The following is a 72089-nucleotide window of genomic DNA, read 5'->3' on the forward strand; positions in this document are numbered from 1 at the left end:
GGTACAACACCAGAGATCCTGAAATAATGTGAACAGTTATCAACCCTAATAACATAAACAAATATGCCAATATGTTTGAAAATGCCTATAAAATTCAAATTCCTGGAAAACTACAAGCTGTCAAGCTGGATACAAAACGTAATGTAAACATGGATACTGTTCTATTAAAGAAATTGTACTTTTTAACCTCCCATAAAGAAAACTCCACGTAGGGGCGCCTGGGTGACTCGGTCAGTTAAACATCGGCTTTTGGTTCAGGTCATGATCATGGGGTTCTGGGATGAGTCCCACACTGGCTCCCTGCTCAGCGGGGAGTCTGCTTCTCCCTCTACCCTTTCTCCTGCTCATGATCGCTCTCACTCTCTTTCTCTCTCTCTCTCAAATAAATAAATAAAATCTTAAAAACAAACAAAAAACCCCCAAACCTCCAGGTAGATAATTTTAACCTCAAAGGAAAAGACAACAACAATTTACCCAAACTTTTCCAGGGAATTAAAAAAAAATTTTTCCATCTCATAAATATGTATTTTGTGAGACTAGCATAAACTTTATATCAAACCTGACAAGGACTTTACAAGAAAGGAAAATTACAAACTAATCTTTAACGAACATAAAGAAAAAAAATCATAAACTCAGTGTCAGCATATGAAGTCCAACAGCAATGAAAGTTTTAATATGAAACAAAAAGATTTATTTCAGGAATCTAAGTTTGTTCAATATTCAAAACTCAATCAGTATATTTTACTCCATTAAACAAATAAAAGAAAAATCAAATGATCATTTCAAAAGATGCAGAAAAGCATTTGATAAAATTCCACACTGATTTGTGATAAAAACTCTTAGCAATCTAGGAGCAGAAAAACATTTTCTTAATCTAGCAAAGGCATCTACAAAACTTATAATATTGTGAGTACTGAATTGTGAATTAAGTTTTCACTTACTGGACTGCTAGATCCAACACCTCTACTCGTAAATATATAAACACTTCCACAGTGCATAGTTGTGTGTCCAAGACATATAAAAGACCATTCATAAAAAGACATTTGAATAGTTTTAACTGGAAACAACCCAAATCTCTATCTGTAGTAGAATAGATAAATAAATTGTTACATATTCAAACAATGTAACACTGTACAATAATAAAAATGAAAACACTACTGCTCCATACAAAAATATGGATAAATTTCACAAATGTAATATCGAACAAAAGAAGCTTAAGCAGAAAGAATATGAGTAATTCCATTTATGTGAAGTTCAAAAACTATCTATGGTAATAGAAGTCAGAATAATAGTTCCATTTGCAGAGAATAATGAGAAAGTAGGATAAGGGTAACTTGAGGCCTCCAGGCAATTTTTATTTATTAATCTATGAATATATGGGTATACTCGCTTTAAAACAGTTAATCAAGATGCATTCTTACGATTTGTGCACTTTCCTGAATGTCTGCTTGCTATGGATTGAATTGTGTCACCCCAAATTCATATGTTGAAGTTCTAACCCCCAGTGTGATTGTATTTGGGGATGGGGCATTTGAGAAATAATTAGGTTTAATTGAGGTCATAAGTGTAGGGCCCTCAGAGAAAGCACTCTCTTTCTTTCTGCTATTAGAAGACTCAGAGAGAAATGGTCATCTGCAAACCAGAAAGGGAGCATTTTTTAGAACCCGATTATACTGGCACCCTTATCTCAGACTTCCAGTCTCCAGAATGATGAGAAAATAAATTTCTGTTGTTTCAGCTGCCACCCAGGCTATGATATTTTGTTATAGCAGCCTGAACTAAGACAGATATTTTACTTCCATAAAAATTTACTTATAAAAGAAAGTAGAAAAACGTATACTGACAAGTTTTAGGAGTGGTAGGATGGTGTAGATATTGGCAGGGACTTAAGATATTATCATAGAAGTGATCCTTTTTTGACTAGTTTTTGAACGAAGAGTACAAGAAGTCAGCAGCAGTAAGAGTGAGTTTGAGGCATATTAGAAATCAGTAATAGTAAATGGCCAGGGATGCCATCTGAAAATTGGGGTTTTATATGAGGATTTGCAATTACTATAGATTATTATGCCTGAGTAGGACTAGTTCATGACGGAAGGACCACAATGCACCCCGGAGACAAGGAAATTTTATGGAACACAATAACTTTGGAATGTTGATTATGCTTAGTTAACGTGTAAATAATTATTGACATATTCTGTGTAGATCTTTGATGTTTGCTTTTAGAAATCACTTTCATCCTTACTCTATGTTCTTTCTAGTGATCCAAATGTACTGTTAGAATGGTGTTGTCTTCTTGCTTTGGTGGACATTTCTTTGAGAAGAATTTTAAAAAATACTCACAGAAACATGCTGATGTCTAAGATCTTAGGACCTAGCTTTGAATACCATTGCTAGTAGCAACTAGAGCATTTTTCAGGTAGCAACCTATCATGCAGATTTAATCACTCTGCCTATTGCCATTGCCCATGATGTGTGTGAAAGCCAACAACAGAAGAAAAATCAGAACTGTGAGCAACGAAAAGATGTATTTGTCCCAGAACAGCTAAATTTAGGAGCACCAAGGAGTTCTATCAGGGCCCAACAAAACTGCCTGAAGGTAGAGCTGTGTTGGTGGTGCTGACTTAATATGGCTAAGTTAGAGGTATGCTGACTTCTGAAAGATTTGTGTGGTTATGACAGTGGTGACAGTCATTAATTGCAAGATACCAATAGACACAATTAGGAAATATATGATTTCTTTAACAACAAGACTATGAAAATTTATAGATATAAAGAATTCCTGAAAGCAGAAGACAGATAGCAATCTCCTAGTAGGAGATGTTACTTTCTTGACTCTCAAGTTCCCTATATGGACGTGCACAACAACCAATGCATCTATCTTATCAGACTAATCCATCCTGTTCTTTAAGGAGTCAACTTTGAGTCTTTCTAAGCATGGTTAGAGAGTTGAAATAAATCTTTCTGATCATGTATAACAACAGTAGTCTCAGCATACTCCTGAGAAAGTTCTGGAGGATGAGTAAAATCAGAGGTCAGTGGCAGGAGTTGAAGGGATCTGACTATCCTAAGTAGGATTTGGCTTTGGATCTGAAGTCTTGTCCCACTACAGCTATGAATTATGCACAATATGTCAATATAGCCAGTGACCAGATGACTAACTCCTTCCCATTATAGCAGATTTACCTGCCTGTATAGCCAGGAGAATGACTGTCACAGAGAAGGCACTCAATGGAGATTTGTTAAATAATTGCACAAGTTTTGTAGAAGAATATTTTTTTCCTGGAAGTAAACTGAAGGCTTTGAGGACACAGATGATATTTTCATGTCTTCTTCCGGTGTGAGGCAATTATTTTGAATAGGTAAGGAGAATGTTCTATCAAGACAGAAAAACCTATAATTATTATTTTGTGGCCCATAGATGATAAATTCAGACAAATTGCCACCTGAGTGGTGATAGAGTTCTTCTTAGAACATCAAAGGAAGAGTATATTTATAGTAGACTCACTGAGCTGATTAAAAAGAATTTAAAAGAACATTTGAGAAGGATAAATAATTCCAATCAATATTTTATAAACTGGATACTACTCAGTTTAATAACTACAACATATGTAGGATAATGGAGTCAAGGAAGCAAGCATGAGCAAGTCATATGGCCTAGTGAAAATATGAAACTGCATCAAGAAAGTACCCAGTAATTCTAAGGAAGAAACAACAGAGGAAAGAAAGGATCAGGACACAGAAGAGTTAATATTTTTACAAATTTATATACACATATAATCACATATATGTATATATATATATATACAAATCATGTATATATATATGAATATATGCATATGTCATAATCAGCCATGTTTTATATGGTTTATTTATTAAAAACCTAAAATATTATATTTTACATGATTTATTAATAAACCTGAACTGCTAAATAAAGTAATAATATTATTATTAATAAATATTATTATTGAGAAAGTATGTTTGTATATGTGGGTGTGAATCCATAGCCCAGCCAAAAGGAAGGTATACCTTAAACTTTCTTGTTATCAATAATAGGACTGGCCCAGTGGCAGAGTCAATGATGAAGAACAGTGTTGTTTGTTATATAAAAATAATCTAAAATTCATTTGATATGTTTTTACTCCCATGGTCTCATAAGGGTGAGGAAGTAGTGTGACAAATTCTACTGTTTTGTATAAGAACTTATACATGAAGTAGAAATCATGTCAACCTTGAAAGAAAATCACATTTTTATATTAGAATTTTAAATATTCACATGAATACATAGCCAAATATGATCACCTTACAATTCCAGTCAGTGGTGTTCACAGAGTTCAGAGAAACATGAGTATAATTCCATGCCCAGGGATGCTGAAGATGAATACAGTTAAAAAATGATGGAGGGAGAAAAAAAATGAAAAGGAATTGTGATTTATAATTTAAAATAATTATAATAAGAAAGGCAGGAGTCATAGGATGTTACCAGGGTGCAACTCTGTGTATTATCCACACCCAAAAAGCATATAAACACAAGTCAGATAAGGAGTTTATAACCAAAGATAAGTTCCATTGAGTAACACATTTGTGACAACAATGCTAAAACTTGTGCCCCAAATCTTAATCTTCGCAGAAAAGTGATCAGGGCAAATAGGCCCTGGGAGGCAAAATTTAGGACAAGAAGAGACTAAATCCTCTGCCTTTAAGAAAACATATGTTATGACAAAAAGAAGGAAAAACCCAAATTACTTAATTCCTTGTTGCTTTACTGTGCTTTTTTAAGGAAAAAGTTCATCTTTCTACAAAGAAACTATAGTTTATGTATGTTTAAGAACTAAATGAAGTAGGCCAGTCAAATGGGGAAAGGGACAGAATTCATGAAGAATGATAAAACTGAAGATGTTTCAATTGGAAAAGGTAAAATTTGAGAATCATGTTATAGTTGTTTTCAACATTTTGCAGGTCAGGCATGCAAAAATGTAGTCTATGTATTCATAGTAAGCTACGTGATATATTTGACTGCTAAGTAGGCAAATTGTCCATAGTATAAATGGCAGTGATTTAATAACAACAGAAAGGATATGAACTAAACAAGTAAGATCTTCTTTACTGAAAGTCTTTCAGCAGACTACTCAATAGGCAGAAAAGGATTCCTTCTGTGGAAGACATGATGCCTCTTAAGATCCTTTTCATTTCTGTTTATTTGAGGATATTGTGAAGTTAGATGTTATGACAGTGACAAGTGAGTCTGGGAAACAAAAACTAGAGATAATAGTCAGAGGTCAAGCATATGGAACTGAATGAGGGTCTAGATAACCAGTCTTAGATTCCAGTTTTCAGATCTGAGTAGCAGAAAGATGGACACACAATGGGAATTCCAAGAGAATGCAAGTGACTTTAAGAACTCTTGCTGAATTGGGGCATTCATTAGAGAATTCTTGCCTTCCTTCACAAAGACCGTGGGACGTTAGTGTTAGTGGTTTTTGGGAAGGAAGTACAAAATGGACTGGAATAATTTAGTCAGTCCAGAGACTGAAACAACTATTGAAGACTTATGTTGTTACGATGTCCAAGACAGGTTTCATGAAAATTACAATAAATCAAGTAACAAAATGAAAGCTGATCAAATAAATACATACTTTTTGAAAGCTACATAAGTTATACTAATACCTAAAGAACATAGTTTATCATGTGTACTCCAATAGCTAACATTTATTGAGAATATGTGTATATTAAGCAATTTACATATATCATCTTTTCATTTTATCTTTTATATTATCTCTGTGAAGCAGAAATGATTATTATCATAAGTTTATGAACAAGGAAACTGAGCCTTAAAGCCGTTATGTAATTTATCCAGGAATGGAGCTGAAAAATGGTAGAACCAGTAATCTGTAGGTGATGGTGTTGTATATTACTGATGTTGTTGAAAATCAAACTACTCTGAATTGTAGCTCTGGGAACAAAGAAATAGAAACTGATTCAAGATGGCCCGTGTGCCTTTTCGAAGGTTGGCAATAAAATGGCACCAAACTCTGGATCCAATCAAATGTTTAGTACTGTCCAACCTCCCATATGGTTGGGAGGTCTGGATCTGTCACAGATGTCGCAGGCAGCTTCCCGCATCACCTGCAAGACATATGTGACATAAATGGGAAAGCAAGATTACTAAAAGTGTGCCCCCAGTTGGGCCTATAACTGTGAAGTGAAGATCAGCACAGCAGCAAGCATGGGAACTGGGCAAACATGGGGGATGGTTCACTTTAAGCCCTGAGTCAGCTGCTCAACAGCAAGCTGAAATGGGGGCACTAAGAGTAGGCAGGGCTGGCAAAAGAAAAGCTCCAAGGACACATTGAATCACAACTTCTAACAATGTGGCATGGCTGTGCAAACAACATCAGACAGGCCAAACTTACATGCAAAAAATCAAAGACTGAGTGACTCATTTTGGGCAAATGTGTCTGGCAGCGTAGAAGGAGGAAAGGCAGGGCTGTAAGTACAATATGCTCTACAGACAGAGGAGAGAGTCCCAGCCCAAAGACAGTTTCCATGTGTACAAAGTGTGGAAAATCTGAGACATGCACTGGGCTCTTCAGCCACATTCTCACCCTGAGAAAGTAATCAGCCAGCAGAAAAATCTCCAATTTAAATGACAGCAAAATGTATGCTTGGAATTATATGACCAAATTGGCAACTGAGATATTCTAGGGACTTAATTTGCACATTGAGTTTTAATAGTATTATATTTGTATAGCAGATTATATAACCAAAAATGTTAATGGAAAAATGATTTTATTTGACTGGGAAATTGGCACCCCAACTAATTGTCTGAAAAGGAGCCAATTTTAAAATTCAGATGCTGTTTAAATGAACTGTTATTGGCTGAATTAGGATTTATTGTGTAAAATACACAGTTTTTAAAAATAGCCTAAGGAAAGAAAAAGGACTCAGTGAACTAAGTTTGTGTACTTTACTATGTTCTGGAATAGATTTCAGGGTGGTACAAACAAGACCATTGGAGAAGAATATTGGGGTGGGAAGGGGATGGAAGATGAACAAATGGTCTGAAATGAACATGCAATATGAATGTGTATGTGGTCTGAGTAAATAGGAGAATGGCTTGTCATCTGTCTGCCATTTAGCCAGATAGCAAATCTCTATTAAAATATTTGATTACCTTTTATAAATGACTTGGACTTTTATGTGCTTATTTCATGTAGGTTAGGATTAAGTGCCACACATATTTTGGAATGACCATATTTTTGGTGTGGTATTTAGAGTCCTTGAAACATTAAGAAAATTAGAAGTTTGTCATTAATGTTTGTCATTAATGTCATTAATGATTTTTCTTATCATGAAATTAGCTATAACTGGCCAAAACTAAATAAGAAATAAGGTTAAGTGGCAGTTATTTTTTATAGGAGAAAGCTTTGCAAATAATAAACTTTTTATTGTTTTTAAAATATTCCCTTTCTTAGCCAAGTGTAATGAACTTATTATGTTGGTTAACACACCCCTTTTCAGGAGAAGCAAAGATCTTGTAAATAATGGTTGAAATTGCCCCCTTCATTTAGGAGTGTGGAGCCTCTTTTTATTAAATGCCTTCAGGATATGGAAAACATGAGATTTCCCTAGAAAGTCAGGCCTTTTCTTCTTTACCCCACCCCCTACCAGCCCTACTTTTTAAGACAACGTCTTCAAGTTGCCATAGACCAACTGTGAGTGTTAAATGAATATCTTTGACAGGAGCTAAGTCTTTTGGGCATTGAAATAAGGTTTTCCTCCTTTTTTGGCATGTGAAGATTGAGAGTGTGCTTTGACACCAGTAGCAGAGGATGTGAGCAAAGCAACTTTCAGAGCATCAGAAGTGTCAGCAGAAGGAAAAATCAGCACAAGTAGAAAGCATCAAGGTAATTTTCCCACCTATAGTATTCCATAAAGTCACTCAGCTCATTGCCACTCTTGTCTGATAGAGCTTCCTTCTCTGTTGTTAAATGCCACATAAACTATCTGTCAGCCTCTAGGGCTTTTCAGTTATACAGAAAGAAACACAAAGGTGGAAACAAAAGCAGCAATGTATTGAGCTCAAGTAAAATTTTTTTTAAAAATAGCATTTCATATTTCATTAATAAGTATTTATTTTGGGGAATTTCCCCCTGAATATCACATAGCAGAATACCTATTATGTTTGATTGAATTTCTTTAAGAGATGAAAAATATCCATTTCTATGTGGGGAAGGGTTTTCTTCTATTTATCTGGTGTTTGATTTTAGATTTGAAATTGAAAAGTGTGATTCTATTTCTGCATTTTGAATGTGTTAAGTTCATTGCTAATGCTAAAGTTTCTTAAAGTTTTTATTAATATATAATATACATAAATGGAAGTATACCTATCATAAGTGTAGAAGTGGTAATTTTTTTCAAACGGCACATGTCCATGTAACTGGTACCCAAATTAAGAAACAGGAAAATTACTCATGCTAAGTTTTTCAATAGTTGCATTTTCCAAATGCTTTCATTTCTATGGCTTTTCAGTTCTTGGGGGAAAAAGAAGTGACCTCCTTAGAATGGCAACACCTGTACTAAAACATCTATTTTCTCAATATATTCCCTAATAGCATCATTGAATAATTTTCATTAATGTTTAATTCATTGCACATAGTAACCTGTATAACTATAAGAAAGGACAGAAATTAGCATTGCAGAGTATGAACATTTGCTACATGGCAAAACTGTTCTTTTTGGCAACCATTTTGCATTTTTAAAGCCACAAGCACCCTGCTTACCAGAATTCCGAACACAGGAGCAGCGAAATGGGAGGAAGGTGCTGTGACTTAAAAAGAAGGAGGGCTGAAGGGTTAAAGTCATTGCTGAATGACTTCACTGCTGCCCCTTATTCATAGTCTCGGCAAATGAATGAGGAGAGCCCCATGTGGGATTACAGACTTGCTGGGAATGGATGAGAAACCTTCTGCTCTGCTGGAGTTTGTAAGTAGTTTCTAAGAACTGATTTCTGCACAAGTGAAATTGATTGGATTGTTTTATTTTTCTTCTGGCAAGAAATGTTTTCATCTCTGCGTATCCCTCTCCCTGTTCTCTTTGGCTGGCTCAATGACAAAACCTTCTGAAAGACCCAGATACAAGTCATCTCTTGTGTGAAGTCTTCCTGATTACCCTGTCTCAGCCCCTGCCCCTTCCTGGATTATGGGACCTTATCCACCTTCACTACTTGCACAATCCCTCAGAGCTATAGTAAACTTTTTCAGTCTCTGCCACTCACACATTCACTAGGTTGTGATCTTCTAGAGAACACAGACTGTGTCTTTCCAACTTTGTATGTGACTGTCCCAGGTTGCTTTACTACTTCAAATCTGAATATAAATGAAACTCAATTCCAGGTGTGAAAGACCACAGGCAGATTTGTAGGTGAGGCTGAGACTACCACTAAGCATAATCACCTAGAGTTCTCTACTGTTATCAGAGTCTTTTCTTCAGACTGACCTACTAATTGTTTAGCCAGCAACCCACTGCTGAGCTGGGGATGAGCTACCACTCTCCCACACTGTCCTGTTAAGCATTATGATGAAAGAAGACAGACAGCATTTGCCATTAAAGTATCCTCTAAAAAACTTGTGTCCTAGAAAAATAAGTGTCTGGATCTTGGAAGAGAAGAGTAAAATAAAAACCTCCGCCCCTTAATGGTTTTGTAAATTGACAAACACTTCATTTTCTTCCTTTCTAAAAATAAAAAGTAAGCAACAATAACACAAACTATAGCCCCTATTAATATCAACAAAGGGAAAGGAAAAGAAAGGGTCTGAAATCCATTGTTCTTTGGAGTCCTAGGTGGCTCCCATTGCTTTCTCTCTTCTTGAGGTCAATCAGAGGTTCTCTTGCTTTTTCTTTCTACATTCTACCTTTCAACATTTTATTTTCAGAGGATGGGCATAGTGGTTCCTTTAAAAGGCATATTACACTTTTATTGGTGACCTATATGTATTTTATTCTTTGGAAATACTACGTAAAATTATATGGCAATTTGAATATATTCAAATGAATATAGATACATTTAGGCATTGAAGGCATTGACTTATCAATACTAGACATAATATGCACAAGTCAAATTGCCTAGGTTTAATTCTGACTTTCAATTAAAATGCATTTGCTCTTGGGCAAGTTATTTAACCTTTCATCTATATAACTGGGATAATAAAATACATCTCTCAGGTTGTTGTGAGAATTAAATGTGTCAGGATATTTAAAGCTCTTATAACAGTGCATGGCACATGGCAAATGTTTAATAAATTTTAGCCATTATGTAATAATAACTACCATTATATTATATATAATATGCTAGCACTAATAATAAATAATTAAAAAGAAAAGGGACAAGAGATTTCAAAATGAAACATTTGGGTATTATGAATAAGAATGTATCTGCCTGTAGTTAACAGCTAAGTCTTTCAAATTCTGAATGATATTAAACAACAACAACAAAAAAAGGTTTTCTTTATCCAAGAATCATAAACAGGGACTGGCAGTGAGAGCTGAATTCCTGTATTGTTCTTTGTTATTCTCCTTACATATAGTCAGGTGTGTTTAATAGCTACTCAGATATTAAGTGTAATAATATTGTAGTAAACAACTCTTATTTAAATGGACCATATGGAAGATTATTATTTGATGATATTTTATGCCCATTGGTAAAATGCTTTTGTGTTATAATGAAAGATCTATACACTGGTAAAATTTAGAATTAGGTTTTATAACACTTAGTGATAATATGCTAGCATAATGAAGATCATGTCTCTTAAAAAAAAAACCAAAAACCTTAAAAAATAGCTTATTCTCAGAATATTTTGTGACCTTGAAAATAATTTTGGTGGCATTAGTGGCTTAGCATTTTTGACTACCATGTTTTCCCCATTTTTTGGCCTGAATTGCCTTTCTTCAAAGTTTTGAGATATCATGATTTTCTTTACAAATAGAGATGTGAGGCTCTCCTATCAGAAGCATTTAGTGTGATCTGATCGGGGGTAAGTTGCTGGTTACGAGAAATAGATGCTTCATTTGCATTGCACCATTTATGAAATGTAGCAATACCAAAATACTCTAATGACACTTACTGATAAACCTTATAAAAGATGAATAACGTAGTTAGAAATTATAAGTTGGTTTACAATACAAAGATATATAATGAATATGCAAGAAGCCTCAGTTTCTGGTATATAAATAATGGCACTAAGCAGGGTTAGTCTTTCTCATTTCGTACTTTCAAAAATATACACTGTGATTAAAAGAATCTGAGATAAAAACGAATTTAAATATACTTTCCTAAAGTGTTGATCTTAATAGGTTTTTCTAGAAAGTACATGTGATATTGTTTTTCACCATCTCACAAAAGTTTTACATAAGTAGCATTTGAAAGCAAATAAACAGTAATTATTATTGACCTTTTTATAATGGTCAGAACCTGTAGGTAATAAGCCATGTTTAAATCTTTCGAGGATCTGAAGTAACTAAGGAGAATCATCATAATTAGGATACTTTCATTGTGTAGTTACATATGTTGATTTTTAAAGCATTTATTTTGCCAAAAGAGGGAGAAAATAGGAGATACATGCAAGCAGACAGAAGCAATAGAGAAACGTGTTTCATACTAATAATCTTTCAGATATATTTGCTCCCAATAGGAGCCTGTACAGATACCTGAAAAGGTGAAATCAGATTGGTCTGGTTTAATGTGGGGAGTGGGTATCCCTGAAAGTGGGACTAGATCATTATTGTTGATGATAAGTTACTGTTATTTTGAATGAGAATATCATTATGTAATATATTTCTTAAATTGTTGAGCTTTTTATTTAACTTACATCAGTTTCAAACTTGGGGGTTGTTATGCTTGCTTTTGGTCATTGCTAAAACTCTTACTGTTTTTCTGAGAACCATATACTCTCTGCTTTTTTGCCCTCCCTCTTCTGCTTCCCCTTTCCTTGAAGTGTTTCTTTTGTTTGTCTCCATTACACCAGCATGCAGGGACACAGTGTTTCTGCACAGTGGGAGTTGGCAATCTCCGAAGAGGCTTTCCAGCATTGCTTTTTAGACTGAAATCATTACAATTTTCAATAGCTACTTGGATTAAAAAAAAAAAAAAGAAACTAGCGCATTATTATTCTCAAAACCATCTCAATGTATAAAGAGGCTATTTGCTTGGTCCTCCCACATCTCCCCCTTCCCTCCCTCCTCTGGCAAACCTTACTCATCCTGTTCCTTGTCTCTCTAGATGCCTTTCCTTCACACCCAAGTTTAGTTTGTATGGTCCTGATTCACTAATTCTATTCAAATTGAGTACACAAATTCATTTTTTTCCTGTTGGTTCTGAATATTTTTGCACTGCTTATGCAAAGGATTGTAGTCAGATATATTTTACATTCGCTGATATTTAAATTATTACCTTTGAGAATGTGAAATACACCAGCACTGACCCAAAATCATGTTTTCAAACCGAGGAGTTATTAACATGAGTTAATGGGAAAGTTGCTTTAGAAATGATCCTACAACTAATTTTGAAGTAGGTGGAAATCCTTATTTATAGTTATTCATGTATCAAACACTCCTACCCTCTGTTTTTCTCCAGGTCCCGAGTGCCTGCTTTTCACCAGTAGTAACGTTTGTTTCTGCACATACCCACTAGTGACCCTAAGCGCACAGTGGAAACCCAGGGCATGAGGAGCTGTTTGTAATGCCTTCACCCCATGAAAGGGATTAGTGTATGCGAACACATAATATTTCCAACAGGGGCTTGATAGTGTCGTCATAGGATTTATTTGTTCTCTTCGGTGAGCATAACTATAAATAATGAAAGGGAATGGCATGAATAAAGGGGAGAGTAATTTATGTACTTTATCAAAGCAGCACAACCAATTTAAATCCTGCACCCCATCCAGATGGATAAATATTCAAATAAAATCAAAACAGTGTTTTTCATGGCTAGGTAAATGCAAAAATGTACTAAAAAAGGAAATGTAACAAACATGTAGTAATTTGTTATTGAGGTCTCTTATTCTGATGTCTTTTGAAATAAGTACTCAGCTAAGTGAGATAGGGTATATGTGTTCTTATTTGAAGCTACTGTGCTCCCTGGACATGCCACAGAGTTCCCCAGATGATGTCAGTAATACTACTTACTCCACTTGTGTACTGCTAGTCATCAGGACTCAGATGCAATAACCAGGAGAGAGTCAATGATTTTTTGTTCTTTGCTCATACTATTTCTTATCTCTAGAATACTTTGATCTTTGCACCAGATTAGAAATAATTGGGGAAATTTATGAGCATGAAAGTCAAAGGATTTCTCTCCATTTGTTAAATTCTGATTTTACTTCTCAGAGTTTTATCCAACAAGAACAGATGCAAGTTTACCTAAAATCAAGTTCTTAGAATACATCACATCAAATTTTTTCATTTCAAAATTCTGATTATAATTCAAGGTCTAGATTAAATGAAATTTTTCCACAAAGCTTTTTTGAGTTATTTTGGACATACTTTTTACTTCTTTTAGAACTCTATGTCCCCATGTTTGTACATTTCTCATAGTGCATGTTAAGTTGCTTCTTACATCTTAAGTATTTGTATAACATCTCCATTCTCCTATAGTTTCTGAATTCTGTAAGGACTAATCTGATGTGTCCTTTCTCATTTCAAGCTCCTCCAAACTCCCCACTCAGTACTTTGTACACTGATACTTGTTGAACATATGACTAAAAAATAGAAAATTACTATGCTTTAAGATGTCTTTTGTGTATCACTTAACTTCCTATATCTGTATATCCATTACAAAACATAGCAATCATGGCATTTATTATAAAAGACTGATATGGAAATAAATCAGTACTTATTATTGTTTACAGATTTAAGAAGCCATATATCTACATTAGTATGATAGTATTACAGGTAAAATTCTCTTATTTAAAAAAAGAATCCAGAAAAAATTAGTAAAAAAAAAATTTAGCCTTTCTCACACTCTGCCAATAGGACTATAACATGAAATAGCATGAATAGTTCAACTGTAGTATCATATCTGCAAATTATAGCTCTTCGAAATGCACCAATTGCTCAAAAGGTTATGAATGATGTCATTTGTACCCATATAGGGAAAGGCTCTTGCCTGACTTTTCAGATCTATTTACAGAGATCCAAAATGTTCTGCCCATTTGTTTATCTAAAATATGTTCCTTCCTGAATGCCAGAAAGGAATTGCTACTGTAATCCCAGGTATCAATTTGCTTCCTGTAGGATATTGCCTTATGATCCCTGCTCGGTTTCTTTTTATTTTTTTATAATCCCAAACCCTAGAGGCATCATTTCAGCCTAAGTCAGTGATTTAGAGGCTCTCATGCTTTTATTTATAAATGTATATGCCATAAAAAGTTACATAGCCTGGAATATAATGAAAACTGGTCACAAAATTTTGCTTTGAAAATCACAAACATGTCCTAGTAAATATAGTTTCTGCCCAACCATTTATTTTCTTGGTACTAGAGTAGCTGCCTGCTTGCATATGTCTGCACCAGGTTCAAATCTACGTTAGCATGTGGGAATCTGATTTTTGTGGGTCATACAACACATTCAGCATATTGCTTAATGGGTTGCCAACTTTCTCAATCATTCTTTCTGTGCAAATTTGAGGCTAAATGTAAGACCTAAAAGGGTTACCTTTAGGCTGGGCATATGACAATACGTGTCATGATTTTGTTCTCTTTGGGTCATTGTCAAGGACCCAATATTAGATTGTGATGAAGAACTCAATAAACTAACCATTATTAAGGTCCAGAACCTTACCAGGTGCTTTACATATATTATTTTATTCCATATCCAAATAGACCCATGCAGTAGCAAATAAAAGGCCAAAAATTGAATGAAGGGGGAGGTATATCTGAGTGGCTCAGTTGGTTGAGCTTCTGGCTCTTGATTTCAGCTCAGGTTATGATCTTGGGGTCCTGAGACGGAGCTCTGCATTGGGCTCTGCTCTGAGTGTGGAGCCTGCTTGAGATTCTCTCTCTCTTTCTCTCTCCCTCTGCCCCACCCCCACTCATGCATGCATGCCTGCACTCTCTCTTTCTCTCTTAAAAAAAAAAAAAAAGAGAATTGAATACTGGTCTGCCTGACTTATTTGCCTGGTTGGAAGAGTTATTCTTGACGTCACTTTGGTCATTTGCTTCCAGGAAATGAAGAAAAGAATTGACTATTTATGATTAGAGTCTACTCTATTTAATCTGCACTTGAACAAATGGAGACCGTCCAAGTAACAAAAATGTGGCTTAATGGAGGGGTGGTGAAGAAGGAGGAGAGAAGCAAAGAAAAGAAGGAAGGAAAAAGAGGAAAGGGGATTGGGGGACGGGAAAGAAAGAGAAAGATTTCCAAAAAAGTTTTTAAAATGTACCTTTTTAGTTTAAGATAGGTTAAATAAGGCCTACTGTTTTTGATTTAAATATATTAGTTTCAATTGAAGCACTCATGCTGACATAATAAAAGTGTTTTAAGGTAATGAATCATTATTTTAAAGGTCACCAATTAAACTCCTTCTCCTGAATAATTTTCCACCTGCCATTTTGCAGGTGGACAGCCCCACATGCATGGCTTTATCAACTCAGGCTGTAGTCTGTAATGGTGCTAAGCATTTAGGTGGAAACAAACACACTTTCAAGACCCCAGATGCATGGCAAACCCTGTCACTTAGAAATATTTAGATGTGTCTGGCATGAGAAGTAGTTTTCTTTTTCTCAGTTTTCGTGTGACCCTAGGATACATCCCAGAGAAATTGGCTGCAGATGATGAAAGTAAACTGGTTTCTATCCTATGTTGGGGGTCTTAATTTTGCATTTTATACATGTACTTGCTTTTAGGGGGCTATTTGTCTCATACTATTTATTTTAGTTCAGGTGCTCATTTTCCTATACTGATAAGCAGGACCCAGAGCTGAGCCTGGCATGGCATTACGTCCAGAAACATAGAAGAACCTTGGCCAGGCCAGAATATGCCTGTGGACCTCAGTGAGTAGAACCCAGATGGTGGCAGTGAAAAGATGAGTCCTAAAAGGGGAACCTGAACCAGAAAGCAGTGTAGGGATGAAGTTAGGGGCAGTTATGGGTTTTGTGAGGTCCAAAGCTCATACAAATATGGGAAGGGGGGTTCTTTTTGAAAAACAAAAATTCTTACTTTTCAGTGTATCTAAAAAGAAAGCTTTAATGAAAATGTTGTTAGTTCCCCACTCACACCCATGACCTATGGCAAATGAGGGACCTTGAAGCTTAAGCTTCTTATAAAGTTGCGTCTGGACTAGAGGACAGTCTCCAGAGATTAGACACAGGATGGATGGATCTAGTGTAAGAACCAAAGGACTTGAGACCAGGATCTGGATGAAAATTCAAAGCAGAGTCTAGGGGAGGCAAGATGGTCAACTAAAGAATACAATAACAATGATTATTTATAGCTCAGCCATGGCCTTCTGCAGGGAGTGAGGATGGCAACTGTTAAAGATGTTTTTTGGGGCTGGACAATGCACATGGATATGTCCATTAAAATAAATGTTTTAGGGTGAACCAACACAGGAAAATTAGGGTTTGAATTAATATTTCATGACTGATTTTTATCACTCAGAGTATATCTGAAGTCTGAGGTTTGGATAAAAACAAAAAATAAAGTTTTGTTACTGCCCCATAGGAGCTTGAAATAGGTAACAACATTGAGGGGGAAAAATTTACTGGTAGTTTTCTAACAGCTTGTTTCTTACCTAATATTAACCCACTGGGCATATTGGAGCTGTAAGGAATCTGGACACAATAGTAAGCTCTGGTTGAAAAAATTGCACCGATCAATAGCTTGCATTACTGTAAAAATCCTTCTGGGCTTAAAATTTTATTTTCTTGTATTATGATAGAAACCCTGAAGAGCAAGAATGAGGGCTAATCAAAGAAATAGTAGAAAACAGCATATGTGTCCCAATACATGATGGTCTCTATCAAGGACATTATGGGTTCCACACGGAACGCTATATAGCAGTAGTTTTTTTTTTTTTTTTGTTTTTTTGTTTTTTGTCTTAAGTCTCCACTGTGCTGTTTCTGGGTGTTTTTTTATAAAGATTCTTCTACTAACCCAGTAAGCTCAGCAACATAGCTTAAAATAGAAAAATTACTATTTGCATAGTTTGTGTATGTGTGTGTGCACACTCATATGTATGGTTGTATTATTTGTTTGTTTTCTAATGTTGTAGTTGAAATACTTGAAAGTTTATCATCTCATTTTTCTCTCGGAATATAACTATTTCATTCTGTATTCTTTATGTCAATGGCTGGTGTTGCATATGTATCTACTAAAATTATTTTTATCCTAAAATGTAGATATCACTAGATAAGCATAAAATGTAAGGAAACTAATTACATGGAGCCATACTGTGAATATGTTTTTTAGAATAGTTAGGTATGAGAAATACATAGACATATGATTAGTGCTATAAATTTATAATACTACTTTTTTTTTTTTGAGTACAACTTATTTGCTTCTTTTTTATCCTTCTCCTCAGGAGAAAGAAGTTGGTAAGAAGGGACAGGGATCTTAAAGAATTGAGAAGATTAAAGAAGTGAAATAAGGTTATAGGGCAAGGAATGCTACGTGAGGCTTAACTCATGAAGGGGAGGAGAAGGAAAGAAGGGAATGTGAGTCCAGAATCCAGTGTGAACAAGGAACCCACAAATTCAAGGGTCAACTGCATGAACAGATCCTACTGGGAGAGAGGGCTTTTCAGAGAATCTCTTCTTCCTTCTTATATTTGATTGGGAGACCTTGTCTCTTTTTTCTTCCTTAGTTAACCTGCAGCAATGATGCAGTCCTAGCAAATACTTTAAAATGCAAACCTAAAACCTAATTATTTCATTTTCTGCTAAACCCCTTCATTGGCTCCTTTTGATCTGTTGTTCATTTTGAGTTTCTTGAAATGGCTTAACCTGACCTTGCATAAGTCTCCACCCCAGGTTCCATTAGCATACTTCATACCTTCTACTCATTCACACTAAACTGTCATAGCTCCCTGCCTTCCCTTCATACTTGTCCTGGTGCTGTTCTCTTTTGTCACCAATATTTTTCTGGCCAAAAGAAACTCATCTTGTAGGACTCAGCTAGAATATCATCTCACCTTGGAAAGCCATTTCTGAAGACTTTCAGTCTTGGTACTGCTCCTAAATCATTCTTCCTACATCATTTGAAATGGCTTACGAATTAGGTTAGATTGTATATTTATTTTCCTGTCTTCCCACAAGATTATCAGCTCCTTGAGGCCAGAAACTCTCTTAGATTCCCTCTGTGATTCTGAACGGTTCTACTGTTTGTGTACTAATAGTCTTAACTGAGAACGAGGGCAGCAGATAAATCATGGAATAAGTTGAACTTCCTGCAAAGGCTTGAATAAAAAAATTCAAGAACGTTATCAGTATCTCAATTGAAAGGATTACTTTTCTATAGGATGCATTTATTTATATGCAGAAAGATATTTATATTTGCTTGTTTCTTTCTGAACCAAGCAATTCCTCCTACCTGTGGGATAAGGCTGAAGGGGAAACCACCTTGCAGAGCACATCACATATTCAATGTTCCTAATAAATGTTAGTTGGATGGATGGATAGATGAATGGATAAGCAAACAAACATTTAAAGGAAATTTCAAGCATATTTAAATTAGGACTGGGTATATGATTCTGAACATAATTTACTTGGTATATATATATATCGAGCAATCTTCAGGAGTGAGATAAATACCTGTTTGAGTATGAAAATTGATGGTATCTTGAGGAAAAAAAGACCAGTTTAACATAAAAAAGCTTGAGGAAGACTTCTTATGTTTTGGAAAGTGATTTAAAGTATAAGAAAGAGACTCATTTGAGGAAAAGAGGATAAAACAATGTGTATCACAGTCTGTAATGGCTGTACCAAGCTACCAGTTCAGGTCTCTGCGAACTTCTGCACTGTTGCTGTTTTATCAAATAAGTTTGTATCTGATTTGCATCAGACTATGCACCTACATCTAAGTGATTAGAAAGCAATTTTATCACTTTAGGGATTGACAGTAAAGCTGGGCAAAATACCTAATTTCTCAAATAGAACAGAAGGCTGGCAAGAACCAAACTACCTATTTCTTTCTCCATAACATGATCTAGAATTGAGGATGATAGCTACAAAATGTCCATTTGGAATGAGCTAGAAGACACATTGCCATAAACTGAATGAAAGTTTCATTTTAAGGGTTAGTGGGATTTTAATTAAATTTTTATTACCTCATCTGAGAGTTAAAACAAAAGCCTGCAAGTGTTTGGAACCAACACTTTCTAGCTTAAATAAAACCCATGAGAAGAAAGTGAGGATATGGGGGATCAGCGCACTGCTTTATTTAGATTACAGTGTGGACTGAGATCTGTTCACCAAGAATCACGTACTTCTCTTAATGTGAACTAACTCGCTGGCCCCTGACATGCACATAGTATCTGCATTCAAGAATTCTAGTGGGATGGGGCGCCTGGGTGGCTCAGTCATTAAGCGTCTGATCCTGGAGTTCTGGGATGGAGCCCCACATCAGGCTCCTCCACTGGGAGCCTGCTTCTTCCTCTCCCACTCCCCCTGCCTGTGTTCCCTCTCTCGCTGGCTGTCTCTCTCTCTAATAAATAAATAAAATCTTTTTTAAAAAAAACCAGAATTCTAGTGGGAATGTCACCAGGAAATCAAATGTTCATTGAGTTCACTACTTCATCTGTTTCTTCAATGAAAGTTTATAGTTGTTTTTGTCAGCTCTGCACTTAGGGAAGACTTAGGGATGGAAATCTCGTGTTTCCTATATACAGTAAGGACTTTAACTGAGTAGAGTTTTAATATTCATTGGATTTTCTTATTGGCTGAATGTTTACTAGAACGTTCTTTTGGTTTTCAGCTTTCATAAAATATATTTTTATCTTTCTTTTCTCAGAAACTATAGTAATTAAGAACATTCTGATTCCAGCCATTATTCTAGAGATAAGCCTTTATTGTACTCTATCATATATACAAATGTAAAATTGGATTGAATTTTCTGAGAGGTTTACCTTCAATAAATCCATCACATGGTATTGGTTTTATTTGGATTTCTTACTCGTTCTTAGACCATGAGTATGCCTTAAAATTCTATTTCAGTGAAGACTGTATATCGTTGAATTTTAATTGATTACTCCATTAACTGATTTATTGGTAGAATGGTTAAGAAGAAGCTGTGGGATCAGATCAGTCTGATTTTGAATTCAGACTTAGCAGTTTCCTAGCTGAGTAGCGTCTAAACCCATAAGCCTCACTTTTTTCATCCATAAAATGGAGATACTAATAGTACCTATCTTGTTTGGCTGTTGTGATGATAATATCAGAAAATGTGAATAAAACCTTTTGACTGTGTCTGACATATTCTAAGCTTAATGTCAAATATTATAGTTTTCATGTGCCTAAGTAGGTGGGTTTATGGATCACATTACTCATTTAAACTGAACAAGCACTTGTAAAAGGAATATTTGACATAAAAAGATTTTTTCAAGATTTGATTTTGTGATTTCACACAAATCAAATATAGTACTAATAAAGAGAGCAGGAACACTCTGCAAAAAAAGAAAAAGTTTAAGTAGAGTTGCCATTTTATTCTTTTTCATTGATAATACAATGTAAAAGCAATGATGACCTGTAAGGTCTGACAAGAAGTTGGCCAAAGAAATTAGACATTATTAAGAACTTTAAGTATGTGTTTTGCATTCACCATCGTAAGATTGAACTTCACATTAAGTTTATTCTGAGCCTTGAGATCTCAGGTAATGATAGTACAGTGCCATCATAATTAACACATTTAAAAAGTAACCATCCAGATTATGAAGCAAAACTACAATTGCTCAGCTATTTTATAATACTGTCATACTCATTGGAGTACTCTATTATTTTCTGAGCTGAATGCAGAGTAATTTAGCCTCTTTTGAGGTTTCTTAATAACTGTGGAAGAGCCTGTTTTTGTTTTGTTTATATCATTTTTGATAGCCCTACCCATCGTGTGCAGCTATGCTTTCTCTTGTCCCCTCCATTGCAAGTCCCAGAAAACTGAGTACTCTCTCTCCCAAAATCCCTTGCAGCAAGAGGGGGCCAGGTGTTCTCATCACATCCAATGAGGCATAGCATGGGCAAAAGTCTGTTAAGGAGCATCGGCTGATACCTTTTTCCTGACATAAGCATGGCTGGTACTTTCTTCTTCTGCCTCTTATCTTTGAATATGGTCTTATTATTGGGAGCAGTGGCTGCAGCAAGATGGAACAGCTTGGTGTCTACTGGTGCTGAGCAGCTGCACTAGCCATGGACCGCCTGTCTCCATACTTCTCTTTATAACTTACATGTTGCTCAAGCCAATGTGTGTTAGGTGCTCCTTTTAATTTGTAGGGATTTTCTAATGTGAATTCAATCATTTTAACCATTTCTGCTGTTATTTATGACATACTCTGCTTCCCAGAATATTTGAAGTGCCATAATTGTAATACATGAGAAAATAAGAATAAAATAGTTAAAATTAGTTATCTAAAGCTTAGTATCAACAAAACTAAGCTTTAATAGCTTCTCGAGGTAGCACAGATTTCTTTTTTAAGATTTTGTTTATTTATTTGAGAGAGAGGATGAGAGCACAAGCAGGGGGAGTTTCAGGCAGAGGGAGAGGGAGAAGCAGACTCCCCACTGAGCAGGGAGCCCAATGTGGGGCTCGATCCCAGGACCCTGCCCTCATGACCCAAGCCAAAGGCAGATGCTTAACCAACTGAGCCACCCTGGTGCCCCAGATTTATTTTTTTGAACACTGATTTCTAAATAACATTTCTTATGTGGATCTTGATATGACGAACACTGAGTGATACAGGGGTCAGGTCTTCTGAAGCCTTACTGCGTGAACCATAATTAGGAATTTTACAGAGTTGCTTGTTGTATGTGTTCTTCTATAGAGTGAGTCAAGGGCATCAATAAATAACTCAATGAAATCAATTATGTGTGGGACCAGTAGCAGCCATATATGATACTCTGTGGTGGGACATTCTGATTTCAAGCAGAATTTTTAATTTGTAAGGGAAAGAATGACTTTCATTTTTTTTTCTCCAAGCATCATAGTTCCCTCAGTTTGGATTTTGATGGGCATAGAAGATCTGAGAGATCAACATTCTACTCTTTGATGAAAGCTCAGAGAAGAAATATTCTCCGTTTCTGTTCAGGGAAGATCCACATGTCTGGGAAACTGGGAAACTGGTCATGTGTTCAGTATCCTATGAGCAATACTTAACGTATATAATGAAGACTCACTTCTGGATAGAAAACCATCACATTTTGCCTGAAGGTGGCCTCATGGGCACATATTTTCTTCTGAGGCAGTACTGGGTCCCTTGTAACACATAAACTAGTGATAAATTAATCTTTAAAGTTCTGCCCCATAGAAAATAGTCAAGATGATTTTGGCTGAAAATGTTCAAAGCAAAGATTACCACCTACCCATCATAGCTATGGTGCCAAAACACACACACACATACATACACACACATGCGCGCACACACCCTATGTTATGTTTTCCTTTTTTATCTGGTTTTAGGATGAATTCTCTGCAGAATAAGCTACTTGAAAATGTAGCTATTCCCCATCAGATATAAGAATTTTGGCCTTAAAATATTTAATATGAAGCCACACTTTCTGACAGTGGTTTCTTGGGTAACCTCCAGTTTGTGACAATTAAATTTTACAGTCAATGTATAGAAATCATATTTTCATATTTTCTTGGGAGAAATGAGGAAAAGTATTTTCTTTATGAGGTACATAATAAAGAGCACCTTCAGGTGCTTTTTAGAACATGTACCTGAAGTGAGAGGAATAAAGTTATATTCATTCACAGGTACTACCTTAAGGCTAAGAGTAGTAAGGTAATGTAAGCCAGACTTTTTATAGATTGTGTCTGAATGTTTCTTCTTGTTTGGGGGTATTCCTCTTTATATCAGACTTCAAAATTGTAAAAAACTTAAAAAATTAATAAGATCTACATTTAGAGGACAAACTGTGAAAAGAAATTTAAAAATTTTTGCTTACTGAGTTAAGTATCCATCTTCCCTCCCCTCCCTGGCCTTTTCTATTTTTTAGAGATAATAGGAATGACAGCCTGGCACTTTAACTGGTAGAAAAAAAAACTGGTTTATGTTTTAGTGTAAATATGCTCCTGAATTATTCCATTTCTCCTACTACACCCTACTAAAAGAATTAAGTTAAAATATGAGGCATATTTTTATTCTCCTTCACTTAAAGCAGGTTTCTCCAGATAGCAAAATCTTCCTTTTCTTTTATGGTTTGCGTTTGTTTCCCAGGGCATCACCATTAGTGTCTGTGTTTATCTTCTTTATCAAAACTTAGTCTATGAAGTCATTTTTGATAATTTCCTTTTAGCTTAGCCTCATAAAATCTATTATTCTGAAGCCAGGATCGCCTGCCACATCCCCCCTCTGCCTGCGCTGCATAAGCACTTTGAATGGTGACAGATCAGAGAAGATGGGCCTGAATGCATAATTATTGTGACATGTAGTTAATGTTAGTTGATAAAAGTAGGCACACATAATTAAGAGAACATGCTTGATAAAACTAGGCAGTTTATTAAGGACCTGGGTGGAACAACTGTGAGGAGTTACAAGGATTCATAAACTTCCCTTTGCCTCCTCCAATGTCACTGTCTCCGATTGTCTTCCCCGTTCAAGGTTCGTCTCATGCATAATAATTTCTCTCTTTCCCCCCGCCCCATTGGAGAACAGTTTTGCCTTTTCAACTAGTTACTGTTACCACCATTTAATAAGAAGGCTTTGCTGGGCTTTCTAATCGAAAACTTGCTTTTATCTTTCTTCATGAAAGAATTGAAATGGCTTCTTTCAGGTTGTCGTAGCCTCTGGGGAGATAAGGACCCTGCGGTTAACAGGATGAGAGATTTTTGTTTAGAAATTTTTATTTAGACAATGAAAAATGACCTCTGTAAACTCAAAGCTATCTTATTTTGGGGCTTTAGGCTTCTGGCAGATAAATCAATTGGGCCCTTGGGACAGCAAAGGAAAAACCTTTGCAGTAACTATGTCAGGGCAACGCAATAGATTTGTTGTGAGTATGCAGTTGTATTGAATGTAGAATGCACTTAAAAATAAATATCATTTTATTTTCTATTAAATATTCAGGATCTGGATTCTACTCTTTTCAGCTTTTGCAAAGAAATATTTCTTTGTGTGATGCAAACTGGAGAAAGCAGGTCTTTTTTTTATGTATAAATTATGTGGCTATTGTTGGTATTTTGATTTTGACTTTTTAATTATTTACCTGTGCATTCTCTAATGGGGAGTCTTTTTAAATTTAGATTCCCAAAGTTAGATCCTCATATTTAAAAAAAATCAATGTTATACACTGCTCTTTTGTGGGTAAACAATTTCATTGTTACTTAAATAATACAATAGTAGTTTGTCTAAAATATGCTTTTCCAGATTGTCTCAACATTTTTCACACCTGTTTGTAGGCTCAAGGAGATTTGCAGATCCTCACAGCATGAATTTGCACTGCATGTTCACTCTCAAAAGAAAGAGTGTTACACTTGGCTGTGTGCTTTTTTACCTATGTCGTGTAGAGTGCAGATTCAGGGTGAAAAGTTATGCAGAATAATCTGTAAATTTGACAAGGAAGCAAACCAGGAGACAGATGCTCACCCAACATGCATGGATGTGCAGTTGCTGATAAGAGTGTTGATCAACATAGAAAAGAAGCAGTTTTGAAGGGGTTAATTTTTTTTACTTTACATGAAACCTTCACGCACATTTTGCGATGTCATTAAGATTATAATGTAAACCAATAATGTAAACCAATAAAATGTATGAGACCAGAAATTGAAGTATACTGGAAAATAGAGGTGGAAAGTGATTTAGCAATATCACATGAGGAATCACAGTCAAAACAGTGGGAAAGACAGAAGTGAGGTTAGAGATAAACAGGAAATATGTAAAAAAAGTCAAGTTCCCCCTTCTTGTTTTTAACTTTAATCCTGCCTGACTGTTTTGGAATGAGGGCAAGCCTATTTGGTAAACCTCTTCTATCCTCTTATTTTTTTTTTTTAATTTCTCTTCATTTTTTTCCACCTTACATTCAAATTTAACTAGTGTTAGGGTATGGTCAGAATTAATGGATAAATTATGTTTTGGTTTATTTTGACCAGTCCCTTTATTTAGAACTTTGAATAATATAAAAAATATAAGATAGAGATATGACTTAAATATCCATGATTTGGGCACCATGATTCTTTACAGTGATCAAATGTAGACTTTAATTCTAGGGACTTGGGAGAGATAAATGGTATATATTTATATTTTGGTGTTCTTGTCCAGAAAAAAAATGGACACGGCACCAACGTCAAAGTATTGTTATAAAGAATAAATGGGGTAATACATGTAGTAAGAGCAGCTAAAGATTTTTGAGCACTTGCCTGAGTAGACACTATTTATATGTATTCATTTATCTAATTTTCACAAGAATCTTATGGGATATACATTACAATAATTATACCAATGATTGGGGAAATAGAAGCACAGAGAGGTTAATTGACTACTAGTAAATGGCAGAGCTGGTAATCAAGCCAATGAAGGTTTTGCTTTTAACCCTTACACTGTGGTCCTCTATGCCAGGTGCACACTGTGCATACAGTAAGTTTGGGGATTTCATTGAAGTATAATCTATTGGCCAAAATATCTGTGATCACCACCTGTGATTTGGATATTAAAGAAACCTATACATTTAAATTTAAAGGTCTAACTAAGTTATTAGACCAAAGCATGCCTGTTTATACCCTTTTGTTTAAAATAATACATTGCATCAGAATATTTGATTCAATAAATCATCAACATTTACCATGTCCCTAATATCATACTATCTACTGTTGGCTATGCAGAATAAGTTTGGACATCTCAGGGTCTTCACCCATAAAATCTTAAAACATACAGAAAGAATAAGTTTACTCAAAACCAGTGGAAAATAATTTAAAATATTATTATCAACTAATAATTTAAGTTAAACCAGTTTGGCTATATATTATAGATAATAAAGCCCATGAACTATCAGACCGAAAGATAATTGGTTGCAATTATTAATAAGTGCTTCATGGAAAAATTTTTGAATTTGTTTACTAGATGCTCTCTGAATATTTTGTTCTCCATACACACTAGAAATAACATAAAAGATCAGTTTTGTTTATAAGCTATTCATGGGATCCATACTTATGAATCTTCACTCATTCCAATATCAGACTTCTGATATATTTTTCAACTTTCTGAAAAAATAGTTGTAAATTCAGGGATGGGCTTCCCAAAGCTATAAAACAGTTGAAATAATCACCAAGCCAATTTACTAAAAGTCCATACATGCTACTCTAAGGTGGTCCCCAGACCCCCACTACGGACTGGTTATTATGTTTAGTTATGTTTCCAAGGAGATGGAAGATTCAAATTATCAAATGAGAAAGAAAAATTAGGCCTCTTAGGGGCACACAGATGACACTTACAAAGTCTTGTACATTATTGGTTGTGCCTAGCTCAGTATCTCCTGTTGATGTCCTGTAAATATGTATTGAGTAAAGTGACAGTAGGGAAAGAGAAATCAAATTGAAAAAGTAAGTAGAGAAGTAGGACTGCATGAGAGTCTATGATTGTTTACTACAGGAGCCAGTGCAATGTTTTAAAAGTCTTCAGAGGGGAGGGGGGATTGGGGAATGGGATAGGCTAGTGATGGGTATTAAGGAGGGCACGTATTGCATGGTGCACTGGGTGTTATACGCAAGTAATGAATCATGGAACTTTACATCAAAAACTAGGGATGTACTGTATGGTGACTAAAATAATATAATAAAAAATATTAAAAAAATAAAAGTCTTAAAAGCATTACTTTACAGTATTTTGTGCTTATAATAATGAGATTTCCTTATCAAATAAAGTTAACTCATGTTCTAAATACTATGTTTAAAGCATCAGAGTAATGTATCAAATTATTTGAAGATTTAAATAAAAGATCTTAATATTTTAACAAATTTCACAAGAATTAAAAAAAACTAGCAAAGGAGATAGAAAATAATTAAAAAGGTAGAAATGAACATCAAAATAAGTGGTAATTAGTGACATAGTGATGTTGAGAAACAAAATAATCACTACACTAAGATAAATGGGAGTATCAGTCAAGGTCCCAACCAGAAATAGACAACACATCTGTTTAGATAAATTGAAAATTGTTATTGTTAAAGGGAGCATTTACAAAGGTGTGGATGAGCTGAAGGGGAAACCCAAAAAGTGGAGCTGGTAAAAAACTGAGCTGTTATCACTTCAGTCCCAAAGGGAGGATAGGGAGCAGTTACCAAAATACAGAAAGAGAGATTACCACGAAAGTAGTGGTGGAGAACATAGCCAACTGAGCAGATCTGGCAAGGGAGGAGGCGGGGCAGTAAATATCCTGAACTCACTCTCCTCTATCCTTCCAGTCTATTGCTGGTGCTCCCCATTGGCTGAATTGAGCTCTGAGATGGAAGGCAAGGAAACTTGTTGATGGAATCTATCTAGAGTCAGCCTCTCATGGTGCAGAGAGCTGAGTGGGGAGTGACTTTGGAAAGGCCAACGGAAGATACATGGCATTATGTGCAAAAGTAAAATGTCTCAAAACCCAAAGCACTGAACAATCAGGGCTTTATTAAAATTGTTGGCGAAACTTAAGGAGCAGTAGAAAAATTGAAAATTTTGAAAACAATGATTAAAGCTTTGGGAAATAAATATTCTGAAAAACTCTAAGAGGAAATGTAGAATTCTCTAAGCAAAGATGAAGATACAATTGTGTGTGTGTGTGTGTGTGTGTGTGTGTGTGTGTGTGTGTGTGCAGCTTATGTGGAAATGGAGGAGGGGAAAAACTATAGGCTAGAGGATATTGATTTGGGAACAAATTCATATTTAAGTTTTACTTCTTTGAGAGCAGACACCCATATTCAGGTACCCTATTCACTTTGTGGGGTAAAGCCAGTGAGGTACAAAATGGAAAGGAGCACCAAATAATAAAGATAAATATTTGAATGCAATGCTTTTAAAAAATATAAAGAATCCACAATGAACAAAATATCAAAAAAAATTAAAATACAGATTTCTGTTTCTTTTTATGACCCTGCATTATTTTATGACTGGCATAGTGGTTTCTGATTGGTCCTCAGTCCTCACGCAGCTGGCACTGGTGAGGTTTATAAGGGTTGAACATGGCATGCAAACAGATTGGGCAGTGTGGGGTTTTTGTATACAATCATGGTTTTGATTGTAGAGTTTTATTGACTTTTTCCACTAGGTTCAAAATATGGGAAGATATTTTGATGAGTTGTATAGAGGGGCACACATTTTTCTTTTGGCCTCAGGCTCCAATATGATTCAGCACATGACTGATGAACACTGTAATACATAGCTGATAATTGATGTTTATTGAATGAAAGAATTTTTAAATGAATCAATGTAGTCATTTCCTACTCCAAATATGTATTACAAAGCTTTGGTGTCCATTCCAGCTCATATTTTTTTTTTCTTTTGGTGCATAATTTATGGCCTTTCTCTGACATTCTTCCTCAAAGTCACAAGAGCAGTTTTAGGGGCATGATTAGGGACATAGAGATGCTCAAAGAAGGCTGTTGTAAAAATCTCATGAATAATCCATTAGGTAAGAAATTTCATAATAATGGTTTGCCAAAATTGCCGGAGTCTTATTTTGTTTGTTTTCTCTTTTCCTATTTCTGTTACTACCTCTTTACCTGGAATCTTCCTCAGCTTCTCAATCCTATTCAATGCATGCTTTTCATACCCAATTTGGTTAAACATTCTAAATGCTTAATTCTAAATAATCATATGTCAGTATGGGAGAAATTTAGATTTGCAATATACTAAATTGCCATTTATTATTTTCTTAATTGTTCAGTCATGGTATTCTCAAGTTTGTTTTTAATTTGTTTTGAATGCTCTTTTGTTTAGAACCATGTATACCTTAAAACTCTGCAATACCTAGAAGATCAGGACACAATAAATATTAATTACTGATAATTATAATAGTAATGAGTAGCAATTTAACTTATCCTGCCTTAAAACCCCACTGGAATCATGTGGATTTTTACAACAAATATAATTTCTTATCCTTGAAAGCCTTTTCTTTGGTCTCCATGTTAATGTCTCCCATTTTTGTCCTGTTAGACACAGATGATGTGAAGGGAAACTCTGATGCATTATTTATCTTTCCCATAGCTAATATCTGGGAAAAAACAAAAGTGAAATTTGACATAGGAAACTTCTATCTAAGAGCCAGATCATATAAATGCATACGGTTAAGATGCATTTTTCAGTTTTTGGAAAGATTATGTGGAATGTTGATTTTGTAAGTAAATAAGAAACAGTGTCCTTTGTGTCTCATATATTATTTATGATTCTATTTTTTTAAATTTTTTTTCACAAGAATATTTTGCTTGATCTTCAAATCGTCCATGTGTTGGGACTAGTTCACCTACTGGTCCATATCCACATAACTCATGCTTTACTGTCATAGACTGATGTGACACAGTGTAATAGTATATGATGCATTGCCTGAATTTAAAGGAACATGGACTATTTCTGGATCTGCTGTGCAGCATGAGATCTGTATCACATTTGAAACAAAGCTAACCAAGCAGACAGAGCAGAAAGATATGTATAGCATCCATTAATCAGGGTAGAGTATATATTTTTCAGCATCTTACTCTATTTGCCTGGTATATTTTAAGTCTGAAACACAGAACAAAAATAGCCTTCGTGACTGTTCATGTTATTTTTTACATTATTGTCCTTAAAGAATCATTCTCTAAAAAGCCAAAGCAACTTTAATTTGATTAAAAATTGTTAAATAGGTTGTACTACATATATTCCTTCATTCCACCTTTCTCACTGGGGAAACGTTAAGTATTCTGCAATGTATGCATTTTGATCAATATATAAATACATGACTATTAGCACTGAGCTAAGCTACTATCTGTCATTTAAAGCCAATTAAATTTAAAATAATTTGAAGTGTGTTGTTTATAAAAACTGTGAGTATCAAATTACTTTAGATTTGAACTAAGGAGAATAAACAAGGTAATAGAATTAACTGAAAGAAGCATGTTCACATAAGTGTGTGTTCTTACAGAAAACCTTCAGTTTAGGTAAGACTTTAGAAACTCTTTGAGGCAGAATTGCCACACATGCTTTAAAGAAGACAACTTACATTTCTCCCCATTTTATGAGGTCTGTTACCCATTTTCAGGTTCTTTTCACATTAAGTTTATCCTGTGTTTCCTATGAATTGCAACATTTGAAATCCTTGAACTTGAGCTACTGCTTCTTTCCTCCATTCATATTACTTATTCACCCAGATCAGAGAGCTAAGAACTACCAGAGATCAGACTGGCACATGTTTTCCCCACTTGGTCTCCCATTCTGGGAATAAGAAGTAAAATACCTCTAACCCTACTGCAGTTAGGCATTTACTACACAAACCCTACCCTTACCCAGAATTTCATTAATACTTTTCTGGATTTTTTTTTAATCTCCCCTTTCTTTTTTCCTCATCCATATGCCTTCTCTCTTGCTTTCTCTCACAGCCACACTTCCATTCCTCTGAGATAATTATTCCTAGGCCCCCTGGTTATTGGCAAAATTATTTATCAAGGGTCTTTAAGTGATGTACACTACCAAGTACAGGTAACTTGGTGCCAGAGCTTATCCCCATCCTGGCCTAGTCAGCTGCGTCTTCACAGCTGCGTTGAGATCATCTGTCCCTAAAAATCAGCCAAATGTGTTGTTATATATACATCTTCTGCCCCAAAACAATCATTTGTTCACCATTCCACAGTTCTCATTAATGTCATCCCTGCTTTCCCAACTGGCTGGCCTATGCAACATAAGCAGAGACCTAAAGATGGAAAAAGGGAATGCATGCTTATGGGCTGATATGCAGTAGTTATTTGATCCATTCAGTCAACATGATCCTTCACAGCCAGTCTATAAATAACGTTTAGCAATTTTCCTTATAACATTTCTACATTTACCTTCCCATTTTCCAATCTGAAACAAAGCCAGTATGTATACAGGCAAAGAGTAGACAGTGAAAATTTGTGAAATAAGCTAGAGGGATAGGAAGGAATTTGAGTATATCTAGCCTTATAAGTCATATTAATTAGGTTAGTTTTTGATTCCATGAGCATTGAGAAACCACTGAAATGCTTTAAGAAATAAGTGGCAGAATGAGATTTACAAACGGGAAAGATGGCTTTGAGGCCAGAGTAAATATGGGTGGCTAATAGTGCAACTAAGACAATGAACTAAGATGATGGGATTCAAGAGATATTTAGGACATAAAATGGTAGAATTCGACGATGGATTTGGTGTATGGGTTACAGGCTAGAAGGTTCCTATAACGACTCAGAGGTTTTTGCCTTCTATAATGGAATGTTTGATCTAGAATGAGATGAGGAGGTGAAATATTAATTGACTGCATGTGCATGTATGAGATAGAAGAAAATACAAAATAATAAAAAAGAAGCATAGAACCAAGTTGTGAAGAGCTGCAACACTGACAGCCAGATAGAGGGGGGTGATCTTAGAAAAGGGACAATGAAGAGGAAATAAGCTAGAAAATATGTCCAGGAAAACAAGGGGAGCAGAAGAAAGATTTGAAAGGAGGGAGTGGTAAATATCATCAAATGCTATTAAAATCAGCACTGAAATTGTTCATCAGAGTTGGTGACCAAAGGTCATTGCTGACTTTGGCAAGAGCTGTTTGGAGTCAAGTTACCAGAAGTCAGATGGGAATGGGTAAAGTCAGAAAATGACGTCTGAAAGAGTAGGGGATAATGCTAGGGAGAGGTCATGGTGCTGATCAAGAAAGGGTCTAGAAGAAGTCATATTTTTTCCCTTTTTTCTTAACAACTTTTTGAAAAAGAATTCTGTGCTTAAAATAATTTGAGAATGAAGACTTGTAATATAATTTTCATATGTCTATTTAACTACTTTCATATTTTTCACTAGTTTTAATTCTATCTACATTACTATATTTTAAGGTCCTTAAAAGGACAGAATCATAAATCTAATTATTTTATATCCAGTTATAATCTTATTCTAATGTTGTATACACATCAATACTGATCAATTAGTCATCAACTATTTATTGCATATGTACTATACATAAAGTAGTTATTCAATTGCAGGTAGAGGTGCTCCATCAGAATTTCATTTAATTTTGTGTTTTCATTAAAATGATGGCTTTAAAATAATAATTAAAGGGGCACCTGGGTGGGTCAGTCAGTTAAGCATCTGCCTTCTTCAGCTCAGGTCATAATCTCAGGGTCCTGGGATGAAGCCCCACATGGGGCTTCCTGCTCAGCAGGGAGCCTGCTTCTGCCCCTTCTTCTCTCCCTTACCCCACCTTCCTGCTTATACTCTCTGTTCTCTCTCTCAAATAAATAAAATATTAAAAATAAATAAATAAATTGTAATTAATCATATTTTAGGTTATCTGATAGAATACCAAGTTTATCATGAAATTTGAGTGCCCAGATTTGCATTTATAGTTTGCATTTCTTTTTTTTCCTTCCCATATGATGGCTTAGTTTGCTATATGAGCAAATTGTGCATTGATTCAAATGAAGGAATGTTGGGGGAATTTAAATCCACATACACTTATATATGCAAATCTCCAGATCAGAGAAAGCTATTTTGTGTTAACAGAATCACATTCAGTTAAATAACAGATAATGAAAGTATATCCATCCATATATGTACCAAGTTTTTAAAACATGTAAAATAATGAATATACAGTGAAAATTGTAGTTCTCATTCTAATGTCTAGCAATAACTAGATTGGATATCTATTTGGTATAGAGTTTAATAACAATAATATAAACATCTTATTCAAGGAAAAATGCGGCTTTAAAGAATCATCAAACAATAATTTATTAAATTTGGCTGGATCATGGGTAATACTTTATTAAATTCGGCTGGATTTGGTTCTCTTGAACCAGCAAAACACTGAAGTCATTAATCTCACTTTATACAACATACTATGTGAATAAGGATTCTCTATTTTAAAATATTAAACTCAAAAATATTAAACTCTGGGGTGCCTGGGTGGCACAGCGGTTAAGCGTCTGCCTTCAGCTCAGGGCGTGATCCCAGCGTTCTGGGATTGAGTCCCACATCAGGCTCCTCCGTTATGAGCCTGCTTCTTCCTCTCCCACTCCCCCTGCTTGTGTTCCCTCTCTCGCTGGCTGTCTCTATCTCTGTCAAATAAATAAATAAAATCTTTAAAAAAATATATTAAACTCAAAATACAGTTATATAATATATAGAACTGGGCTTGTGACTGTGTCTTCCTACAATTTATTCAACAATGGACCTTGACCCAGGGATATACAAGAACATATATTGTTGTAGTTCTGAGGACGCAGAGGTCCAATGGGCTCTGATGCCATTGATGACTCAAAGGAAGAAGCAGAACTTGGCTTGATCCTTGCTATAAATTGAATATTTGTGTCCCCCTAATGGTCATATATTGAAACCTAATGCCCAGTGTAATGATGTTTAGAGATAGGGTCTTGGGAAGAGCTTTGGTCTTGACAGTAGAGCCTCATAAATGGGATTAATGACCTTGTAAAAGAGATCCCAAGGAGCTAGTTTTTCCCTTCAAAGTGAGGGCATATAGGAAAGACACTGCCTGTGAACCAGGAAGTGGGTTCTCATTTCTCAATTGGCCAACACCTTGATCTTAGACTTCTCAGCCTCCATAACTATAAGTTATGAAGTTCTGTTGTTTATAATCTACTCAGTTTCTGGTATTTGGCTATAGCAGCCTGAATGGACTAAAATAATCCCTAAAACTAGTAGAAAAGTTGACTTGATATTCTAGGAGAGGGAGACAAAATGAGCAAAAATATATGGAGGTGTCCTCAGGAAAATGAGGGCTACACTTTAACTGGAGACGGTGTAAAGTGATCAGAGGACATACAATTGCAAAACACTCTGGGGCCAAACTACAGATTAAATGCTTTTATTGCTAGGCAAAACTGTTGAACAACATCAAATTTTACTCTGGATTTATTGTAATTTCACACTGTTTTTACATAATTACACCTAGGATATCTCTTCCTGAAATTTTCAAGTTGCATAAAGAATATTTTCAAATCAGATAGTTCCTTGTATAGAACAAATGGTTAATCAGAAAAATAAAGAAAAAGTTTAAATAAAATTTTACTGAAATAACCATTGTCTTTCAGTTGACCGTTTTTAGTAAAATTAGATTAATTATGAAGTTCATTATTCTTTTCTCCCACTGTTTTTTGGCCCTTTCCTCGTTGTGTTTCACATCATACAGGGAAGTAAGTGAGATAATATATGTAATTACCAAACTTATTTCTTTACTACCACCCCTTCTTTCTTTCATTTTTTTTGTCTCTATGAAAACCATTAAAATATTTATGATTTAAACTCCCTTATTCCTTTCATCTTCCTTCAGTTTGCTCATGTGAGTTCTCCAAATGAGGGATAGTTGTGTTGTCTTCAGAAATATTTGGTGTCTTAAAAATGGAAGAGAAAAGGACAATTGATAAAGTACATGATTTTTCCTTCATTAGTAGACCACAATCAGACTTAATATTTATCAGTGTTTTTGTGGATGCCTTTTATATATTTAAACTGCCAGCATATAAAAGAACACCAATAAAGGTATATACATACTTTTAAGTTACATAGGTTTCAATTACCATTTTAAAACTTAATGTAATAAATGAGAACATTGATTTACACACTCCATGAGACATTCTGATTTTCATAGAACTCTATAAAGAAATGTCAACAGAAGAAATTAACTCTTACTTTAATGTTCTCCCACAGAAGTCATCTTATGCTAGAGAACATCCTTGAAAACAACAACTTGCTAAAATTTTAAAGATAGCCTCCTTCCAGCAATAAGAATTTCTTCAGAAGTAGAACCTTTTCCAAACATATTAATATTTTCAAAAAGACGATAACCCTATCAGGGATTAGACTGTCTCCGGGGTTAAAACCATAATCTGGTAAATAATTTCAACAGAGGACTATCTTTCTCCCTGAATAGAAAACTTCCTCACAAGGGAATCCCACAGATACTCATTTCTTCAAAGACAGGACCATTAAAACATGTCAGAATCTTCAAAGTTGAAAACACGCCACCCCTTAGCAAAATGAAGTCTTTTAAAGTAGAAGCCCAAAAGCATTATGAAGGCTCTGAAAGAAAACTCCCAAAGCTCTACAAAATGCTGCTTCCAGGACCCAAGTCTCAGATTATAATTTTAAAATGTTATGCGGATCATACACAATCTAGTTTTTTGAAAACAGACTTTAGTTTTTAGGGTAGTTTTAGGTTCACAGAAAAACTGAGAACAAAATACAGAGAGAATACGTATACTCCCTGCCCCCACACATGCAGTTTCCCAACCATCACCATCCCGCACCAGAGTAGTACTTGTTTTATAAATGATGAAACTACATCCACACATTATTATCACCCAAAGTCCATAGTTTACATTAGGGTTCACTCTTGGTGTTGGGCTTTCTATGGGTTTGAATAAATGTGAACGATATGTATCAACACCGGAGTGTCATATCAAATAGCTTCACTGCCCTAAAAGTACTCTGTGTTCTACCTATTCATCCCTCCTTCCCACCAACCCCTAGTAACCATGATCTTTTTACTGTCTCCATAGTGCTGTGTTTCCAGAATACCATATAGTTAGAATCATATAATACATATATTTTCAAATTGGCTTCTTTCTTTTTTTAGTATAATAAATGTTTATTAAGATGAACCATATTCATTGTTTATGAAATCATAATAATATGGATATGAGTAGAGACTTGTTAGTCAATTCATGAAATAATAGGACTAGCAAAGACATTCTTAAAGTCTTTTTAAAATTTTAATTCCAATATAGGTAACATAGAGTTTTATATTAGTTTCAGGTGTACAAGCAAATTGGTTTCTTTCAAATGGTGATATGCATTTACGTTTCCTCCATGTCTTTTCGTGGCTTTATAGCTCATTTCTTTTTCACACTGAATAATATTTCACTACCTGAATGTACCGCAGTTTATCCATTCTTCTACTGAAGGGCAACTTAGTTGCTTACAAGTTTTGGTACTTATGAATAATACTGCTATAATTATGTAGGCAGGACATAAGCTTTCTGTTTCTTAGGGTAAATACCAAGGACTGCTTTTGCTGGATAGTAAGGTGAGAGTACATTTAGTTTTGTCAGAAGCTGCCAAACTAACTTCAAAGATAGCTCTATCATTTTGTACTCCCACCAGCAGTAAATGAGAGTTCCTATTGCTCCACATCCTTGCCAGCATTTGGTATTGTCAGTGTTCTGGATAGTACCATTCTAATAGATACTATTAGGCCATTCTAATAGGTGGGTACTAGTATCTTATTTTAATTTGCATTTCCATGAATGTATATGATGTGGAACATATTTTAATATGCTTATTTGCATCTGTGTAATCTTCTTTGTGGGGTGTCTATTCAGACATTTGGCCCATTTTTAATTGGGTTGTTATTGTTGAGTTTAAAAGTTCTTTATATATATATATTTTTTTTTTTAAAACAGTGCTTTATCAGAAATATCTTTTGGAAATATTTTCTCCCAATTTGTGGCTTTTTCTTTTCATTGTCTTGACAGTGTCTTCTGCAGAACAGAAGTTTTTAATTTTAATTAACTTCAGCTTATCAATTGTTTCTTCCATGGATCATGCCATTGGTGTTGTATGTAAAAAGTCATCACCATACCCAAGGTCATCTAGATTTTCTTCTGTTATTTTCTAGAAATTTCATAGTGTCACCTTTATACTTAGGTCCATGATTCATTTTGAGTTAATTTTTTTAAAAAGATTTTATTTATTTCAGACAGAGAGAGAGCGCGCACAAGTAGGGGGGAGGGTAGAGGGAGAAGCAGATTCCCCGCTAAGCAGGGGGCCTAACGTGGGGCTCAGTCCCAGGACCCTAGGAACACTACCTGAGCCAAAGGCAGACATTTAATCGACAGAGCCACCCAGACACCCCCTGGGTTAATTTTTTTGAAGAGTGTAAGGTCTGTGTCTAGATTCATTTTTTTTGCATATGAATGCCCAGTTAGTCCAGCACCATTTACTGAAAAGATTATCTTTGCTGCATTGAATTATCTTTGTTTCTTTGTCAAAGTTTAGTTGACTCTATTATGTGGATCTGTTTCTGAGCTTTCTATTCTGTTCCATTGATCTATTTGTCTATCCTTTTGCCAATACCACATTGTCTTGATTACTCTAGCTTTATTTAAATCTTGAAGTCAGGTATTGTCATCCTCCAATTTTGTTCTTCTCCTTCAATATTATGTTGGATATTCTCAGTCTTTTGCCTTTCCATATAAAATTTAGGATCAATTAGTTGATATCAACAAAATAATTTTTGGGATTTTGATTGAGACTGCATTGTAACCTACAGATCAAGTTGTGAAGGACCAATATCCTTACATGTGATCTACTTTTGAAAAGTTCTTTTTTTTTTTAAAGATTTTATTTCTTTATTTAACACACATAGGGACAGCCAGTGAGAGAGGGAACACAAGCAGGGGGAGTGGGAGAGGGAAAAGCAGGCTCATAGCGGAGGAGCCTGATGTGGGGCTCGATCCCATAACGCCGGGATCATGCCCTGAGCCGAAGGCAGATGCTTAACCGCTGTGCCACCCAGGCGCCCCTACTTTTGAAAAGTTCTGTTTGATTTGAACCATTTTAACTGATAAATAAAATATGGTAAAATCTAGTTATCAGGAAAATAAGGTTAGTATTCCTTTAACTCTAATATAAGAATCTGAGGAAAGTAATATATAAATGGTGAACAGAACCCTATGGATTTGAATCATATAGGGCAGTTTTACCTCACTTCATGTTATTTCTGACCTTGAGAAGCCTACAAGTCAGGAGAAATGTTTATAGTAATTTTTACTTTTTATTATTTACTGTTTTATTATTTATTATTTCTGTGTTTACTTTTTATCATTATCCATATAGTCTAAGTATTGTTTGTAATAGCAAATATAATTTGAATCCATTTATAGTATTCTATTTCTAAAAATATATGGAAAGCTGATTCAGAATATATTAAATTTAAGATTATGGGGATTGGGAGAGGGTCATGGGTTAGGTTAATCCTCTTTTCTCTCCTTCAATTATTTGTTTTCCCAAGGTGGTTATTTCATTCTACATTTTAAAGACAACTAAAACCTGGTGTGTGTGTGTGTGTGTGTGTGTGTGTGTGTGTGTGTAAGACTTGAATATTATACAGGTTTATATTACCAATTAAAATGTATGTATGGTTAGAAGTCACTGCACAAAATTGAATAGATTTGAATTTCTGAATTGAAATTTCTGGTTTCAGAGGTTTGGGGTTAACTGATATTACATTTTTATGCCTGTTACTCTCTGTGTCTTATTTATAATGAACTGAAGCCACCTTGCAAATATTTGTAGTTCCATATTCCAAGACAGCTTTCTACCTAGTAACAAATTCACGTAAAACATTCTCAGCTCTTTAGCTCTTTTGAGCAAACTGATATTCTGAACTCTCAATGCTTTTCTGAACAGAATCTTGAGAATTGCCATTTCCCAGGAGGAGGCCTGCCTTAGCCTCCTTGCCGCATCAGTCCTTGAATGGGAACAGCCTGTGGGAAGTACAGCTTCAATGCAAACACTGTGCCTGAGAGGAGAGCTACGCCCAAGGTCAGTTATCTTTAGTTGCAGTTATAAGAGATCTGAGAGGCACATTTTCATGGTCACCATGGTGGATGAGAGCTAGTTTATTATCAAAGGAACACCTGGGACCAAGAAAATGAAAATATCAAAAGAAAACCAAAATATTTAATCACCTGTAATGTTCCGGGTGTTTTTAGTGTCTTCACAGTAGTTATCTCTTTTACATTTTACAACTACCCTAAGGAGTAATCTTACTATCGTTATATTGAATATATAAAAACTGAAATTTAGATAACTGATATCATTTTAATTTTAAGGAGATACTTGAATAGTAAATGACATTATATTAAACTCAATTGCCAAATGGATGCCTCCATAGGGTTCTAGAAAGTATATTGTCAGTATCACCACCAATTTCATCAGAAAAATCTTAGGTATTATGAAGCTCAAATTTTTATCACTGGCAGAAAATACCATTGGTTTCTTCCTCTGACAGGTTTACTTCAATCATTTTTGATTAAGTATCTCCCAAATACCCACGTCAAACAATAGTTTGTCATTAATTCTTTCTAGCAAATGATATTCCATCAAAGACTGGCTAGTTCAGCTTGTGATCCAATGGGGCAAGTGCTTCTCCTTTATACTTCAGTAGATATCAGAAGTGCATTTGTATACTTTCTACTTCATCACAGGTGTTATTGAAATGATGTGTCTTCAAGTTTCAAGATTTAATAAAATTATCAATTTTGACTGCTTTACTGAGGACATTCTTAAGGGAAGCTCTTCATTCAATTAATTGAACTATTTATTAAATGTGAATCTGTGGTGGTGAGAAATATCATGACTTCTAGTAGTTTGGTGCAAACTGCCAGGAGCTTTATCCACCTTTACGTTTGGTACCATTAGTGCAATTATGAACACAGCGAAAAAAAAATCAAGTAATGTCTTAGTATCATTATGACAAAGTTTTGACCATGTGTATTGACTTAAAGTATCTTGAGTTACTGAGGGGTCCACAGACCACACTGTACAACATTGTTCAAGATTATAGTTAAGAACCTTGAGACTATTCTAGAATATTTGCTCCATGAGGGCATGGATCTTTGATTTGTTCATTTATGTGTCCCAAGCACTCAGAATGATCTGTAACACATGATATAAGTATAAACATATTACCTGTTGCATTAAAGAAAGAAACATTGAAATCATGAATTTTGATCCCTCCTCTTTCCCCCACACCCTCACCACCAATCAGACTATGTGCTGAATGGTTGTGTGATTTAGTTTTATAATTTTTAAAAGAGATAATATTAGTACCTAGCTTACAGGTTTGTTTTAAAGATGAAATATGACAGTGCATTAAAATGCTTTGCAGAATGACCAACACAAGGCAGTGATGTTCATTATTTAAAAATATATTAGGAAAAACATGTAAAGGATCCGTAGTTGTCTCAGTTATAACTGGTTCTGTCTATAATAGTATTGCAATCAAAAGAGTAAAGGATCATATGTAAACAAAGACCTGGGATAGCAGTTGAAGGCTTAGGTGGTAGCTCCAGAATGTCTTCAGTCACTCAGGCTTCTATTTTTCTGCATTAATATCCTACCACATGACTTTCATCTTAAGGTCATATCTTGATCCAGTGTAACTGCTGAAAGTCCAGTTTTTGCTTCTGCAGTGAAGGCCAGAAGAAGAAAGAAAGGTGGAAAGGTGTTTGTTTTGTTTTGTTTTTAAAGTCTGACCCCAGCTAAATCAGCTCCCTTTAAACAGGTTTCTCAGAAGTCTCATATCCCAAATCTGCATTTTGTTAGCTGCAGCATGGTCACATACAAGGGAGGCAGAGAAGTTAGCTTTTTATTCTTTGTGTCAACATGCCTACCTAAAAATTAGGATTCCTATACTAAGAAGAAAGAAGAAAACTGATTGCCTCCACCTCTTCCTGGAACAAAGTAATAGTTGCTATGTAACATATAACATGGATATATTCAATTGTGCAGAAGACTGATTGATACAGATGTTTTTTGCTCCTCTGTGGGGATAACAACTCTTTGACCTAGCACTGAACTCAGCACCTACCATAGGCCTTTATCCTTACAAAAGGGCCGAGGTTGCACATCACATTCTATCTAGTGCCTCCATGTTCTCCCCAGGATCAAGCGGTGGGAATTTATATGTACAGTGCATTGAATGTGATTCAGCTACACTGATGACTAACCATTTTAGGCTGAACTGAGAGCACTACAGCCTTCTAAGTTTCCTGAATCTTATCCCAATTATATTTCATTTAATAACACTCAGTGAAATATCTGGTGGCAGGGGAAATGAAACTACATGCTTTTATGGGATCATTCATCAAGAACTAATTGAAGCGTTCATACAGTTTAGTGCTGATAAAACAGTGTAACAATAAACAATAACAAAATTCACTGGAGAAGGATTTGTTTTGCCGTGAGGAAAATGGTTCTGTTTCATCCTGGGATTCCCGGTTAAAAGAGTCTCCAATTTACAAAAGGATAAGCGCAGACTCCTCTGCATAATGACGGGGTGGAAGCTGTGTCAAATGTATTAGTGTTGCTCCACTGGAGCCATTCTCATCCTAAGTATTTGCTATTGTGTGGGACTCTAGCAGGAGGCTGCAGGACCAATAGGATTTTTAAAAGTTTCTTTTCCTATTTATTGTTATGATGCTTGAAGCAGCTCCTTCTTAGTTTTTATTGGAAAATATAGAAAAATCTCAAAGTGTACTTTAATAAGTTCAGATTTTCTTAAATCCCAATTTAAGAAGTTCTTTTTTGAATACTTCTGCATATGGAGTTAGTTGGCTTTTTGTCACTGCAATCCCTGTTCCTCCACATGTGGTGCTTGGATGTCTGGCTGAATTGAAAAGGAAGGAATAGAGAATAGACACCTTATACTATCTCATTTTCTTGGGAGTGACTGAATCATAGCAAAATGAAATGTATGAGAAATGTGCCACAAACTCCTGTAAACCTGAACATTTATTTGCTATATTTATATGACTTAGATGGCAGTAAGCATCATGTAATAAGTGTAGCATTTACTTGGTAATTGGTATGTCTTATATATATAATAACCACAGATTTTATTGGTAAAACATATTACCTAGGCTCAATTTCACTATAGGCAATAAGACTAGACTCTCTACCATCACGATTTTAAATTTTAAATAGCACTATATGGATATAGATTTTAGATAAATGATCAGCATATTAATAAGGCTTGTAAGATGATAAGAGTCGTCATTTTTCACAGACACCATTAATATTTATTAATATGTTTTGAAAACTTACCTATAAAATAAGAAGCTCTGCTAATTTGGATATGGTCAGATATTGTAGTTTTAATGTTCAAATTTGCTTTGCATTATAAAAAGTAATTTCTCCTAAGGGCTTTTTAAACTGTAGTTTTCTAAAAGTCTTAATACATCTTAAACAAAGCACTGCCAAGCCTAAATTATTTCCTAAAATGAGAAAGATTTATAAAAACCATAATCGCTCTTTGGGTTGGCTAAGAAATGAAATCAATGCTTTGTGGGCTTAGTTGCCAGTCACTTCAGTTAATTTGTAGCACCATTAATAAGTGAAAGATAAATTTATATTATGATGTAAGAAGTATCTATTTAATAGATCTATTTAGGGATAAAATTATGATTGTAGATTTCATAGCTTTCATATTGTAAACCATATTTGACTTTTCATATAGATTTGCCAAACAGAATTTTATAGCAAAGGCATCTGAAAATGGGAATGACAGATTAGCATAAATTAAGTCAGCACCATGCTATAATGCTTCCACCATAGTTCCCAAACACACTAGGCAGCTTCTGCATCATGACTTTTCTTCTACATGACACCCTTTCTCTTGGTATTCCCACAAGGCTTGCTCACTCATGTCTTTCAGGCCTTGATCAAGCGCCATCTTCTCAGTGAGGACTTCCTGACCGCCTTATTTTGTATTACAACTCACCCCCCAAACTCATATACCCTAACGGCTACCTGCCTTATTTGTCTTCGGAAACACTTATCTGACACCCTACATATACATATTTATTGGTTCACTGTCTAACAATACTTTTTTTAGAATTTAGACTCTGTGAGGGCAGGTGGCATGTATATTTTATTCACTGCTTGATCTCAGAGCCTGAAATATGATAGGCATCAGTGATATATGTTGAGTAAATGGATTAGGGTTCCAGATTTCCCATATCTTATACACAAGCTCTTTGAGCTTCGGCAAAGTTAATCTACTAGTTTCTGTTTCCTTATCTGCGAAACATGAGAAATAATGATGCCTGCTACATTTTACTGATTAAATGAAACACTATGGCATAAGAGCTCTTTTCTAAAGGCAACTGATTGCTGTTGGAACATCAAATGGCTTTCAGGAAACCCATGGAGGTTGTGGGGATTTTTTTTTTTTTTTTTTTTTGCTTTGCTTGGGTTATCTGATTTAGAGGAGACCTGACTTGGGTTACAGTGTTGGTCTTGGTACGCAAGTTAAAGCTATGGAGCCTTTGCCTATTCTAAGTTGTTAGCAATACAGAAATCAGTTAGCCTCATGACCAAAAGTAGGCAGTGATTTATAGAGACATAGTTAGAGGTGATATTTGGATGCAAGATAGAATTTAAGGGATGGAAATTTACGTAAGGTAAAGGTAATAGGATGCTAAAGCTAATTGGTCTACACGAGAAACAAACTGTTGAGTGTGGCCTCATTTATAGCGTGCTATCAAGAAAAGTGAGGCATCATAGGGTAGTGTGGTAATTAATTATTTTGTCAATTTGCTTAGGCTATGGTATCCAGTGTTTGGCCAAACATTAGTCTAGATGTTGCTAGGAGGCTATTTTGTAGATGTGATAACATTTACAATCAGTTGACTTTAAGAAAAGGAATTTTCCCTTGATAATGTGGGTGGTGGATCTTATCTAACCATTTGAAGGCCTTAAGAGCAAAAGACCAAGGTTTCCTGGAGAAGGAATTCTGCCTCAGGACTGTAACATAGAAATCATGCCTGAGTTTCCAGCCTATCTGTCTGTCCTATGGATTTGCTAGCTCCCACATTCCTGTGAGCCAATTCCTTAAAAACAAAACAAAACAAAAAAAAACCTCTCTCTCTCCCTCCCTCTCTCTGTGTGTCTCTGTCTCTGGTTCCCTTTCTTTCTCACTTATTGGTTCTGTTTCTCTGGAGAACCCTCACTGATACAAGTAGTAATCTGTGGTTTACAATTCTTGATTTGAGAATTATTGTGACAATTAACTAAAACAATGTGTGCTAATTTCAAAATAAAATCCTAGCACACAGTAGGTGCTCAAAAAAGTCATTCTCACCTTGGTGATGATGGTGGAGGTAGACAGATGATGTATTTACCAATGGAGTCTGGTCCTCAATTAACCTATGATAGCATCCACTGAGTACCTAAAAGTTTGCTGACTGATTTGACAAGTCAAATTCAAATAAAGAAAAGGAGTTCAGTCAATTTTAAGGCATAGTCAAAGTATTAAGTATAGAAGCAAATTTGTGTAGGTTAACTATAGGGAGAACAATGTTTAGAAAGAATATAAATTCTTGAGCAAGAAGACAGATTCAAATTCCATCTTTGCTTCTTACCTACTATGTGACCTTATTCGGGAAATGAGTATTATAATGCTTTCCCCACAGATCTACTGTGGAACTTTAGTAGAGTAAATTATATAAAACATCCAGTACTGTACCTGTCATGTTTTCCTCCTCATTTCCCTAACTTACAATCGGTTAAAGCAAGTTTCCCAATTTTTGAAATTTTGATTTCAAGCCCTGTATGCCAAAAGAGTGGTCAATTTCAAGTTTCATAATTGGAGATAGACATTTTTCTTTTTCTCTCCAAGTAAATGAAACTTTACTGAGAGAAAAGAATGTCAATAAAGCACAGCAATTTTTAATGCAGTCTCGTATTGACTAAAGCTTCATAGAGAAGAAAAGGGTATTGCCTTGCTTGACAAGGGAGTTAAAGCCTCACACCCTTACAGGCGGGTACATCAGAGGTGGTGGATGCACCCCAAAACTAATGATCCTCAGATGCCCCTCTATGGCAGCTGTAGGTGGCTTACCCCAGCAGATTCAAGAGCAGCAACAAGGCCAGTGGTGAGCTCTGTCATTGCAGTCAACTATGGGACACTGATAATAAAGCTAAGTTCTCTACAGAGTAAGAGAAACCAGAATTATTGTCAGTGTTATAAAACATGTATTTTACTATATGTCAACCCAAGCTGTATTTTATTATCAGTAATGCCTATTAATGAAGAGTTATTCATTCTCAGGAATTTCATTTAATTTGAGATAAATAAAGAGAGTGGTTTTAATGCTATAAATGTACTTCTAAAAACACAAGAGAAAGGTACTTCTTATAGGATGGAAGGAATGGAGTGATTCAATTATAATATTATTTCTTGAAAATTAAGGCATATTAAAGGATACTTTAGAAAAACTATTTTGGTATCATGTTATAAAAGAGTTATATTTCATTTAGATTATTAAGAAGCTCAATTGATGAATTTGTTCCATGTAACTAAAAAGTAATAATAATAATAATAATAATAATAATAATAATACCTTAAAAGAAGAGTACACACTGCCAGGTAGGCTGAAAGAGTGTGCCAGGGCAAGGCTCTGGCCAGCACCCTTGCAACAGGACATCCTGGAGCTAGGTCAGGAAGGCAGATAAGTCTGGAACACCATCAGGCAGGTAGAAGCAGAAACTCAAGCCGGAAAGGTCTTGCTAGAGCATCTGGGTTCAGAGACCAAGGGCCAAAACATCTGTATTGGGGATAAGCGAAGAGTAGGCTCATTAAGACAAGTTCAGGAGGGAAGAGAGATGGAAGGAGAGGCAGCAGCCAGGCTGTATTTGATGGTACTGGAAAGAAGGGCCCCTGGAGGATTAAGGCAGAAGTGAGGCCAAAATTTACCATTTACTTTTCAAATTGTTAATAGCTTTATTTGATATTAATTATAACTATTACAAACCTATTGAAATACTTAGATTATATAAGAACTATACACACAAGAGTACAAAGTAAAGTCCTGAATTCCATATATTTAATAAGTATGTTACCAAATTTTTTGTGTTTCCATATGCAGCACATACTTTCCTTTTTTTTAAAAAACTGGGTCATACTAATACATAATCTGCTTTTAAGAATTTGATCTTATTTAAATGAATTTATATGAATTTATATCCATATTGTTGTTTCCAATGTGTGCATAATAATTCATTTGATGAATATACCCAAACATACTTTATCCATCTTCTGTAGATAGGCATGTAGGCTTTTTTATGTTTTTTTCTAATGTAAACACTTTAAAATTGCTGTTTCTTTCCTGTTTGTTTCAATTATAAATAAAATTTATTTTTCACCCCAAAAGTAATATAACCACATGAAGAAAGTTTTGAAAACAGAAAAATTAAATAAAATATTTGTATGTTTACCATTAAAACATATCATTATTTTGGCTTACTTTCATAGGATTTTTTTTTGTCCTAACTTTTAGTACTTTAATTATCTGGTAGGTAATTTGTATGCTACTCAGCTCAAAGGCATCCCTCAAACCCGAAGTCTGTAGTTGTTTCTAGTCTCAGAGGTGCCAACATGCATCAAGAAGGAGTGTAGGATGAACTGAAAGGAGGGTGTGATAACCAACAGCTTCTTCAGGCTGGGAGAGATGGTGCTCCCTTTTGCAGGTGTAAAACTGAGGTCTCCTGGAGGCTGACTTTCTGAATCCCACCAGTTAGCCTGGTTGTGTCTATCATCTCAGGGCCACTCTGAGCCTCTGGTCCTCGAGGGTTGTTGGGTTAAGTACAATGAATACTGGTGTTTATTAAAAAAGACAAACTGTGCTTGTAGCATTGTACATATTATCCTGTTTAATCCTTACAACACTTTGAGTTAGATATAACAAGCCTCTTTTTGTAGGTAAGGTGATAGGTGCAGAAAGGTTAAGTTACTTGGCCAAGATTACATTACATAGAAGAACTGGAATAGAAATCTGTAACTGTGGACCTCTGAAAGAAATAAACTTGTGAATGTATACTAATGTCCTGGGGTATGTGGATGTGGTGATAGGTGGTAGTTGGTTCCTAAATTTAATTCTTCTTGATCATATCCTTCTAGTCAATGAAATACGGGAATATGAGAACATATAAGACTCAAAATTACCTTCATTTATGTGGTAGATGGGTAAGTAATACTGTAAATTTGGTTATATGTTTGGTGAGACTGAAGAGAGTATGAGGACATTTGGGATGAACTCTGTTGGCTTAGCTCTACCAGGTATGGGGCCTGGCCGAAGGCTTTGATGATGAGAAGGAACCCAGGATGCTCTATGGCTTACAAGAGAGATTCAGATGATAATGTCACTTGTCATAATGATTTGTGTTTGGCTGTACCACATGCCAGGGGTGGCCAGCAAAAAGGAGGGATTGCCTAGGCATGGAACAACATACTTGGCACTGCAGAAAGAATAAAGTAAGTGGCTAGAACCAATATTTTTCAGAGAAATAAAAACTGACTCCTCATGAGATTATTGAACCAAAGTGTTCTGTTTCCATCTGATCCAAAGTGAATTTCTGTAGTTTAGGTGGAAGCCAATCTAATAGAGAATAGTTTAGGTAGGGCACTAGGGCAATGGATGTCTCTTAATTTGTTGTACAATCAGCTTTCACTTTTTCTAAGTCTATGCCTTTCCCAATGCTATCATCCATACTGTAGCAGCAGGATCAACCTTATGACCATATGACCTCCATTGACTGGTTTTGGGTAGGCAATTGGCCAGATATACTGAGTCCTTATTCAGGAGCTTTAGAACTTGAGGGTCATACTTACATCAGGGGTCTAGACTGTTAAGAATAGTTGTATGACCACATGTCCTGTAAAGAAGCAATGACAGGGAGATAGAAAAATGAAGCAGAACCACAGGGAGCAGTAGAGAAGAAAATTGCTCATTCTAGTTTTTCCTGAGGTCCTGAGCCATTGTTATTTTTGGGTTTAGTGAGCTATCTCACATCTTTATAAAATTCCATTTTTATCTTAAACTGGTTGGAGCTAGATTTCTGTCACTTTCAACCACCAGAATTCTAACTAATATAACTAATCTTAAACTAAGTTCGAAATGAATGGAACCAAGAAAAAAAGTGAGGCAGCTTCTATATTTGATATGCAAACCAGATTATCTGTATGAGAAATAGGAAAAACTTAGTGGTTTTCTAAATTCAAAAGGGGGTAGCAGATGCCACTGTAGTCAACTATATATTAATAAAGGTGACTCCTACTTCTTGAGGAAAATATGACATTTAACTAACAGTACCAAAGGCAAGCTCTCACCTTTTGGAAAGGTCTTTTTACTCTTTAATATGATTGTTAAAATAGCAATGGATTTTTTTCATGGCTGGCGCTATGGAAAGATAATGGGAATAACTTGACGGCAGTGAAAGTTTCATTTCAGAAATATTTTCAAACTACTCATATATGAGAGCAAGCCAACAAAACAAAACAAAATCCCTCTCATTTCAGCTTATTTTATAAGAAATTGTGCATTTGAGACAGTTGAAAGTGAAAACAAAAATTAAATCAATAGAAAATCTATACATTAAAGTTTATGTTGGAGAGAATCCATATTGAGGTGTTTAGTAATATTTGTCTCTTCAACAATCTAGAATTTCTGAAAATCTTATAAAATGTATATATACTCTAATATTTGTATGTGATATAGTTATTGTGATAACATCAAAAAATATTGACTAGTGACTTTTAGAAATATGTTCGGAGCACAGATTATTAACAATTCTTATTTCATTTCCTATCTAAAAATTAATAAATATAATCTTTTATCTCATGTCACAATATTCTGAGAAGCATGACTTCCTGAAGAGTCTCTTTTATGTCTGTACATATGCTATTCTAGTTAATGTAGCATTTTTCTGTGCACACTGTTTAAATACAACATATTAAAATAAAACTGGAAACTTTATTTTTTAACAATTTACTTTTATAAATTTAACATATTTTCGTCATTAAGGGTATATAAAATGTATTAACACATCAATCTGAAGCTAAAATCACATGAAATGTATTTTACTGGCTCACTATTAATAATTTGGTGTTTTTAATTCATACTAAAATCTTTTCATGTAGTTGAAAGTATAGTAAATGTGTCACAAATGGAATGGAGAGCAATGACAAACTGGGAATATATATGTATATATATATTTTATACTATACATGTATGTGTAAATAAAATTTTATGTAATATATAGCTAACTCCTTGTTGGTGGAAAGTTAACTCAACTTTTTTGCTCCTATAAATATAATTCTACAATTAACATTCTTGTGCATAAATTGTGGAAAGCATCTGCCATTATTCTTTAGAAAAAATCTTGGTAGAGAGTTTGGTGCATCAAGAGAAAGGGAGCATTCTTAAGGCTCTTGATATGCCTTGTCACGTGGGATTCAGAGATTTTTTTTTTTTTTTTTTTTTTTTGGTGCAAAAAGGTGTATCAAAGCCCAGGGACAGGACCAGTGGGCAGAAAGAGCTGCACTGTGATTGTGAGGAGCTATTGATTATATACTTTTAAATATGGGGGAGTGTAGAGATAATGGGAATTTCTAACGGATTTCCATTTGTTAAAGGAAACTTACAGGATCCTGGAGGTCTGGCTATTGCCAAGCTAATATCACTTTTAGTCTCTAGCAAAACATCAACAATGAAGGCAGCCAGGAGCTCCTTGAGGAATGTCACCTACATGCCTCAGGTATTTATCAATGGGCTTCAAGTTGTAAGGAAATTTAATTTTATCTACATTTCTCTTGCCTTTGTTCTCCTCATCATCCCCCTCCAACCCCAAACAATTTAGGCCCTTAAATCTTTAAGGTTGCTTAGGGTGGAAGGTCTTCTATAGCTTCTTCCTGAAGAGGGGTGTAGAGATGTCCCTACCTATGGGTCAGCATTGGTCAGCTGCGGAATTTCAGAGAATTTTTAAAAATAGGTTATAACATACATAATACACTGTCTTTGTACTACGTATACATAAAATATATGTAGTTATTACCAGCTTGGTCATGGGGCCTCTAACAATTGTATCTGCCCTGAAATAAGCAATGTCAGTAGGCTAGAGTGGCTTTCATGCAAACATATACAGGTAGAAGTCTGTTTTGTTTTGTTTTTCACCATCAAACAGGTCCATATTAATGACATTAATTTGCAAATTACTTTTTCCATTTGTAAAATTTTGTCATCATCCTATAAGTCAACAGAGTTTTAAAATAATTTTGAAATTTTTATGGTACCCACATATGTTTATAATTTTGTATAAATATGATTATACCCTATATGCCATTACTTTTTAAAGAGCATTTATTTTTAACTCTTCCAGGCCTTGTTCTCTTCATTCAGTGTTCTCATATTTCCATACCTACACCACGAACAGATATTATAGTATACAGCCAGTTGCATATATTCATAAATGCTTTTATAATACACACACTTATACACGTATAAACTTATATATAAATATATAAACATCTCTAAATACACATAAATATACACATATACACTCATGCATACCCCATACATAAATATACCTATATAGATCTATTTATCTAATTTATAAAGACTTATCTCTCTCTCTCTTTTTTTTACAGAGTAATTAATATGCTATATCCTTGATGGCATCTTGTTTTTCTCACTAAGTACACCTAGAAATTTGAAATAAATCCAAGTCAAATGTTATAGTGCTAGTATACTCTATTTAAAAGACACATAACAGTTCACCATGTTAATGTATCATAATGTGTTCACATTTAATTATTGATGGATCATATACATTTTAATCTTTGCCAATTTGATAAGGAAATTTCAAAATCTCGTTTTTTTACATTTATTTGCTTATTATGCATTTGGCCATTTTCATACATTTAAGTTATTTTTCAGTTTTATTTAGATATAATTAGCATGCAGCACTGTATAAGTTTAAGGTGTACAGCATAATGACTTGACTTAGATATACTGTGAAATGATCACTACAGTAAGTTTAGTTAACATCCATCATCTCATTCGTATACAAAAAAGAAAAAAGAAAAAAATGCTCTTTCCTCATGATGACAACTCTTAGGATTTACTCTATTAACAACTTCAAATAAATATACCATTGAGTAGTTTTAACTATAGTCATCATGTTGTACATTATATCCCCAGTATTTATCTTATAACAGAAGTTTGTATTTTTTGACCACCTTTGTGCAATTGCCCAATCCCTCATACCCTTTCTCCAGGAACCACAAATCTGATCTCTTTTTCTATGAGTTTGTTTTGTTTTGTCTTGGTCTTTCACTGTCTAACTTATTTCCCTTAGAATAATGCCCTGAAGATCTATCCATGTTGTCACAAATGGCAGGATTTCCTTATTTTTATGGCTGAATAATATTCCATTGTCTATATATACCACAACTTCTTCATCCATTTATCCATTAATGGGAATTTAGGTTGTTTCCATGTCTTGGCTACTGTGGATAATGCTGCTATAAACATGAGGTGCAGGTATCTCTTCAACTTGGTGTTTTTGTTTCCTTCAGACATATACCCAGAAGTGAAATTGCTGGATCCTGTGGTAGTCTTATTTTTGATTTTTTGAGGAGTCTTAATACTGTTTTCCACAGAAGCTGTACCAATTCACAGTCCCACCAGTAGTGCACATGGTTCCCTTTTCTTCATATTCTCGAAAGCATTTGTTATCTCTCTTCTTTTTGATAATGATCATTCTAAGAGGCTAATTGAATGATTAATTATGTTGACCAATTTTTCATGTACCTGTTGGCCATTCATATATTTTTTTTAGAAAAATGTCTTCAGGTCCTTTGCTTATTTTTAATTGGAATATTTAGGGACTTTTTTTTTCTTTTCTTTTTGCTATTGAGTTGAGTTCTTTATATATTTTGAATATCAACCCCTTATCAGATATATGATTTACAATTTTTCCCATTTCATAGATTATCTTCTCATTTGGTTGATTGTTTCTTTGCTGTGCAGAAGCTTTTAATTTTGATGTGGTCTCATTTGTTTATTTTTTATTTTGTTGTTTATGTTGTAGGTCCAAAAAAAGTCATTGCCAAGGTTCATGTCAAGAAGCTTTTTCTAGGGGCACCTGGGTGGCTCAGTCATTAAGCATCTGCCTTTGGCTCAGGGTGTGGTCCTGGTGTTCTGGGATCGAGCCTCACATCAGGCTCCTCTGCTGGGAGCCTGCCTCTTCCTCCCACTCCCCCTGCTTATGTTCCCCCTCTCACTGGCTGTCTCTCTCTGTCAAATAAATAAATAAAATCTAATAAAAAAAAAAGAAGCTTTTTCTAGTACTTTTATAGTTCTAGTCTTACATTTAAGTCTTTAATCCATTTTGAGTTAATTTTTATGAATAGTAGAAGGTAGAGGTGTAGTTTCATTCTTTTCATGTTAATATTCAGTTTTTCCAGTACCATTAATTGAAGAGACTATCTTTTCTCCATCAAGTTTTCTTGGCTCCCTTGTCAAATATTAGTTGACCATATACGCATGGGTTTGTTTCTGAGCTCTTGATTCTGTTCCCTTGGTCTATGTCTGCTTTTATGCCAGTATCATACTGTTTTGATTACTATAGTTTTATAATATAGCTTGAAATCAGAAGTGTGATGTCTCCCACTTTGTCCATCATTCTCAGGATTGCTTTGGCTACTAGGGGTGTTTTGTGGTTCCATACAAATTTTAGGATTTTTCTTTCTATTTCTATTAAAAAATGCCATTGGACTCTTGAATGGGATTGCATTAAATCTATAGGTGGCTTTGGGTAGTATGGACATTTCTGTGTTTTTCACTGAAAATTTTTTCCTCTTGACTGATGTTTGTTTTGCTATAGGAACATTAAACTTCCTATTGATTACTAAATGTTTTCTTTATACTAAAGTACTAACCCTTTGCTTGCTATAAATGTAGCAAGTGTTTCCCCCAATTTGCTATTTTGTCTTTTGTTTTACATTATGAAGATTGCATTTTTGAAGGAGGCATTTTAATTATTATGTTGTTAAATATATCAGAGTTCCCATAAGCATTTAAGTTTATCCAGCACTCACATAAAAATTTATGTGGTAGGATCAATTGTCTAGCTTCATCTGCTGTGTTTAAGAAAGTCTTAGGAGATAAAAACACCAATTATGTGATGTCTTTTTTATATAATAATATACTCTTCATAGTTTAAAACTATACCATACTTTTTCAGTAATAGCTATACAACGAAAGGATGCTACATAATTATCACTAATATTACTAAAAATATTTCACATTTACTGCTGCTGCTTCTGTGCCAGTTTTATTTAATTCTCCCAACAACCATATGTGACAAGTACTCGTATGTTACCCATCTGACAACAAGGCACCTCATGTTTAGAGAAATTGTCACCTATCTCAGTGAGGAAAAGCTAAGGACCTTCTGACATAAAATTTTTTCTTATTCATAAGCTTTACTGACCTTATCAATATACACATTTTTAAAAAGTTGATATAAAATAATTTAGAAAAAATTCTATAAAATTGAATCTGTAGGCAGGTAATGTTAGTGCAAATGTTTGTATTTAATGTCTTTTTTTAAAGTAACCATGATGCCCACTTGGGTAAGATTATATCAAATCTAATGTATCATTAAAATAAAAACCATCATTCTAACACTCTAGCTAGAAAAAAATCACATCTTTTTTTGAACTTGCCATTTTCATTTAATGCACACTGTATAAAAGTTCTATAAAGTCACATTAACAGTTGCCAACATTATTATGTATAATAATGTATTTTAATCAATATATGTATTTTAATTCCTTTTTTTACTGATAATACTCAGATAAATATATTTTTAACTTATAATGTGTTTCTTAAATTCCTAAAAGTGGCATTTTAAGGCTACAATACTAAATTAAAAGCTATAAAATTGTGAAGCAAAAGTCAAATGAATTTACAGTTTTTTCCCAAATTATAGTCCAGTTTCTAAAAATTTATCATTTTCCTAAGATTTTGAGTATTGATATTGATTTGAAGTATTGATTTTCTATGATATGAAATATTAAGGGGGATTATTCTGGTTTTTTATTTAATTTTATTTTCTATTCCATTGCTTTGTTTATTTTTTCATGAATATTGTTATATTAAATTGTTACATTTCTCTATATTTTAATACATGCCAGGGCAAATTTAGGGTTTTTTTTCAGTCTTTGCTTATCTAATTTATTTTTCATAAAACACTGGACACATTTTTTTTCAAGTTTCCTCCAAAAAAAATCTATTGAAGTTTGGATTAGAATTTCCAATTTGGAAAGTTTGCAATCCTGCCTCTTTATTTTTTTCTATGAAGATAAAAGTGTTTTTTAATTTAAATTCAATTAGCCAACGTATCGTTAGTTTCAGATATTGAGTTCAGTAATTCATTAGTTGTATATAACACCTAGTGCTCATAATCCAACCTCTTTAACAGAACTTTATATTTCCATTCATACTGTGTTATGTCCCTAAGTTAAGTTAATGCTATTTCTCTACAGATTTCTTATTAAATTTATTTTGAGAAATTTGATATCTTTATATATTTTTGGACAATGGGAATTATTATTTTCATATTACATTTTATATTTGACATTGAATGGTTTGTAAAAAAATAATTGTTTTTTCAAATATTAGTTTACTATCATCATAAAGAACTCTAATTCTTTTAAGATTTTTTCTTTGTTTTTTTTAGATAGACAAAAATATTATTTGCTAATGATGATAATTTTCTTTCTTGTTTCAATGTGTGTCTTTTATTGTTGCCGTTATGTTAACCTTGAGTTGCTTTGATAGCTTTTTGTAAGGTAATATGAAAGTATAATTTTTTTTTCTTATTCCTGGTTATGGTAGATTCAACATAATGCTGATTTATATTGCTTTTTAAATAATATTTAATTTTTTAAAAAGTCTAACGTGGATCTTGAATTTTAACCTGTACATTTTAGATCGTTTTTTTGAGATGATTTATAGTTTATTTTCTGACCTATTGAGGAATGAATAGTCTTTGAATTACTGGAATTTTTTTTTAATTCATTTTGGATTGCATTTAAATATGATTACATTTATATGCTATTGGTTTATTAAGAACTTTGACTCTAATATTAAAAAATAAACTTTCCATATCTTTGTTTTGTTATTTTTATAAGGCTTTGATATTAGATGTATAAAATCTTCATAAGTAATTAGAAAGCTTTCCTTCATAGATTTTTTTTTAAGATCTATTTATTTATTTGAGAGAGTGAGCAAGCACGTGCATGAGTGTGGGGAGGGGTGGGGAGAGAGAGGGAGAGAGAGTCTCAAGCAGACTCCCTACTGAGTGCAGAGCCCCTTGTGGACTCCATCTCACCACTGGGAGATCATGACTTGAGCCCTTAACCCCTTAATCAGCTGAGCCACTCAGGAGCCCTTCCTTAATAGATTTAGAAGAATTACAGTAATATTTACCAATATATTTCTGAGACATGGTTAACAACTTTCTTAGTTTCTTCCATCATTATTGGCTTATTTAGTTTTTCTTGAGTCAATTTTGATGATTCATAGTTTCTAAAAAAAAATTATCCATTTCAAACAGGTTTGCGAATTTATTAGCATAGTTTGCCTGTCTAAATAGGAGAAATTTGCATGGGTATATTTTATAAATATATTTGTTGTTGTTGTTGTTGTTTCCTCTCAGCCACTATTTATGGTGAAAGAGAACTGCAAGACTTCTCTGAAGGTCTGGATGTGGTTGTCATCTTCAGTTACTATCCAACTAAATAGGTCTACTATTTACTTCTTCCATAATATTCTTATAACTGCTACTAGCACTTGCAGTTTTAGACTACATCATCTTAGATTTAGATATAAGCAACAGCAAATATAAATTCATTAAGAAAGACAAGATAGGGCAGTGTAGTTACCCACTCAATTATGTTTTAATTTGGAATTTAAAATTTTAATTATTTCTATCTTTCCATTAAGAAAACTGAAAAAAAAAAAAAAAAAGAGGAGAAATTACCTGTTTTTCAAATACCTCTTTCCTGAACTATAAAACTGCAGCCAATTCAGGATATAAATATATCCAGCCACATTTCAATATCCTTCTCTCACCTGAAGCTACAAACAGATCCATGGAAAGAACCCTAGGTGAAAGCATTGTTACATAATTGGAAAAGCCCATACTTACAAACATCCTTGCACTTGTTAGGCAGTTGAGCGTATTTTTCTAGTTCATTCTCTTCTTCAGATACACAAATTCAGTATTCGTTGGATTTAATTGTATACTCTCGTTTCTGATTGATTTTGCCAATTTATATTCGTCTCTGCTTTTCTTAAAATTGTTCTCCACATCATAGTTTCAGTTTTCAACATTATTGATTCTTCATTTGATTGTAATAAGATTTAAATTTTATGATGACATGATTTCTTTCCTTAAAAGTATTTTCTTAGATCCTCCAACTTAGTTTTTATTCAGTCTATTTTATCTTTTTAAAATATTTTCATTTTTTAAAGAGTGCCCAATGCTTATCATCTAAAATTTTATATTATTGGGTAATATATTCTTCATCTCTATACATCACACTATATTTATTTTCTTCTTTCTGTTGCAGATTTTTTTTTGCAAAAATAGCTTATAGGTGCTTTTAATTTGTTTATTTATTCATCCTTAAATGGGCAGCTGAATGAAGAACTGCTATTATTTGAAAAATAAATCACATGAATTTAAATTCTCTTTGCACTCTTGTATTTTTTAACCCTTAAAAATCAACCTAGAGTACTGTACAGAACTGGGCAGCATAGGTGTGTGGAAGAGGCACCCTCTGCTTTGTGCCATTAGTTAATATTTTACAGTAACATTTCTATTTATTTCTTAGTTTCATTTACATGTATCTTGCTTTGAAATAACACATCCACATTGTAGGGATTAAACCTAACCTGTTAATCTCCACTTTCTCATTCACAATTAATTATCTAACGCCATACCTTCCTTCTGATTTTTATCTCCACCATGCCTTGTTTCTGACACCAGTGACACCCATGGTCCATTAACCAAGTCTAATGGACAATTCTCACCTCTTATTTTCATTAAGCATACAACAACATTTGACCACTCTTTTCTTCTTAACACTCTCTCACCACTTATCTTCATTTCTCTTGCCTCTTTTCCTATCTTAGTAATCAGACTCCTTTCCTGGCCACTACATAATGGAGTACCTTAGGATTGGTCCATATTATTTTTCTCTTCTCTAGCTCTATATACTTCCTAAATCATGTCCTCCAAGCTTTTAGTTTTAAATATACTGTATATGGTATAGACTCCCAAATTTATATTTTAAGCTTTGGCATCTTTAAGTTCCTGACTTCTATATCCAAACTGCCTACTTGTTATCTTTTCATAAACTTCTCAAACTCAACTTGTCTAAAAGAAAGTCTTGTATTTTGTTACTTCATTTATCTTCCTCCTTCAGACTCCCTGTCTCAGAATTTTTATTGTTTCTTAAGAAACAATTATCCACTCAATTTTTCAAACTAGAAGTTGAGGATTCTCATCTGTGTTATTTCTCAAATCTACCCTCAGCAGCCAGAATGATTTGTTAAGATCATAGATCATGTCACTTTGCCTTTTCTGCTAAATTGTTTCAATACTTTCCATTTCTATTACAACAATATTGGAACCACTTATCACAGATTTATTTAGTTCATGGGTCCTCATTTGTTCTTCTGCTTCCCTCTCCAAATTCATCTTGACCCTTTCTTCACTCAGTCAATATTCTTTGACCGGACTGTTCTGATTTATTTCCCTTTATCATTTCAAGCCTATTCCATTCATTGGACTTTTACTGTGGCTCCTGCAACTGCTGGGGTGCTATTGTCCCATCTCTCTGAAAGAAAAGTTTACTATCACCCATTATTTATCAGCTTAAATGTTGTTTTCAGAGAGGCCTTTATAACCACTACATCTAAGGCAGGTTCCCATCTTCTATTATTATCTGATGGCATTTATCACAATCTGTAATTGTCTTTTTTTTTTTTCAATGTTCTTGAGGACAGGGACCTCATCTGTCTGATTCACAGTATTATGCCACTTCTTGTCATGTTGTCTGAAAGTCTAGACAAAGACTCCAGCAGCCCTGAGCATTGATAATAGGATGGAACTCTCCTCCACTAAATATTATTTTAAAAATATGAAACTACAAAGTAAGTTTGAAGTATAATAAAAATCTGATCTTTATCATGATGACTATTTTGATTAAATAGCATGGTAAACATTAGAATTTTTCTCATATTTTTGGTGATGCTACTTTGATGGCACTTTAAAAATGTACTTGGTTGTCTTATAGATATTCTAATATCGCTTAATAAATAGTGCTTTATTAAAAATTGAAGAAATGAATGAATGGACATTATAAATTTATTTGCAACATAAGGATTTCTAATTTTTCCTGATGTTTTAAGAAAAGAAAGTTGTTCAGTCCTTATCCTCAGAATCCTTTTCAGTATGTGAAATTCTCAAAACATCTTAGTCGGTATATTTCTGATGCATGTAGAAGGGGGAAAATGTGTTTCTGATCAACTGAAATTTGGAAATATGACAACTTCGCTGCCGATCAAGGATGGTGTGGAAGATGGAGGCTCTCTATGAGAGAAAAAAGTTCATAATGAAGGAAGATGCTTTTACAGTTGTAACTGTTACTTTTTTGGAGATTGTAACGGAAGTAATTGAAGAAAGGGGCTGTTAATAAGAGGAGAGATTGATCCTGGATTTAAGACTGTGAAGGATAAGATTTCCATTACTCTAGGTCACTGCTGATTATTATTCTTACAGAAGCTTTTTACCTTTATTTGGATAAAATACAGTTTTATAAAGGGTTGATTTTCCAAAGTTTGCTGCCTACCTGCTACTTAGTCAATTCCAAAAATTGGGTAACACGTAGTGTTTTTAGATAGTGTGTCACCCCTGGTTTTCAAGAGGAGCTCAATATCTTTAATCTCAAGGAAGATTTTAGTTTCAAAATTCTTCTTATCGTCAATATCATCTCTGGCCCCTCACCATCCATCCTGAACATTAGTGAGGATATGTGTTTTGCTTTTTGCTTACCTTTAGTATTCCAGCTCCTAAAGCAAGTGATGATTCCGGGAAGTATTGCCATTTTTCAGATTTGTTACCTGGGGAAGTGTTTTTGACAGACTAATTGCAATGTTGCATAACGACATGCCTATATTGATATAATATTGGAAATCTACCATAGGAGGTACCTTCAATAGAACTGATAAACATAAGAAATATGTAAGGGGTATGGACATGGAGAGATTGTAGCCTGTCTTATGCCTTCTCATTTTGTTTACCTGTTATGGATTTGATGAGGAGAAAGCCCTTCATATCACATTCAAGAACCTTCAAAGTCAACTTTGACATAGAAGATAAAGTAAGTAAAGCACTTCAGTCACAAAAAGAGATTTCTAATGATCTTTTGACACTGGAATGGCATAACATGGGTGAAGAAAAGTAATAAGGTGAAATAAACCCCAGAATGAAGAAATGTAAAGATTGTATACAAGTTGATCACATCTGAAATAGAATGTAGATATATTTTATTATTCACTTTTGTCAATTTCTGTGAGTGGCTAGATGAGAGATGATCTTGTAAATCTGTCCCTGCATTGCTAGCTTTCCTTCAGCCCTTATTCATGACTCAGAATCAAGACTGAAACAGAGGTGATTGTTCCTTTCTACAGCATCAGTGCAGGTGTTCCTTGCCTTATTAAACCTAATACCCTAATACTCACGTTTAAATTTACAATACAAATAAACATAGAAGTGATTATTTGCATTACAAAATAATATGTGATTTTTAACAAGATTCTTTTGTATAATAAGCCCTCCTCTCTAGTTCACAAAAAAAAGTGGGAATCAATTTATAAAATGTTAATTATTCATCCCTTCAGGATCATAACTATTACATTGTCTATGACGTAAACTTGCTCTTGGAAATGAATACTTTCAATACTTGGCACTTTTCCTGAAGAAAAATAGCAATTAGTGATAGCAAGTCACTTGACTATAGTTCAGAAACTGTCATGTTTGTATGGGATAAAAGCTTAAACACAGTCCACAGCTTTCCTAGAGGCAAGCAGAAATTCCTCTTTACTGAAGTAATGTGATCAGATATTCTAGGTTTTGTATGCCTTTACACGTTACCAGAGTCTGCACTAGCTTTATGTAGCTAAGAGTAGAGATGACAGGTAGGCCAGAATATAATGAATTACGGTAATCCTGGCAAGAAATAATGGAAGCACATCTGAAGGTTTTTCTGTCCCTTGGAGACTCAATGAGATATATCCTAGAAAGGCTCCTAGGATGATAATAAGATGACTTTGCAACCTGATTAATATGGACATCAAAACAAAGCTCAGAATCTAAAATCAGTTCAGTGTTATGAGCCCTGAGACATTGAGGAGGATATACTGGATGTCAGAGGGAAGAACTAAAGAGAAATACAAAGATTGATGTTGAGGAGACCCTATGAGTAATAATTTAGTCTTGTCTACATTTAGCTTTAAAAAGTTGGATGACATCCAAGCCTGAATGTCACAGAGACCATTATGTGCCATGCAGAAAGCCATCATAAGGCCCTTGGGGATGTGAAACAGACCGAAGTGTCATCTGTGCTTATTTGACACAGAAATGTATTGGTTCTAAAGTCAACATTCATAATAAATAGGCAGATATAAACATGAAACTATACACTTATGTTTCATATATAAGTAAGCAAACCAACGTACTAAAAATTACTAATCTTTTTGTTTCATATAAATACAAATATATGCTGTCATTTAAAGCAAATAGCCCTACCCTCAAAAAGCTTATATTTCAAAACAGGTTACAACGTGAATGGTTTCTAATTATAAGTTACTATTAAGTTGTCCTATTTTTTTTTTTCACTTTTGTTTTTCAGAATGAACTTTTAGCTATTTCTTTAAATGGTGCAGGGGTGTAAAAAGGTGATTGTTATAGAATAATGGAGGCTGCAATATTGAGGATTATAGACCTCTATAATCAATGGACCATAAAGTTCTGACACTTAAAATAACCATTTATTCCCAACAGAGAAAACATTCTTATATATAAACTACAGTGCATTAAAAAATATTCAATAATGCAGTTCTGTGTTCCATAACAACAGTAAGGAATTAAATCTAGAAAGATTCTCAGAATAGAATACTGAACTTGTAATGATAGGTTTGTTTTTGCTACAGAGGATTTTCTATTGGAATTGGATAAGGGCTGTCTACAGAGGACTGAAGCATGCAGAGGAATGCCAGGTTTGATCAGTCTTCTTGGTGTTGGCCAGTAACTAATCGGTTTGCGCTGGATGGACATGATTTCAGTATGGTGACCTGAATTGCTTATAGACTACTGAACAATTCCTTTTTAAATTTTTTTCCTGGAAGCTCTCTTTCAGCTATCTGATTTTAACCAGCCTCCCACACAGGCCCTAAAACTATTTGGAGATAGCAGTGAACTTTGCTTATCTCCAATCTATACCATATTCAATATAGAAGGATATTTCCTAATCCATTCTCCTCAAATTTTACTTATGAATCTCCTAATTCAAGGTTTTCTTGAGTTTTACCAAGTAGGAAAAATAATGCTATTTTTTTTTAATTCTTACCCCAGTAGTATGTATATATGAATTTTCATCAGACAACAGATTTAGCCTTTGGGCAATGATAATGATTAGCTAAGAATTTTTCTTCTTTTTACAATCCAAAATTTTATTGAAATTTTGAGACCTCTTAAATAGCATAATGTGGTACATTATTTTAATGCCTCTGTAAGAATCCTTGTATAATTTTAGATACTTCCTACAAGTTATACATTTATATTTGTGAGATCTTGTTCAACTTGATTCATGATCATGTGGTTTATAAATATTAAAAAGCATAGGGTTCCACTGATTTCATTTATATTTTAAACTAGAGGTTTCATTCCATTTACATATTTTATGAAAATTCTTATGTGGTACTAATTTAACTTAAGTAAGTGGGCAGTGAGTTGCCCAATATACCCACTTGTTTAGAAAAATAATAGTCATTTATGATTCAGATACATTTATATGCAAGATGTAATCATAGAAAGGGTCACCAAACCTGTTCGTTTCACTGTAACTGAATTTCCAATTCTTTGCAGGAGGACTGATTTAATGTCTAAATAAATACTCAAACTTTAGGTAGCAAACTAATTGTGACAGCAAGTAGTCTCTTGGTCTATTCAGAATGTGTCAAAATTTATGTGCTATTGCATGCACTAAGAAGAAAAAAAAAGGTAGAAGAATATGTCCAAGGGGAATGGAACATACATTGTACTACTTTTAGTCCTATGTGTTATGTTACGAATCCAAGACTTAAACAAAAACTATAACTACTATGCTTCGTATGTATACCATAACTTTTAACTTCATATTTTCAACTTCTATAATATTCTGTTATTTTTTAACAATTGTGCCAATTTAAAAAATCTATTAAGAAATATTGTATGCTTCCTATTAGGTCCAAAAAAAACCCATTTTTCAATACTGAAGTAAATTAATTATTCTGAGAAAGCTGTGTATTGTATTTTAGTTACTTGTGAATTATAGTAATAAGGTTAATCATGGTTCATATTATTATAGCCAAGTGTGAGTTTCTAAGGGCAATTATAGAAACATTATTTCATATATTTTCCCAATACTTTTTAATATCTTCCAAACAAAGACAATTCAGCAATAAAATTGTTTCAAATGGCTGTTCTCACAATTTGCATGTAATGATTATGGTCAAACTATCTCTACCTAACATTTACAAAGGTTTTTTTTTTTTAAATACACACATAATTTATCTAACATTTTACTGTTGCAATTAAGAAAATTTGGTTAAAAGCCAAAATAGGGTATGTGGAATATCTGAAATAGAGGTGCATTCCATAATTGGTTAAACAGCAAGTGTTTCTTTGTTTTCTTAACCTTTATCCATTATTCATTTTTTGAAGGACTTTTTGTTTTAAATCTGCTGTGATATCTTTTGAAAAATAATACTTTGGGCTAAAAATTTGAAATGATGTCATACATATCACAACACATTATGATATATTTTATCCAAAATAGTTATAAACCTCCTCCATTAACATAATCTTTTCTTTTGTTCTATGAATTAGCAAATCAGTGTACTTACAGGATTAAATTTATTTTGTAAAATACAAGATAAAGCTATATCCATAATATTTAAACACTTTTTTTTTCAAAGTAAAGTCCCAATTAGGCCATTGTCCCCTGATTGACTACAATAAAAATTTGATCCCTCTGATAAAAAAGGATTTCTGATATTTTTACACTCTAAGAAGCATCTATTTAAAATAGGGAAAGAAGAAAAGGGAATTAACATATATTTGACTCCACCTGTGGAAGAAGATATCTACTTTTCTTACTAAATCTTCACAATAGTCATCTGTGTTAGGCATTATTGTCATCATCTTACATCTCTAGAAAATGAAATTCAGAGATATTAAATAATCTATCTGAGATCACACAGTTAGCCAGTGAGAAAGTTGAAATCAAACCTGGCCCCTCAGATTCCTACGTCTTTTGCCAACTTTCAGCAGCTTTAGGAAGCATCTGTAGGAGCACCTATCTTGTTCCCTGGAGTCAGAAGCATGGAGATGCTACTATTATAATTCACAGTCTAGTAAAAGTTGGGAAATGTGACAATATTAGAAATATTGTTCTTGATTCATATCCAAAGAATGAATAGAACAGAGAAAGATAATCCTGATGTCATTCTGTAATATATGATCTTAGTAATTTTAATAATGGAATGTGATTTATTTGCATAACTTGAAATTTTAAAACATATCCTAAAAAAACTTGACACATTATGTTACTTTTGTATTACTTGAAACTTTCATTTGCATTTAAATCTTTTATGTAGTTTTCTTGATAAAGAGGTATTCAATGTACTAGGAAAAAATAAAATTTGTATCGGTGAAGTTAACACCTTTAAGCTTCTTTCCTATAATGAATGTCAAGAAATATCTAAACATGACAATTGAATTAGAATATGCAAAATACCTAAAGAATGGCAGTCTTGAAATCATTCAAAAATGATAGTAAAACAGAAGGATGTCCTATGTACTTCAGGTCACTCTATGAAAGGAAAAGAATGACCTCTAATGATGTCACTGGATCCCTAATAAAATGAAAGGCCTATTCTCCATGATGTTTCGGACCATCCAAGCTCAAGGATGAGTTGACTTTACTATCTAGATAAGGCATGATATAAGTCTGTGAACTGACTATGGCCAAACCTGTGTTTTGTATAACTAGTTTTGCTGGAACAGAGACACTCATTTGTTTATGTATTATCTATGGCTGCTTTTATATGGATCCCAAAGCCAGGTGATTTTTGCTATCTGGTCTTTTGCAGAAAGTTAATCTACCAACCCTGATCTAGGTTAAAGCACTAGAAACAGTACTCATTTGCCATGTTCATAGTATTCAAACATATTCTCTCTCTCTCTCTCTCTCTCTCTTTTTTATGTTTACTCTGTCATTCAATAAAATTAGGTTTCTCTCTCTCTCTTTTTTTTTTTTTGGTATAATTTCCTCTAAGTCCCCTGTATTACATTTAAGTGTTGCTTTATTTATAGTGAGCATAATGCATTGAATGATTTCACAGGATGGTGTGTGCCCTGGCATATTATCTTGTTGAACTATTCAATTAAATATGATAATGTTGAGCACACTGACACTGTTAAACACTCAGGTGAATGAGCAATTCACCGTGAAGTGCAGAAATATTTGAAATCATCTGCATGTCTACAAGCAATATTTATTTTTTTATATGAGTACTTCAGGCTTCTAGTGAATGATACATGCTAGGGGAAAAAAAACTACCAAGAAATTAGAATATATAGAAGACTTAAAAGATCTCAGAGAAATCATAATTTTGTTTCCTGACATACACATAAAGTAAATTTGATATAAAACTTTTGCTCCAACATTTACAAAGTGTTTCAAGTTTACAAAACATTATATTAATGCATTTTTATGAGGTATATCACCATAGTTCCCAGGCTTTCTTAAAAATGTATCATTCAAAGGCATTTTCCTCAAGTACAATATCTAATTAGTATTGTTTTATTAAATTTTGTATCATTTATATTGGAAACACTTTCTCTGGAAGTTGGGTAATAAAATGTACCTTGAGGTGATTAGAGCAGGTTTAAATGTGAAAGTAACACTTTAAAACTTTTATAGCCACAACAGTAAAGGATGTTGTCAATCAGTTGCGTGTGGGTGGTGAGTGAAGAAAACTATCCCTTAATATTGTGCTGAAAATTCAAATTAAATGAGAGACCTTGAAATCTTTGTTTCTGAAAGTTACTTCTACTGAGAAGCACTTTTGTTCTTTTGGAAAGCTCCCAATTATGGCAGCAAAGTGCTAGAACTCCATCATTTTTCACTATGATTTGGATAGATAATGTCCTAATTCTGTGGAAAATAGTGTTGGTATTTTGATAGCGATTGCACTGAATCTGTAGATTGCTTTGGGATCAAAGCAAATATGGAGATTTTTACAATATTAATTCCAGTCCATGAGTATGTAGTATCTTTCCATTGGTTTGTGTCATCTTCAATTTCTTTCCTCAGTGTTTTATAGTTCTTAGAACACAGGTCTTTCACCTCCTTGGTTAAGTTTATTCCTAGGTCTTTTATTTTTTTTGGCACAATTATAAATGAAATTTTTTGCTTAATTTCTCTGGCTTAGTTATCAGTGAACAAATATAACCCAATTTCGGTATATTATTTTTTTATCCTGAAAATTTACTGAATTCATTTATTACATCTAGTAGTTTTTTGGTGGAATCTTTAGGGCTATGTATAGTATCATGTCATCTACAAATAGTGACAGTTTAATTTCTTCCTTACTAATTTGGGTGCCTTTTATTTCTTCTCATCTAATTGCATAAACCTCCAGTACTATGTTGAATAAAAGGTGAGTGGACATCCTTATCTTGTTCCTGATCTTAGAGGAAAACCTCTGTTTTTCACCATTAAGTGTGATGTTATCTGTGAGTATGTCATATATGGCCTTTATTATGTTGAGGTATGTTCCCTCTACACCCTCTACAAAATTGAGAGCTTTCATCATGTACAGATGTTTTTTGTGTAATGCTTTTTAATGCATCTATTGAGATGATCATATGATTTGTGTCCTTCATTTTGTTGATGTGGTGTATCATGTTTATTGATTTACGAATATTGAACCATCCTTGCATCCCTGGAATAAATCTCACTCAATCATGGTGAATGATCTTTTTAATGTATTGTTGAAGGTGGTTTGCTAATATTTTAAGGGGTTTTGTATCAATATTCATTAGGGATATTGGCCTATAGTTTTCTTTTTTTGTAGTGTCTTTATCTAGTTTTGGTATCAAGGTAATTCTGGTCTTGAATTTGGAAGCCTTCCTCCCACTTCTATTGTTTTGGAATACTTTGAGGTAAATAGGTATTTACTCTTCTTTAAATGTTTGTTAGAATTCACATGTGAATCCATTTGGTCCTGGACTTTTGTTCGTTGGAGTCTTTTGATTACTGATTCAATTTTGTCACTAGTAATCGGTCCATTCATATTTTCTATTTCTTCCTGATTTGGTTTTGGAAGTTATATGTTTCCAAAAATTTACCCATTTCTTCTAGGTTGTTTAATTTGTTGACATATAATTTTTTGTAGTATTCTCTTATACTTCTTTGTATTTCTGTGGTACTCTGTTTCTGATTTTATTTATTTGTGTTTTCTCTCTTTTTTCCTTGATGAGTCTGGTTAAAATTTTAGCAATTTTGTTTATCTTTTTGAAGAATCAGCTCTTGGTTTCATGGATCTTTTTTTATTGCCTTTTTAGCCTCTATTTCATTTATTTCTGTTCTGATCTTTATTATTCCATTCCTTCTATTAACCTTGGGCTTTGATTTTCTTTTTCTAGTTCCTTTAGATGTAAGGTTATATTGTTTATTTGAACTTTTTCTTATTTCTTGAGACAAGTCTATATTGCTTTAGATTTCCCTGTAACAACTGTGTTCATTCTGTCCCAAAGATTTTGATATTCTGTCTTTTAAATGTCATTTGTCTCAATGTAGTTTTTAAAATTTCCTCATTGATTTCTTTTTGACTCATGGGCATTTAGTAGCATATTGTTGAGCCTCCATATGTTTGTGTTTTTTTCCAGTTTTTTTCTTGTGATTGATTTCTAATATCATATCGCTGTGGTTGTATGGGAAAGTCTGGAGATAATGAAGAGAAATTATAAGAATATAAACAAAAAAGCAAACAAACAACACTGATCTAATGGAAAAAATTTATACATGAAATGTAAGTTGCACTTAAGAAAATCTCTGATATTTGAAAAGTGGCAAAAAAATTAAACTTGAAATATATTTCAGTGAGTGGGAAGGAAAAGGAACAATTTTAGGAAACATAAAACAAATGGAACAGAACTAGTAATCAAATGATGAAGAAGAAAATGATGAAAGAAACATATTCCAGATGCATCTTTAAATGTTGTAATTACCTCCTACTATTTTTTTAACTGAGTGATTAGCATTTGGGCACAAAAATAAAACAGACAGTGATAAAAAATTAGGCCGGTATCATATTTTCTGTCTACAACATGACATTATGGGTGACATTGGAGAAAAATTTACTGGATTGAAAGGGCAAAAGATTATGATGTGCAATTTTTATTCATCAGTGAGCTGTCATTAAATCATAAAAATCAATAGAAACATAGGCTTCTAAATATAACATCTTAGAAAATATTTTCCAATGTTTCTTCTTTAGAAATAAAAATCTTAACATTTCATATCTAACTTAATAGTGGAACAAAATTAAAAATTAAAATATGGGGAACATGCAGACCATGTGTGATGATAAGCACTGAGATCAAGTAAACTTGAAGTTGAATCTAAACTAAGAAGCAATATCACTTGGTAGTTTGGAGCATATGTTCTGGAAAGACAAAATTAGATTCAATTCCTGGGTGGAACACTTAGAAATTTGTGGCCTTGGGCACTTGCTTTCTTTAAGCCTCAGATTGTTTTGTCTTAATTGGAAAAAGTATGGAACAAATGTCAGAAGGTAATTTAGTGATCAAGTATATTTTAAATGCTCTGCATAGTTCTTAGCATATTATTACTAATTCACATTGTTTTCGTTATGATGATCAAATATAATGGAGATTTTATTTTTAAATGAAACCATATGTAATATGAAAATAATAATACAATCTCAAGAGTCTGGGTCTAAAATTCAGGCTGCCTTATAATAGATCAAGTAGGGATGAGGTGGGGGTGGAGTGATTGTCAGAAAAGAGAGTTTTAAACTTATAATAAACTACTGGGTTTATATTTATTCTTTAATGTTTAAAATTAGATATAAGTGTGAAATATGTTGAAAAAATAAAATAACCTAAATTCAAATAAAAATCAGATTTGAAAATCACATATGAAGATAGAAATAAGCAGAATACAAATAGCAAAGGAGACTTTTGAAAACCTAACAAGAGGAGCACAAACAAGAATGATAAACTAAATAGCACAGAAAGAATAAAGATTAATAAACAATAAATATTAAAATATTTGAGTTTTAAAATTTTTTACATAGATACAGAAGTGCAAATTAATTTTTTAAAAGTTATACTATTATATAAACATGGCTATCATACAAATCTGGAGAAATAGATGTCAAAGATGTACTTGCCTATTTATATCAATAATGACAGAACCAGTTAGATGTAAAGCTGGTTCAAAGATCATTTGAAGAACTGTTTACTATAGTCTGAAGAAAAATGTTGGAATAAAATTGCTAATTTATATATAATTTATATATAAAATTCTTTAAAGTCCTATATGCCAATGAAATCATAACTTTTATGATAAAAACATGAATCTTTTAGGATAAAAATCAATTACATCTCTATCCATCCAAATTAAGAAATTAACATGTAATTTCATAACCTAAACCCTGATTAGTAAATAATGCATCAAAGAAGTTGCATTTTGCTTGTGAATTAAGTACTCCCGTAGGTGGGCTTGTTATTCAGTGCATGAGTATGACGTTGAAAGAACACACATTACTTGCTTTGCTTTATTCCTGATTTGGATAATGTTTCTTAACAGCAGATACTACTATTATTCGGCAAGCTAGTATTTATTGTTTATGTGTGTGTGTGTGTGTGTGTGTGTGTGTGTATGTGTATATATATATATATATATGCCTTCTTCTGTGTGTCTTTACCACAAAGAAGGGTTTATTTTACAAAAATGTGTGAGAAAACTGGGCCATCTGTTTTTAAAAACTGAAATTATAACCTTAAATTTATGTCATTTATCAAAATAAAATCCATGGATTAAAGAGTTACAAATGAAACAAAATTTTAAAAGTATTGATGAATATTTAACAAATATTGAGAAGAACTCATAAAGGAAATAATGATTTTGATCACCTGAAAATTTAAATTTATTTTATTAAAAATGTTATAATAACTTAAAGAATGAGAGAATACTATTAATAAATGTGATATTGTGTTGATACTTTTTCATAAAGTATGATAAAAATTATTTAATATAAAAATCTAAAACACAAAGTACAAATAGCCAATAAACATGAAAATATAGTCAATATTAATTAATTAAACTGCAAATTAAGACAACAATGAACTTCTAGCTTCTATATTTGTTTTAAATATATTGTTTTAAAATATTACTCAAAGTTCTGGTGGAATTATAAATTAGTGCAAATTTACTGGGAAGAATTTGGGCAAATAAATCAAGTCTTTGAAAGTTCTCCTAGTACCTGACCCAGTATGCCTACTTGCTTAAGATTATTTATAAAAGAACATCTTAGGGGTGCCTTGGTGGCTCAGTCAGTTAAGCATTGACTTCAGCTCAGGTCATGATCTCAGGGTACTGGGATCAAGCCCTGTGCTGGGGTCCATGCCCAGTGAAGAGTCTGCTTGTCCCTCTGCCCCTCCCACCATTCCTACTCTTTCTCTCTCAAATAAATAAATAAATAAATAAATAAATAAATAAATAAATAAACAAGTAAACAAATAAACAAATCTTTTAAAAAATAAAAGAAAAATTTAAACTAATCATATTTTCCAATAACAGGGATTATTTGAATAAATTACAGTACATCAATTAATAGACTATTATGCAACCAAAAAATTATGCATTTGACAAATATTTAATATTACAATATTTTTAAGTATAACTGCATCAAAAGAGTTATATAAAATATTCCAAACTTCTAGAAATCTACAATTATGCATAAAACATCCTTGACTTGTTTCTAATCTTAGGGGAAAGACTTCAGTTTTTCACTGTTAAGTATGATGATTAGCTGTGTGGTTTTTGTAGATGCTGCTGATTAAGTTGAGAAAGTTTCTTTCTATTTCTAATTTGAGTATTATTTTTGTCATGAAAGGGTTTGGATTTTGCCAAATACTTTTTTGTGTCTATTAAAGTAGTCATATTTTTTTCTATTAATATAGTGTGTTACATTAATTGATTTTTGAATGTTAAGTCACCCTTTTATTCTTGGGATAAATACAACTTGTTGATAGTTCATAAATCTTTTTGTATGTTGCTGAATTTGGTTTGGTAGTATTTTGTTAAGGATTTTTGCATCTATACCCAAAATTAATATCAGTTGGTAGTTGTTTTTTTTTTTTCTCATGACTCCTTGGCTTTGATAATAGTGGCCTCAGAGAATGTGTTAAAGTATGCCTTCCTCTTCAATTTTTTGGAAGAGTCTGTGATTTGGTATTAATTTTTCTTTGACTGTTTGATAGAATTCACCAGTAAAGCCATTTAGGTTTGTGATTTTCTTCATGTTTTTTGTTTTGTTTTGTTTCTTGTTTTTTTCAGAGAAAGTGAGCATGTGCGTGTGGCAGGATAGGGGCAGAGGGAGTAGGGGAGAGAGAATCCTAAACAGACTCCATGCTCAGTGAGGAGCCTGATGCAGGGCTCAATTTCACAACGCTGAGACCATGACCTGAGCCAAAATCAAGATTTGGCCACTTAAGTGACTGAGTCTTCCAGGTGCCCCTCTTCATGTGGTTTTAATTTAAAATATATTTGACTGATGTATGATTGACATACATTATATTAGTTTCAGGTATACACATAATATTTGATATTTGTATATATTGCAAAATGATTACTACAGTAAGTTAATATCCATCACCATACGTGATTACAGAATTTTTTTCTTGTGATGAAAACTGGAAAGATTTACTAGTTTAGCAACTTTCAAATGTGCAATAGAATTTATTAACTATACTTGCCATGCTGTTCTACATCATGATTTATTTATCTTGTAACTGAAAATTTATGCCTTTACCCATTTTGACCACACTCTAGCCCCTGCTTCTGGCAATCCCCAATCTGTCGTCTGTATTTATGAGCTTGACTTTTTGGTTTTGGCTTTGGTTTTTTAGATTCCACATGTAAGTGAGATCTTTTTTTTTTTTCCTGAGTTATTTCACTTAGCATAAGGCTGTCAAGGTCCATCTATGTTGTCACAAATGGCAAGATTTCATTCTTTTTTATGGCTGAATAATATTCCAGTGTGGGCTCTGTGTGTGTGTGTGTGTGTGTGTGTGTGTGTGTGTGTGTGTGTGTTGCATTTTCTTATTGATTCATCTGTCAATGGACACTTATGTTGTTTTCATATCTTGGCTATGGCAAATAATGATCAGTGAACATGAGAGTGCAATATTTTTTCAAGTCAGTATTTTTGCTTTCTTTGGATAATTGCTCAGAAGTGGAATTATCGGATTGCGTGGCAGTTCTACTTTTATGTTTGTGAGAAATTTTCATGTTGTTTTCTATAGTGGCTTTACCAGTTTCTATCCCCCCCCCCCCGCACCGCGAAGCAGTGTATTACATCCTTGCGACGCTTGTTATTTGTTCTCTTTTTGATACTAACCAAATGGCTGGTGTAAAGTGATGTCTCATTGTGGTTTTGATTTGCATTTTCTGATATTAGTGATATTGAGCATCTTTTCATGTGTGTATTGGCCA

The sequence above is a fragment of the Ursus americanus genome, chromosome 11 (genome assembly GCF_024610735.1).
Source record: "Ursus americanus isolate L20-20 chromosome 11, mUrsAme1.1.p, whole genome shotgun sequence".
Taxonomy (NCBI): domain Eukaryota; kingdom Metazoa; phylum Chordata; class Mammalia; order Carnivora; family Ursidae; genus Ursus; species Ursus americanus.